Source organism: Pimephales promelas, chromosome 2 (genome assembly GCF_988280905.1).
Source record: "Pimephales promelas chromosome 2, fPimPro1.hap1.1, whole genome shotgun sequence".
Classification (NCBI taxonomy): Eukaryota; Metazoa; Chordata; class Actinopteri; order Cypriniformes; family Leuciscidae; genus Pimephales; species Pimephales promelas.
In genome coordinates, this window is record NC_142770.1 from 6,886,174 (window position 1) to 6,957,296 (window position 71,123).

The following is a 71,123-nucleotide window of genomic DNA, read 5'->3' on the forward strand; positions in this document are numbered from 1 at the left end:
TTATTATATCAAAAATACAAATGAATAACATTTAACATCATGAATTAAAGGGTTAGTTCACCCAAAAATAAAAATTAGCCCATGATTTACTCATCCTCAAGTCATCCTAGGCGCATATGACACTCTTTTTTTCAGACGAATACAATCGGAGTTATATTAAAAAATGTCCTGTCTCTTCCAAGCTTTAGTATAATTGCAGTGAATGGCTGTTTCTGTTTTCAAGTCCATCAAAGAGCTCTGGGGGGTTAATAAATGCCTTCCAAAGTGAAGCAATGCGTTTGTATAAGAAAAATTTCCATATTTAAAACTTTATCAACAAAAATAACTAGCTTCCAGCAGACGACTATACACATACTACGCAGATCGCACACTGAGTCCAAAATTCACGTCCGAAATTTCACATGTTAAGAAATAAATTCTCATGTTTTGTCAATCACGTTTACACAGTGCCTCCGAAACTTTTGCCCATCATAAAAAAAAATACAATTCAGAGCCACCGAATGACGGAAAAAGAAAAAAAAAACACATACAAAGACTTCGGGCTCAGTGTGCAAGGACCTTAACTCGTGACGCATGTATGACGTAGGATGTAGGAGTATAGAGTGCCGAAGTTATGACGTCACTTTGTAGGACAACACTTTGTAGGAAGCTAGCGGCGCATGTGTTCCCGCTTGATCGAAAAGCTATGCATTTTCCCCATAGACTTTTAAAAAATCGCAAAAAATAAGATCTGTGTTCAACAGAGTTGTGACCTTAAACGTTTTCTCTATCAAGATAATCTTTACAAGTTAATCCAAAATGTATACATTTTGAAGCCTATATAAAAGTTTCATTTCAGGCAATTTAGCAAAAACCCATTCAAAAATCCCATAGACTTTAGGGCGAGGGAACCAGAAGTGCTAATATGCTAACTCACTTCCGCGTTTTGGCCTACAAAGGACGTCATAACTTCGGCACTCTATTTTAAGTTTAGCAACAAACCTAAGCTCCTCTGACATTTCTCTTTAAAAATTGTTGTTTTACACTTCTAATTCGTGAGTCGTGACTGGTGTTTTGTTTTGCTCTATCCTCTGCGCTTCTGCGTTCGTCGTTACATCGGCTCTAGGGTCACTCTCCCACCGTAAATCGACACCGCATGCCGGAAGCTAGTTATTTTAGTTGATAAAGTTTTAAATGTGGATATTTTTTCTTACACAAATGCATTGCTTCACTTTATTAACCTCCCAGAGCCGTGTGGAGCACTTTTATTATGAATAGATGCACTTTGATGGAAAACAGAAACAACCATTCACTACCATTTTAATATAATTCCAATTGTATTCCTCTGAAAGAAGAATGCCATGTACACCTAGGTTGGCTTGAGGGCGAGTAAATCATGGGGTAATTTTCATTTTTAGCTAAACTAACCCTTTAAAGCTGGTGTAATAGGTGTAGCATAGTTATTCAGGATAAGACAAACACAGTTTGAAAAATGGATTCATGATGTACTCGCTTATTTATATACATTTTGAACACACAAAAAAGTTACGGACTGCTTCTTTAAATCTTAATCTACTTTGTAAATTTAGCAGTATAGAAAGTAAATGGGGTTCGTGTTGCTTTAATGTGGTCGGCTAGATTTTGACATTATACCCGCTGAATATATACCCTGTTGAACCAAAAGGAGCTAAACCAATATTTATGGGTTTTGTGTATCTGTCTCCTCCGTTTGGTTTAATTAAGTTTCATCCACAGCACGACAAAATCAAATATTGTAAGCCATTGTGTCTCTTAGTTGACTCTTTTCCTCCTGCTGTGTGTCCTCTAGTTGAACTCTTGTTCTTTCCACAGATCTGAACTCCACCGTTGCTTTGGTTCCTTCATCTTCCAACCACAAACTAATGACCAGACAATGTTATCTGCTAGAGTTGGAATAATTTATCATTACAAGGAACATTTTCCAGCGTTCTGGATCCAGCGTAATCTCTGACTTGGACAAAGGCGCATGACATTCTTCTGAACTTGAGTGAAGCCGAATTATGAGGATGTTTACCAAGTCAAACATCACTATTATGGTTTAATCTTTGGGTTAGTGATTTGAAAAAAACTACCAACATTAAGTATTAAACTTTACAGTGAAAACCGTCTACCACATGTTGTGCTACGAATGATTTGTTCGAAGTAAATGAGCAGATGATAAAATGAGCAAATAAATCCCATCATATAGGCTTGTGGGATTTATTGAGCCAGGCCAGAAAACAACCATCTAGCAACCATTTGGAACCAGCTAGTTACCTCATAGCATTGTGCTAATAACACTTTAGCAACCAAATAGCAAGTTTAGCACTTCTTCAGAAAGTGTGAATATCTTGTTGACCAAATTGTGTATGACAAGAGATGTCATGATTATAATTGCTGAAGGAATCTGCATTCCATATCCATGATTCTGTCTTTAAGGAGCCACGATCTCACACCCACCCAGCGTCATAATTGGGGCTTTTATTCCCGCTTGGTTTTCTGAAGACTAGCTGCGATTTCCTCGGAGAGGCCTAAATGAGCTGTGAATGTGTTAGCTGGTGGTGTGCCTGGAGACTTGTAATCTTTATCATATGAGTTACTCAAACTGCTTCAGTGCATATGAAACAGCTTAATATCCCAAATCTGCAATCAAAACTCCCACATTAAAGTAGACTCATCACTCATTTCAGCTGTGCAGCTGCATTTAGCATTAGCTATGTTAGATTTGCATTGCATTCCAGACCAGTATAGTCTGTGCAATACTTGCTGTTATGTGCACTTGGTATGTTTGTAGTTGAATACTAGCATACTATTCATGATATTTTGTTGTATACGTTTGTTTACAGTATGCTAATTATATAATAATTGCCATAATTCTGCACATATGTTGGGTGGAAATGAATTGAAATATGCTAAAATGTGTTAAATTAAGATAAGAGTGCCAAACTGTTCTGACAAGAACATTTATTTTACAAAGTTGCAATTACATACAAATTTGTATGACGTGATTCGTAAGAAAGTGGGTGGTAATAAAATGTTATAAAGCTGCACCCATTTGTAAACAATTTTCCTAAACGTAAAACAATTATGAATTGTCACGAGACTGTGTTGATTGTGTAGTATGCTAGTATTTCATTCTTTCGGATAACTAGACGCCTCTCTCTTTTTTGGTATGTGGCGTGCTTGATTTACTGTGACTGCAGTATGCTATCATTCCATTTTGCACAATTACTGGACACCCGTCACTAAATTCAACTTGCAATATAGTGATGTCGTGTAACAACGGTGTAGTATACTACTATTTTGAGTGTTCATTGCTGAATTCATAATCGCATTCCAGCTTACTCTTACTGTTTCTGCCATATAGAGATGTGATAAAAGTAGTATACTAGTATGCCGTTCTGAATTCAGCACCTCTCAATGGGCTACTAATGCAATGTGGTTGATTTGACCTTTGACCGGATATCAACGTTTTTGATTTTTTTTAAACAAAAGTGGATTTAAGATGCAAATTATACTAAACTTATGTCAGAAATTATGCATGGACATCTCTCACTGTAGTATGCCATTCTTGGAAGAGCATTCTCCATACTATTTCTATATAATATAGTATGTGTTGTTACTACTGTTTGAAGCGTTATCATTGCATACTGCATACTATTTCACATACTATTTAGAAAAATATTAGGCAGTTTGCTAGTTTTCTATTCAATTGTACTACAAATGGTTACATATATTTATTGTATATTATTTTAACAATATGTAGTATGCAGTTCTCCTGTATGTCAAGACTGACCAATTTGCAGTTAGCAAAGGGCAAGCAGTCTTACTTTTCAGTGTCAAAAATTAGACAATCCATGTTTTTTTTTTATCTAACTGACTGGTAAAATGAATGAACAGTCTTGAAAAAAAAATGTGATGACTATTCAGTCTTGATGACTAGTCTAGCAGTTTATGCAACAGTACGCCATTGCGAACATACAGCCATTGAGTGTGTGTGAAGTCCAGGGTTGATCCATCAATCCAGCCTGGTCCACTATTTAATTGCTTTCAGATGATTCCCAATAATTTAAACCTCAGGCTCATTAGGCAACTGCGTTCATGTATTTCAAATATTTACCCATTCAAACAGGAATGTTCCATACTCTCAGTTGTGCCATAAATGTTCCTTTAGCCTATAAATTTTGCTTTATGGCGAGTTTGTAACAGAAAACAAGCATCCCCCAAATGCCTCTTTTTTTCGTAATGGTTTTGTTAAGAAAATTTAACGCAAGCCTTTTCAATGACATGTCCTTGGGAACCATGACGGTTCGCCCGTGGTGTTGACGCACGGCAGCCGAATTCTTGCTGTGCCGGGAGTGACCTTCCTTCCCTTTCGAACAGTCGCATGTCCCGACCAACAGAGTCATGGGCTGATTAAGAGGAAATACTCATCCCGTTCACTAACACAGGAAACACAGGTCAGTGAAAGTATGTGTGACTTTAGTTAAAGAGATATCAGTGCATTACAATCACGCATAACAAGAAGTATTTGTGTTTACATACTTGATTTGGGTTTATTTTAGGATATGTTAGTTGACTGAAACGCATCACTCTTTTCATGGAGCTCAAAGGGAGCTATTTAGCAGAATGTCCACGGTGCTTTTCTCCATACCAAAACAAGATGGTAGACAATTGAAATCAATAAATCTTAATAATAATAATTCATTGTTAGAAGTAATTGTTGGGTGCACTATTACTTTAAGAAATATCAGTTTCTGGACAGCATGTGTGCTCATAATCAGATTTCACTGTTTGTTCTATCCATTTTTCAATAAAGCTCCATGTTATTGCTGAGCTCGGGGGTTTTACAGGCTCAATCTCTCTTGTTTTTACTTACAGGTCTCTATTCTTTGCTTTCTCTGCAAATTACCCAGAAAGTCGTTCCTGAGTCAGCAGGGAAGAGGAAACAAGAGAAAGGCAGTTCAGCTTTGTTTACTGGCTTCATAAAACACGATGATCGCTTCGCTCAGACATTGGAGGTCAGTTATCGTTCTTCTCATTAGCGAAGACAGTTGATTGATTTGTACTAGGATTCATCACTGTAAACAAGCCTTTCACTCCACTGATGTCATTGTTTTAACAGTGAACTAAAATTTGTTTTGGAGCTTGTGTGCTATGGACATGAACAATACTTCAAATTGTGTGGCTTGTTAGTTTTGTTCTTCACTTCCAATTTTTTGGGTGCTGCAATTGATAAAATTAGTGTTTTTTTACCCCAAGTACCATTGTAACATGCTAATAACCTCTCAGAACACCCTAGCAACTCCATAGCAATGAGATCAATTCACCAAGACGCATCTTTCTATTGGCAAAACCGTGTAAATAAAACCTGAACCCATTGCGAAATTTGCACAGAAACATCTTTTGCACTCATCTCTAAAAATGTGCAGACCAACGGTAAATGTGCCTTACTTTTCCTGCCTCTTATTTGTCTTCCTAAGTGGTTTTGGACTTATTATATATTGACACCACAATGTGCCAATGTGGGTGTATTGTTTTACTTTAATAATTCGTCACAGGATCTCCATGATTTTTTCAGCAACTATTTTTCTTACCTTTATCAGACACTTTTATCATAGAGTGCATTGAATGTGGATGTTTTTTTATTATTTGTGCCCCCTGGGAATGATACCCATGACTTTGCTTGTGTCATGTTCAACTATATAAGAACTATTCATTTCTTTACCTATAAAACTTTTTAATCAGCATTCTCGTCTCTATCTCCCCCACCATCTCCCATTTCATCACTTTCGCAGTGATTTATTACTCTTGTAACTTCGGTTCTGCTTGGAGTCTTCTAGATCCCCTTGGCAAGCAGAACCAAGGGTTGCCTGGGGTCTCCTGCAGGGGCTGATCTGAGACCAGTCTAAACCACTCAAATCCAATCCTTTGTCACGGTAGGATCAAAAGTCTGGCCGGGAGCCTGGAGGGTGAGACGGGCAGGAATGTAGGAGGTACAAGGGTGTGGACTCTCCAAGTTCAAAACTATATACACAGTTGCTTTAACAGAGACTCACAGTGGCAGGCGAGCTGAAGCAGGTGTACATCTACATATAGAGAGAAAACTGAGACATCTGTCTTCTGAAAGAGAGAGAGACAATCTTTAAGTACGGTGAGTAGGAGCAAATGACTTAGAAAGTGTTTATTTAAACAACTTTTCTGAAGAAATTTTTTTAAATAATAATGCAAGTAATTGTTTTGGAGTAAACTACATTTAAAAAATAATAGTAAGATGGATATGGTCAAAAATGGACATGGTACAAAGATACAAATTAGGTCATCATTTACTCACCTTGTCATTCCATGGAACACAAAAGGAGATGTTTGGCTGAATGTCCAGGCTGCTCATGGCCTTATTGAGTGAATTGAGACTTGAGCTGAAAAGCTCCAAGAAATAATTTAAAAATAGCATAAAAGTGGTTCATGACTTGATATTTGTTTATTAAGTCTTTTAAAGTCTTCTGATGAATTTGTGTCCGGGACTTTACGTCATCATAGTTGTGAAATCCCATTTACGCTTCATTATATTGCACTGAGTTTAATGTCAATGATGTTAAAGCTATCATATGGCTTCAGAAGACTTGAAATAGAGATCACATGTTGTACGGATTACTTTTTTAGACCTCAACACTTCCAGTCCCCATTCAGTTTCATTGTACACTAGAAAATATTGAGCAGGTACATTTTTAGGTGTATGGTTCCTTTAAGCCAGGATCAGTGTTATTTTTAGCATCATTACTATACTTTCTTTATTGTTTCTTAATTTTTTTTAAATCAGATTTTATTTTTAGTTTTCATTTCATTTGTTTCGATAATTTAATAATTTTAATATTTTAACTTTTTTCAGTTTTACTTGTTTTAGTAATTTTACTTCAACTTAAAATAAATGAAAATTTGAAATTTTCCATCCGCAATGAACCGAAAATACATGTTATATATTAGATTTTTTTTCTGTTAACTTATATTTTTAGTTTTAGTTAACAAAAACAGCAGTGGCCACTGGCCATGACAAGATGCGAAAGAAAGTATTTAAACATTAAGGAACAAACACCTGTCAGAGTCAGATGGCGAGTTTTTTATATAACCCCATTTAATTAGACATTAACAGTGAAAATCACTCACAGCTGTTAGATCTGCTCTCTGTTCATAAGAGACTGTAAGGGCCTGTGTTGGCTCTTACAGTCCTTTTATTAGTACAAGATGTGTTTTAGGATTATTCCGCCCGGGGACACAGGATATCTGCCTCCTGCTGTGGTCAGAAGCAAACAAAAACACGTCTTTCGTCATTTGAGGGACAAATGCACTCAAAGTACTCGCCAATGCGCGTACATGAATATTTTTAACTCTCAATGAAGTACTGAAACTGTCCTAATAGCAATTGTGATGTTTTCGTGAATCATCTGCCCTTCAAAGGAGACATCAAAGGTGACCCCTTTGGTCTCCAGCTGTGAGTGGTTTTCCTTCTATCCGCCCCCTTCACTTTTCCTGCTAATGGAGACCTCAGGACTCCTATAGAAGTGACCGCAACTTGTCATTACGCCCATCTTCACTGTAACACATGGAAACGAGGTCTTTCTGTGAGGCCTTTATGTTCTATAGGCGTCTATAGAGATTCGTAGTTTGAGCCTGAATAAGCTTTTGTTCTCACCTGTGACCCCAGATCTCTACAAACATTAGCATCCGTAAAGAGCAAGCGGGTTATACCCGCAGTGAAATGTGTTTGCGCGCAGTGGACTGGGATATTATGAGGTCCTAAGGTCGTTGCATCCTTCCGTTCAGTTGGTTCATTCGTGTGTACGTCATCAGTTTCAGGTGAGTCATCACACAGGATGGTCCCCAATGCCACAGGAAACAGCTCTTCCCTGCAGTCAGCTGACTTCCTGCCTAATAAAGGTTAACGCCAGACAGTTACACCAACACTACGGTGTTGTGCAATGCCATTTTTGGGGCTTATTTACAGTTTTAAAGTTTAATAAGTGAATGTTTTCTAATGTAGTTCTTTCACAGGGCTAATTGACTCAGCTGTATTTAAGCTTCGCCAATCATGTGAATTTATCAGTGTAACTGAATTCAAAAAGTACCATGGTATTGCCAAAACATGGTACTACTAACATGATACAAATGTCAAAATTAAAACCAGGTAGGCTACAAACTTGGTAAAGTTAGCGTGTTAATAAACAACAACGAAATATTACCTCAGGTCTTTTTGCTAGCCGGTATTTTCATTGTTGTGCCAATAATTAATAAAACAAAGGAAGGAAAAGGCTGAAAAGAGAAAATCTCATTCTTCGCAATGTTTTCGAAGTGAAATGTGATCTGTGTGTGATGTCTCTCGACTCCTGTGGGTCTCTCAATCCAGAAACTATTTTGCTCAATCTCAGGCAGCTCGGCTGAGTGAGTCGATTCAGTAGAAGCTTCTTCATCCCCAGCGGAGAAATACGGACGAAACCAACTCGCCATGTAGGGGGGGCCCAGAGGGCACATTGTCGAGAACTCTGGTTGTACAGTCAAATCAACGACCTCGGCACCTTTTATATTAAAAAATCTATAATAATATGTCGTATCGTATTGAGTGATCGCAAAACTTTACATCAAAGAATAGTGATTTGCGTCATTTATAACAACTCGCACCCTCTACCTACAACTACATGCATCAGCTGAGGGCCGAAATCTGCACACACATTCAATCACTGATCCAGATGAGCCAGCTGAGCACGAGCGATAGCTACTCTCTGAACGCGTACTGGGCGTTTAAATCCGTTGAAACAATGATAATAGACTGGTTTGTTACGAAATAGCGTTTGGAAGTTTATAGTTATGAGTTGTTTGCATCCGCTGGATAGATGCATGGACGCTGCGTGGTAGTTTGAGTGATCGGACCGGTGTGTTTAACGGGTTCAGCCCGATATATACAGGTCAGTGTTTCCTCTCAAATAGATCACAGCTAGTTTCTGTAACAGTTCCTAGAAATAAAAGAAGAAGCGGATTTGTAACGTACAACTGTAAGAATGAAACAAAGTTTGAATGTTCCGTATAATGTCTAAAATAATATGATTGTTCTTTAATTTAGCTAGTTCGAGCGGCGGAACATTTATTAATAATGCCGATTTCATGGGTTCAATTCCGAGGGAACGCATTCAATGTAAAATGTATATTTTAGAAGTATTTGATAAAAGTGTGGTGAATGTAAATTATCTAGTTTATTTCTATAAGTATAATGCAACAATGAATTAAAGATGGCTAGTTTAATGGATGTGATTATTTAGCTTTTGTTGTTGTTGTATAGAAAATCATATTTTCCATCCTTTGAAAGTTCCTGCTAATCTTTCTGTAAAACTTTGCTACTGTAGCTCAGCTGGCAGAGCATGGAAAATACAAAGCCAATATTATGGGTTTGATTTCCAGGCAACACCTGTTGTTATAAAATACGTATTATAAATGTAGTCAATTGTGTTGTGATTAAAGTTAGCAAAATTCTGTTAAAATACTTAGTTACGTGTGTAAATGCATGTATAATGTAACAATATTTGAACATACTTTAGGATGTATGTAGTATTTTATAAATTAAAGTGTTATTTTGTGTGTTTTTAGGTCTGAAATGAGGAACATCACACGTCTCTTTGGGACGACCCGACCTGAATGGGTCTCCTGTCTACAACTATTGTTTTTGATGCTCTTTTGGCCCTATTTAAAAGCAGAGCAGTTAAAAAACACTAGATGGCCACTGTACTCTGGGAAGCCTTTGCTGTTGGCCTGGAACGCTCCTACTGAAGACTGTAGACCTCGACATGATGTCAAATTCCAGTTGGATCAGTTCCAAATAGTGGCGTCACCAAATGAGGGCTTCACCAAGCAAAATCTCACCATTTTCTATCATAACCGTTTGGGAAAGTACCCATACTATGAGGCAGACGGCACTCCAATCTCCGGTGGCCTACCGCAGAACGCCAGTCTCACTGAACACCTAGAACGGATGTCGGAGGGGCTCAATAAGTATATCAAGGACCCGACAGCCAAAGGTCTCGCTGTGATCGACTGGGAAGAGTGGCGGCCCCTCTGGAAACGTAACTGGGGGACTAAAGACATTTACCGCGAGAGTTCAAAACAGTTAGTCACTAAGAAAAACCCAACTTGGTCTCCGGATCAGGTGGCCAAAGTGGCCCAGCAAGAGTTTGAGCTCTCTGCGAGCAAGTTCATGTTGGAGACTCTTCGATTGGCCAAGAGCTTACGGCCCCAACAGCTTTGGGGGTTCTACCTTTTTCCTGACTGTTACAACCACAATTACCAAAATAACCAGAACTACACGGGACGCTGTCCGGATGTGGAGGTCTCCAGGAACGACGAACTGAAGTGGCTGTGGACGGAGAGTACAGCTTTGTTTCCTTCCATATACATGGGAATACCACTGAAGGACAAACTGTCCGGGCGGCAGTTCGTACGGAACCGGGTTAACGAAGGCATGAGGTTGGCGTCTGTTGGGAACGGGTCAGCCAGACCTGTTTTTGTCTACACACGGCCCACTTACCTAAGCACCACCCCAACTTCTAACGGCAACTCTCCTGAACTCCTGCTGCTGACCGAGGTGAGATTCCTGAAATTGTGTGTTACTCTCTGTGTGGAAGTTTGACTTTCTTAAAAAAGGAGTGTTAAATACCACTGGACCACTGTGGGCGCCTCTTTGTTGAAGTTGATCTGCACTATAGTATTCTGGTCAACACCCTGGTTTGCTTGTTCTGATTGAAAAAACAGCTTTTAATCTGTTTCGGAGCATAAGCATTTTAGTGATTTTGCAGTCTTAGTATGAATGCTTCATAACATCGAGTTCAATGCTTATTGATTAATCATATCATGCCTAGTTACCTTAACTCTGTTCACACAGACAGCTCGGCAGGTCACATGACGCGTCTGGTTCGCTGCCACACTAAGACACCAGTAAAGCTGTTCTTGAAATCTTGACTAATTCTGGTCTGTCTACTGGACGTCTCTGTGCTTCAGTGTGGGGCGAGTGTTTGTGTTCGTAGGGGAATGACAGAGGTTTGGCCTCCGGTAGCGTTCGAGGTTCGTCAGACGTTTGGAGAGTCTGAGCGCTGCCAGGTATAAAAATACAAGCCAAGCCACTTTTACGAGCGTGTCTGTGAGAGAAACACCACGCTTTAGCTACAACACTCTTAGTGGAGGACGATTCTTGACATTTGAGTCTTATCACATGACTTGTATTAACAGACAGGAATTTTTCGTGAGAACAAACTGCACTGTAAAAGTCACACTAATTCAAACATTTAGATGTCAAACATATTTATTCTGTCTTTTAACTAAACATTCTGTTGCTGCTGAATACCATGAACAAAAAACACTAATAAACTAGACTGACTAATATAAATTTCAAACATTATTACAAGTAAACAACAACAAAAAGTCACTAATATAATAAGAACAAATGTACAAATTAGCAATAACACAAATCAATATATCTTACATTATATATTACTAAAGTTATTCATTTCAGATCAGTGGGATTTTTATTAGTCTTTTGTTCTTTAATTAATATTAATGACACAGACAGTGGCAGGTATATTAGGCTGTCGTCACTTTAAGACTGAATGTACTGATCCAATATATTTTCTGTTTAAGCGCAAAAAGACAATAAAGAGAACTCTATATGAAAGCCGTTTTTTTGTGGTGCGCACACTAAAAAAATCAGAGAAAAGAGCACGCGAGTGCCACATTGAGTTCTCTTTTGTGTCTTCTTGAATGCGCACACAAAAATCGGTAAGTGGAATCTATTGTTATGATATAACAATTGTCCGATTCTAGAATTGTAATCGATTTTCTATTCTATGCCAAACCCTAATCAGTGGCATGTCTCCTTTGTTTGACATACTGAACTGCAACACACCAACACGTGAGGAATTGTGATGTCAGCAACAGATTTACAAACTAACAGTTGATTGGACAGCTACGCTTACATGAAATGCATGCAGAGCATATCCATCGACAGAAGCGTACATTATAGGAACTGTTTTTCCCAAGCCATATTATAGATGCCTTGTCAGATTTTACATTGACCGCAGTATAAGTGTGTGTTGTTAAACCATGGGTTGAGAACAGTACGGTTCAATTTTTTTTTTTTTTACTGAGTCCTGTTACACCCCTAGTCTCACAGAGTAAGTCATTTATTTATCAAGAGTTTGGATCAGTGTCTGTGGAACGAGAGGTGAAGTATTTCAACAAAAGCCAATAAATGAAAGAGTGATTGTCATTTATCAGTGACATAATGAAAGGGCGAAGACAAAGTGTGTACTCAAGAAAGAGAAGAATAAACTCTTTGTCTTTCTTCACCGATGTCACTTGCCACAAATATACAAATAGCAAAACGATTGACAAATATACACACTCGCACAAACTGTTCACAACACTCTCAAGAGCCTCAGTGTTTGGAGTTTATTTTGCTGATTGTCTTTTTCCATTTCCGAAGGCCACACGTTCAGTGACGCATGAAGTGTTATCTAAATGCGTGTTTTTTTTTCTGATCAGATCATAATATTTGTGTTCAGATGAACTGATTTGTTTCTGTCTTCTCTTTGCACAGATGGATCTGGTGTCGACTATTGGCGAGAGCGTGGCGTTGGGTGTAGCGGGCGTGATCCTCTGGGGTGACTCCAACTATGCTAGTAGTCAAGTACGAGTCTTGTATGATCTTAGTGGTGTTTATATATATATATATATATATATATATATATATATATTTATATATATTCCCTATATATTGAATATTAAAATATTTATATATGTGTGTGTATGTATGGTATGTATATCTATGTCTTAGTGTTGTCAAAAGTACAGACGACTTTAAAAGTCTGTACTGAAAGTTTTTCAAAATGTGAGTATACCAGAATTTTACTCTGGTATTTTGAGCATTTTTAAACAGATTCTTAAACACCTCTGATTGGCCATTGTGTTCACACACTTGTGATTTGCTACAATGCTCAAGCGCGTGAAAACAATGACCAACCAGAGACGTGCATGTTGAGTGCATGAACGCAATGGCCAATCAGAGACATGTTGAGTGCATGAACGCAATGGCCAATCAGGGACGTGTATGTTGAGTGCATGAACACAATGGTCAATCAGAGACGTGTTGAGTGCATGAACGCAATGGCCAATCAGAGTTGTTTATGTTGAGTGCATGAACGCAATGGCCAATCAGAGGTGTTTAAGAATCTGTTTAACAGTGCTCTAAATGCCCGGAGGGAAATGCTGGTATCATCACATTTTTTAAATTTCTGAAGTTGGTACTTTTGGTACTAAAGTCATTATAATGCGAGATTAAACTCGAAAAACCATCTTGAAAATAAACTAATTAAATATCGAGAATAAAGTCATTGGGTTTCGAGAAAATTTAACGATTTTTTTCTCAAAACACGAGTTTATTCTCAAGATTGTATTTCTACTTTTTTCTCGAAATTTAAAGAATTAAATCTCGCATTATAATGACTTTAATCTCAATATTTAATGAGTTTATTCTCAAGATTATATTTTGACTTTTTTCTTGAAATTTAACGAGTTTAATCTCGCATTGTAATGACTTCAATCTCGAGATGGTTTTAATTTTTTTATTATTTCTTGGCCCTAATCCTCTTCCATAAATATGTAAGATTAATTATATTAATATTTAATTACATTAAATAAATAAACAGAAAATGAGCTATCGGTGGATCTCTTTTATTATGCCAATGTAAAAGAAAGGATGAAAAAATTGCCCATTTAATCGTCCTAGTAGTTAGTGATTGCAATAGATATTGGTCCGTGTGTTTTCTATATCCTGAAAGTCGTAATTGATTTCTCCTCGCACCTTCCAGGCGACTTGTTCTAATCTTAATGAATACCTGCGAGGGCCGTTGGGTCGTTACCTTCTAAACGTGACGTCGGCCGCCGAGCAGTGCAGCCGAAACCTCTGTGGATTCCGCGGTCGCTGCCTTCGCAAACACTCCAACACGGACACCTACCTGCATCTCAGTCCAGACACACACAGCATAGAGCGCCAAGGAAACACGCTTCAGGTTATTGGCCGGATGGGACCAGAAGAACTGAGGCGCTTACAGGACGAGTTCCACTGTCAGTGCTACAACGGGTACTTGGGCGACGACTGTGGCCAAAGTAAGACTGGGAACAGAGCGACGGCGGTCTGGACTACCTTTATGCAAGTTCTGCTGTTACCGCTTTTCTTGATGGGGTTCCTACACTGAGGAGTTCGATAAAAACGATTTGAGAACAAACGCCGGACCTTCTCTTCAAGGGATGCGCGACGTTGGCGGCAGGAAGGCCCTTCGTTCGCTAGAATCGAAAGAGGACACAATTGGAGCAGTTGAAAACACACAAGCTAACTCTGTGGACTAAATGTGCAGCACAGTGTGCTTCTGTTCGAGTAGATCGCCCCCTGCTGCATGGGAGGCTGAACTGTGGCAGGCGAAAGTATGATTGTTTAGCTAGAAATTATGTTTGTGCTTTTTCTTGTTTAAATAATTGATGTGGTGGTTTCAGCCGTGTGGAGCCTTGCACATAACATGCAGGGGAAAAGTATTTATATGGTGTCCACAAATTAACAATTAACTCACTAATACATCAGCAGGTTTTACTAATTTGTTCCCTCATTTGAAGTAAATCATGCGCACAATATAAGAATAACTTTTCCCTTGTTTTTCTAAATCGTGGCAATGTTGTAATTATTTGTTCCCTTGTTTTAATTTGATCAAAATGCGTTAATAGAATACGGATTCTTAATTTGTGGCCACTATATATATATTTGTCTGCATGTCCTGGGTTCCCCATAGCTGTCATTTGAGACATTTTACTACTTTGCCTTCTTTTTACCTGCACAAAACCAGTTGTGACCTTATTTCTGTTGTGCGTCACATGCCAGCTCCTTAAAAGGGACACATGTTGCCACTTGCAACGCTGCTGCATCCATTAAAACCTCATTCGGACTGAATGTCATGAAACCTGTTTTCTGTCTCACATTTCACCACAAAATTAAAAGAAACTACATAAGGAAAAATAAGGAATAAGGAAATAATTTGCATAAGGAAAAATAAACCTGTTTTGGGGGATTTTTACTTTTTATTTTGTTGAAAAGTTGTGCATTTTTCTCCCAGAAATACTTGTTTAATTCTCACTATCCTCAATTTGATTCTCATTATAGTAATGCATTAGTTTTATTACGGTAAATAGAAAATCATGATGGTTTTTTTTAATTTACTTACAAGATAATAGGTTAAAGGCAGTACAACAAATAATTACATAAGGTATAAAATCATAATTTATTACATGTTCTATAAATGAATACATTTTAATGAATTTTTACAGTAATAAAAAGATTAGAAATCATTGCAGTTGCAAATGCGAAAGTGCTTAATTATCAAGACAACACTGTCACAAAAGATCTTGGTCATAAAAATAGGTTTACTTTATGCTAAATAAAAGTTTTTATCATTTATTTGGTTTTGATTTTGGGGTGAAATATGACCTCGGGCATGATCTTAACAGGTTTTCTTATTGCTGGATAGTGAGGCATTTTTGAAAATCTTCTGCCAAAAAACATTAATGTAAATGTCCAGCATACTGTGGTTCACAGAAGCTTAGATGCCTTTTATTTTTTGCCTTAGGTTGCACACAACTATTTTCAGACCGGATTTTCCCCCTTAATTGCTGAACTTAGCATTTCTGTTCTATATTTGTGTGGGATACATTGGAAAGGTTTTATTTGCGTATGTTCAGCATGAGTTTGTTTCATCACAGCAATTTTTTTTTCTGTTGTAAGTGCCTTTTAAAGGCATAGTTCATCCCCGAAAATTTAAATTCTGACATTTGTTCACCGTTATGTTGAACCTCTTTGACTTGCTTTCTTGTCCAGATAAGTAAATATTGACAGAGTTCAAATTTTGGGGGTGAACAATCCCTTTAATTGTTTGTGTTAATTGAAAGGAACCTCACAGAAACGTTTTTATTTTTCATACCAAAATTTGATACCAAATTCTGCTTGTGCCATTCTGTTTGGTGACTGAGTCTAAGTGAAATGTGTGTGTGTTTTATAATTTTTAAATAAATCTTATATTTATATGCTTGAATTTGTCATTAACTTTTGGGAAGTAACTCCAGAGAGTCTAAGCCATGTTGAAAATATGGGATTTGTTTAATTTAAACTGAAGTTTTAGGGTCGTTTAGGCCTTTATATTTGGTAAAAATTGATTTTTTTGTGAGGCATTACATAAAAAAGTAACTAAGTGACACAATTAGTTACTTTTTTAGGGAGTAATGCAATATTACATTACTTTTTAAAAGTAACTTTCCCCAACACTGGCCATTTTGCCCTCATCCTTACTAGCTAGTTCACTTTTCCTCTGGTTTCTTTCCACCCCTTGGTTTCTTGTTTTCTAGGTCCTGCTCCACTTCTAAGGGGTCTGTCGAACGCTGCCAGAGGAAACATTATGGGCTGGCAGCACAGAGAATGCCTTGTGTTATAACTCGAACCAGACATCCAGTCTCCTTGTAGTCTCCCCCCCCCCCCCCCTTCTCCGACCCCCAGTGGGGCTTTCCGTTCGGATCTTCCGTGTGTTTTCTGGTATGTGTGAATAATACTGGAATCTGTGGCTCAGACTGTTAGGAATCGCACTGCAATGTGCAATCCACATGAGTTAGTGAATACGTCATCAGTGCGATATTATGTAAGGTTTGGTTTGAAGAATGCTACGTTTTTATCTTTATTTGACTATAATAGAAATGAAAATGCTGACTGTGCAATGTCTTTGGTTTCTATTGTATTCAAATGATACTGTTCTTGTGAACATTTTGCCATAGTTGTTCCAAAGTAAGATAATATCAGTGTCAGATTGTAATACTGTATTCAAGGCTTGACGTATACTGTAGATATCCAAAAACATGGTGTTACTATGTCCAAAATACTTGTGTTTTTAAAACTAAAGATGGTAATGTTATAACAAAGTAGCAGGCATTTAGCGTTATATAGTAAAATTGAGTCGCCTTATACATGCAGACTGAGGCCTTAAATGGAAATCCTATGAGATACAAGGAAAAATTATATATTTAAAATGCTTTTGCATTCGCTTGCAATCATTAGTGTTCCCCTCGCTTGCAAAAGGATTGAAATCTAGTCTCAAATTATATTTTGAACGCAATGTATCTTAAGGGAATGCAAAGGTATTGAATTATAATTTTTCTGCCTATCATTACTGTGTCCTTAGGGCCTGCATACGTTTCCAAATGTGTAATAACATGCCATAATATTATGAGATTTTTAATTTCGCAACAACTCTGAAAGATGTCCAAGGAACGATTAGCTTTTTTATTTTTTATTTTAATAAGAACAAGACATATTGTACATACAAGAGTACATATAACCAGTCAGGGGTGAGAAAAATACACGTACCTATTAAACAGCTGAAGAGTTTGTGTAAGTTTTTACTTTTTTAAATTGTTTCCAAATATATTTTAGCATTAATTTTATATCGTTGGAAAACTTGGCTTTTTTTCATTTCTTTTGATTTTATGAGCATTGTAACAGGCATTAATAATAATTAAATCAAATATAAACAAGATTTTAGCACCATCAAATAAAAAAAACATTTTAGCATAACATCAGCTTCTACGAAGTTAACGAGAAAAGTCATTTCTAAGTAATTATTGAGTTCTTTCCAAAATATTTTTAATATTAAATATTAAAAATATTCCTAAATATTTTTAATATTTAATAATTTAAATATTAATTTTATTTTTAAATTAAAAAAATTTAATATAGTATTAGGATGCTCCCAAAATAAATGATTAATAGTATCAGGGGAAATTTGGAAAAAACAACAAAAAACAAATATCTTCCATGTTAACTTTAAAACGCTGTGCCACAAGTGATTTAACTGGGTCAACTCGATGAATTTTTTTTATGTGAAACCTCACTTTATGAGGTGTGTCGTCCAAATTTGACTCAAATCAAGATGTTTTTGTTTCTTTGTTTTTTGACAGAGAACTCCAGTGACTATTAACAGCAAGTATACTTGACTTAGAAGAAGGGAACACAAGAAAATATTATTTCATACACAACTTGTCCTTGCCCTGCAACTTGAAGTAGTAAAAACTGTTTGTAAATTATTATTATTACATTCGAATAGCCTCGAATGCATGTAAACCCCCAAAGTATTGGATGGGATCTACTAAAAAGTATGAAGAAGAAAAAAAAAACGCCACAATTTTTGATCAACTGTTTAACCCATGTAATTACCCTTTTTTTAAATCTCAAAACACAACACTCGAACGGAACCATCGCGCACGTACACGTGTTTCCACACGGAACTATTATTGTGTGTGACGCATTAACGGTGCTCTGCTCACTACGTGCGAATAATGATCTATCTCAAACTTTCAAGCAATCATCGATTATTGGATATTTACATTATTTCTTAATTTTTTAGGTAGGTACTAAACGCACAACACAGTTCTTATGTTTTGTATGCATCGGCAGGTTAGTTAGAGCTGCAGTACGTCTGCGCACTTTATATGATTGACGTTATTTAGATGTAGACATTTATGCATTAACTACAAATTACAAATGTATGCTTTATTGTAATATGCAAGTATTTAATATATTCGGATATTGTGTTTAATGTATTTTCGTGTATTGTTTTTATGTCCACCGGTTAAAATGGAGTCTGGGGGTTTAATCTGCTGTGATTAATGAGATTAATGTGTCGTCCTCGTGTCATCTTCTTAAACCGAGTGTGGATGTTGTAATTAAATGGGTTTCCATGCAGATTATGAATTTCTTCCGCAACCGTCTGGTGGTTCTGGGGCTGGTGTTACTGGCCACGGTGCTGCTGTATCTGCTGCTGCCCTCCATCCGGCAAGGGAGCATGGAACCGTCTCTGGAGGTGCAGCAGCGGATGGGTCTGATCCCCGCCTCTCCTCCTCCGCCGTCCGGCATCAACATCACGGTCAGGACCGGACAGCTGCCCGGGGACCCGCCGCTCTTCTTCCGGGAGGCTCTACCCGTGGACAACGCCGGACGACAGATACTGCCCAGGTCAGATTATAGTTTCAATTTGAATTGAAATCTACCTAGATAAACAGCAATTTTTGGAACGTTCCTACGTATACAAATTGACGTAATATTCGAAAAGCTCTTCAGAATAGTATATTAAAACTGACTCGTTCCATCGAATGTCGTCATGGTACCATAATAAAAACTTTTAAGTTACACTTGATGTGTTCGTGTTACAGTGTAATTGTACATTTAAGTACCGAGTAACAATAATGAACGACCGCCTGGTTTCACAGACAAGGCTTAGATTTAACAAGTAACCAGGATTAGGATTTAGTTTTAATAAGGACATTTAAGTAGCTTTAATAAACGTGCTTTAGAAAAAAAAAACATTACAGGTGTGCATCTTGAGGCAAAACAATGGCACCGACATATTTTAAGATCAGTTGTTCTCAGTTAAAACAGTTTAAACATGCATTTTAGTCTGGGACTAGGTCTGTGAAACTGGTAGCTAAACGTGCAATTGTCAGGGAAAAAAGGCAGAATTGTGACAAGAAAAGTTGCAATTAGCTTTATTGTGTGCCGGAAACTTCCATACCTTGCCTCTTAGACTTCCTTTGTAAAAGTGTTTCACAATATTGATATTTTGCATGCAAAAAAATATTTATTGTGAATTGTGTAGATGTATGTAACACAGCTCACACAGTGCAGTACTAACATCAGCAGGAAATGGAAAATCACTCTATTTATTTTCTTAATGCATGTTATTGATCTTATTGTGAACGATTCATCCATGCATGTTCTTTTTTTTTAATGGGAATTTTTCATCAAAATATTACATGATTTTCTGGTGAATTGTCAGACTTCTTTCTGGTGATGTATGCCAGATTTCTTCAATCATTTAGTCCACATAAACCTGCCCCTTTCTTACAATCGACTGCAAGTTCGCGTTCAGATCCATCCAATGGATACAACCAAGTCCTACTTTTTTTTTCCCTGACCATTTTTGATAATCCGTAATTTGATAATAGACTGTCTGTGGTATTTTAATGGAAACTGTGTTAATTTCCAAACTTGTTAAATTCTGCAAATAATTATTTCGATTTCTATATGACCTATTGTTCTGCTGAGTTTCAGTAAGTGTATCTTCTCGTCCTCAGGCTGCAGTTGGTTCTGCTTCATGGTCAGGCCTTCACCTCTAAGACCTGGGAGGAGTTGGGCACCCTCAGCCTACTGGCGTCCAACGGGTACCAGGCCCTCGCGCTCGACCTGCCCGGTATGAGCTCTGTAAACTTATAAGTAGGGCTGCCCCATAATAGTCAACTAAACGTTAGTCGACAAGAAGAGGCTTAGTCGACCAAAATCTTATTGAATGCATATAAAGCAGATCACTAAACCGACTCGCTCCTCCTCAGGTTTCGGGAATTCTCCAGATTCAGAGTCGGTTAAGTCGGACCAGAGCCGCGTGGACCTGCTGAAGCGTTTTCTGGAAGCTCTGGGCGTGCGAGCGCCGGTGTTACTGAGCCCATCTATGAGTGGCCATTACGCCCTGCCGTTCCTCCAGAAACACAGCGCCCAGCTGCACGGCTTCGTGCCCATTGCCCCCGTGGGTACCCGCGGCATCACCCCACAGCAGTACCGCGACATCCAGGTGCTGTGTTTCTTTCTAGTCATCTCACACTTAGGAATTCCTTGACTTGTTTTAACTCTCACTTCCTGTATGTGTGACAGACTCCGACGCTGATCGTATATGGGGAGTTAGACACCAACCTGGGCGCCCAATCACATAAGAACCTGATTCAGCTGCCCCATCACACCGCGGTGAAGCTGGCGGGAGCACGACACGCCTGTTACATGGACAAACCCCGCGAGTTCCACCGCGCTCTGCTCGACTTCCTCAGCAAGCTCGACTGAGTGCCAAACCAGTCAAACGATTGTGTGGGAAAGACTACTAGAAGAAAAAGAGAGACACGAGAAAAGAAAATGATGAACAGGGCTGTGGAGTAGCTGTAAATACAGTCCTGAAACCTAAAACAACACCGGAACGTTCTATCATGCATCTGTCCATCCACATCAACTCACTCTTTATTATTTCCCTTTTGTTAATATATATAAAACAAACGAATCTTCTGCAGGATTACTAGAGGACAGCTTCTTTTGTAGATTGTAAACATTGACTTTTATAGGTTTCTACACTGTTGCCATGGATCCCTCTTGTTTTCACTGTTGGTACTGTAACAGCCTGCCTAAAGGTTGTTATGGTTTCCAGTCTGAGGGTTGTTCTGTAATGCAGTTCCTATGGTTTCCAGTCTTGAGGAGAGTTCTGTAATGAAGCTGCCATGTTTTCCAGAATGAAGGATGTTCCTATAACACAATCGTCTTGATTTCCAGTCTGAGATTTATTCCATAACACTGTTGACATGGTTTCTGGTCTGACGGATGTTCCTGGAACACAGTTGACATGGGTTCCTTTCTGAGGGTCTGATGGTTTCTAGTCTGTCAGTTGCTTCAATAACATGGTTGCCATGGTTTACAGACCGAGAAATGTTCTTGTAAATCAGTTGTCATGCTTTGCAGTCTGACAGTTGTTCCTGTAACATGGTTGCCATGGTTTCCAGGCTGAGAAATGGTCCTGTAAACCAGTTGCTATGGTTTCCAGTCAGACAGTTGTTCCTGTAACATGGTTTCCATGGTTTCCAGGCTGAGAAATGTTTCTGTAAATCAGTTGCCATGGTTTCCAGGCTGACAGTTGTTCCTACAACACAATTGCCATGGTTTCCAGTCTGACGGTTTCTCCAATAACATGGTTTCTAATCTGACCATTCTGGTCAGATCTCCATTCTGATAGTTGTCCCTAACAGTTTCCATGGTTTCTAATCTTGACAGTTGTTCCTATAACACAGTTGCTATGGTTTCCAGTCTGACAGTTGTCCCTATAACAGTTTCCATGGTTTCCAGTCTGACAGTTGTTGTTCCTATAACACAGTTGCTATGGTTTCCAGTCTGACAGTTGTTCCTATAACACAGTTAGCATGGTTTCCAGTATGACAGTTGCTCCAATAACATGGTTACCAGTCTGACAGTTGTTCCTATAACACTGTTACTATGGTTTCCAATCTGACAGTTGTCCCTATAACAGTTTCCATGGTTTCCAGTCTGAAAGTTGTTCCTATAACACAGTTGCTATGGTTTCCAGTCTGACAGTTGTTCCTATAACACAGTTAGCATGGTTTTTCCAGTCTGACAGTTGCTCCAATAACATGGTTACCAGTCTGACAGTTGTTCCTATAACATAGTTGCTATGGTTTCCAGTCTGACAGTTGTCCCTGTAACAGTTTCCATGGTTTCCAGTCTGACAGTTGTTCCTATAACACAGTTGCTATGGTTTCCAGTCTGACAGTTGTTCCTATAACACAGTTGCTATGGTTTCCAGTCTGACAGTTGTTCCTATAACACAGTTAGCATGTTTTCCAGTCTGACAGTTGCTCCAATAACATGGTTACCAGTCTGACAGTTGTTCCTATAACACTGTCGCTATGGTTTCCAGTCTGACAGTTGTCCCTATAACAGTTGCCATGGTTTCCAGTCTGACAGTTGTTCCTATAACACAGTTGCCATGGTTTCCAATCTAACAGTGGCTCCAAAAACATGGTTCCCATGGTTAGTAGTTGGCCCTGTAACTCAGCTGCCATGTTTCCTGGTCTTGAGCTGTTCCTATTGTAATGTTGCCATGGTTTCCTGTCTGAGGGTTGTCCTTATAATATGACAGCCATGGTTTCCTCTAACAGCAAGAATCACATAATGCCAAAAATCATTGTCATTTATAACCCTGCATTTCAAATTTGCTTGACAGGAAACTGGAGTCTTTAATCCCACAAGAACATCTCAGAGACGAAAATGGTATTTGTCATTTTCGGTTCGTATATGTTTGTTTTATCGTTGAGTGAAGTCCAGAGTGTTCACACCAGCAGTTGGCACATCCGTATCACTGAATGTAGCATGTTAATGTGTGGATGACTCCCTATATGGTTTTAGATGCTCAAAAACAGAGAGAAAGGTTGCTGTCATGGCCGTAAATTTAATTTTTCATTATCAGTAGTTGCCAGATTTGAAATGGCAGTAGTTTACACCTCGCAATAAAAGAGAATTTCCTGAGACTGCAGAGAAGGAAAAAATGTTCATTAAATGATAGTGGTATTACATTAATAGGCCTAAAAATGTAGGTTTTCGTTACATATTTATTATTTATTGCTTAAAGCTTCTACATGACAGAAACTGTAATGTGTGTGGTATTTATGTGCTGTGGTCTGTTGTTTTTTGTTTTGTGTATAGCTTGTAAATATGAATATGTTGTAGAGGACAGTGAGGCACATTTGACCTGTGAATATTTCTGATATCCCAAGTTTTCAACCTGAAGGGATTTGTCATTGGGACTGAATTCAGATTCCTGTGTGCATGCATGGTACTGCAAAACCATCAAACATGCTTTTGTTCAATGCAAAATAAAATTCTTTAACATTGATGTTTTGTGATTTAATGGACATGCACACGAGATGCGTCCAAAAATTGGAAGTGGTCTGTCATCTGTAATGTAGTTCACCACTCCATTTTAACTGGCTTATTCATGAACACCCTATTAGGGCTTCAAAGTCCTAGTGTGCTAAATCAAGTCAAGCCCTGCATCTGAAATGGGATACTTACCTACCCTATAGTATGTGAAAAACAGTACACCAACTGTGTAGTGTGTCTGACTACATAGTATTCGAAAAACAGTAGGTGAAAACTCCCCGGATGAACTACTACTTCCAACGAGATTCTGAAGTGCGCATTTGATGGACACTTTACTATCCAATGAGGCCGCAGGGAGAATGGCAATGGCTACGACCACTAAAAAAAGTATGTTTTATACAGTATGAATGTAATCTGTACATACTACATTCGCCATGTTGTCATTGTCATGTGTCAGTTGCGTCGCTTTACTGCCATTCACAAATCCTCTTCTGTGGCATCATGGGATAGAAAAGTGTTCATTATATGCACACTTCAGAATCTTATTTAGTCACATACTGTTTTTTGCCTACTATATAGTAGGGAAGAATGCGATTTCGGAGGCAGCCAGTGACACCATGGCATAGAGTAACACAGGTAGGTCACGTGACAGTAACATCATGGAGGATTTAGTATGTCCAGACCATAGATATCTATGGTCCAGACTCCACTGCCCATATCCATAGATAGCCTACTATAGAAGAACATTAAAATTTAAATGTAGTAACTAGCCTACTCAGTGTTTTATTTTGGATGCAGGGAAAGTTTATCCAATAAATAAGACATGCAGTAGTGATTTCTGGTTAAACTATAAATATATAAAACATTATAATAATATTTTTTTTTATTAATTATTAGTGTTTTTCCGTGAACTTCAAAGAAAATGGAGAAATCATAAAAAATAAGCTAAAAAGCTAAAGGGAAAATAGTCAAATAGTTTATATAATAAATATAGGCCATAATAGAATTGTATTTTAAATATACTAGATATACATTTTTTTTTTACCATAGATAGACGTGAAAGGTTTTGACCACGTGTGCGGGCCAGGCGGAATCGAATGATGCCGACGTCATCACGCACACCATGCGTCTCTCTTCGGGAAGATGGCTGCTGCTGTGTACATGATGCCAAACTGAATGGACGGAAAACAAACCGATATTCCTAAAATTCCCCCCTCTTCCCTCCTCTATATCCCGCTCCGCATCCATGCACACGCGTTTACGTTAAAAAGAACCCGATTTTAACCTAGCGTGAAGAACTAGAATGATAATATGACCCAGAAGAAGAAGAAGCGAGTGAATCGCAGTTTGTTACTGGCGAAGAAAATCATCATCAAGGATGGAGGAACGGTGAGTTTTTGCTAAATTTGACCACAATAAACACTAAGACACGACGGTTTAGGTCTTAAGTAGACGTCTACATAATTATTGTGTTAATGTTTAAAAGAAAAAATGCTTTGAGAATATATTGGAGGAGTGTAACTTCAAGTCTTGTCATTCATCATGGCTGTAAACATCAGCATTTACTTCCTGTTATTAACAATAAATCATACCAGCACGCATAAATGTCAAGATTAACGATTTAAATCAATTCATGCGTTATTATATTAATGTTCAGATGGTTTGATGACACATTAAAGCGGGTAAAAGATGTCAAGATGGCATTATGGCTGGCTGAGTGGCTGTAAATAAAATAATTTCTATTTTTAAATCAGATAAAACGGCTTAACAAGGCTTAAATTGTTATATGGTTCTCTATTATGCCGAGTTAAAATAAAATATCATTAAAAATGATTATAGTATTGCTAGGCTTAGAGTTACCATGTATTTTTGCATGACACCATAGTAATTTCATGCTATTTCTTATGCAAATAACATGGTAGATAATCAGTATTATGCAAAATATCAAAGCATATTGTTATTGTTATATGATTGCTACGGTATAATTTGTAAAGATAGAAATGTGAAACCCGTCTGGTCTGTCGGATATCTATTGGATATGAATGTATTTGTCTTGAACTGTAGGCCTATATCTTGAAAGTATTATTTATAAAAAAAATGTAGCCTAATTTTAGTTTGTCTTGGTAATTTTGCTATGTGCTTTTGTTTTGTTTTTTTTATCTCAAATTGATTTAATAATTTAGAATTTCAACTTAAGCTAGCTTTATTTCAGTTCGTTATCAAAGCAATATTTCTGTGCTTTCAATTTTTGTGTAATGTTTTCATCAAATATTTTGTTTAATTTCAGCTTTACATCTAATACCGAAAACAATTTTTAATCGTTTTAGGAGGCGTTTTCACGACACCATTTTCAACTAAAAATAGAATTAATTTACACGATGACAGCGTTTTGGGGGCCTGAAAATACAAACTTAAACAAAATAAAAAAAAAAAGGTGCAAGTTTTTGAAAGTGATACCGAAATACGAAAACAAATTTGTGAAAACAGTGACAAGTACGTGAATTACCAGTTTATAGGCGTGAAGTTTCTTTACAAAGAGACATCGCCATCTTCTGGCCTGGCATGAATAATACAGCGCTTTTAATCTATGTCGAGGATCTGTGTGAACGGGATCGTTTGGACAACATTGTCATCTGTATGCGAAAAACGCAAGGGAAAACCCTTTCCCTTTTTTAGGACATCGATGTTGTGTAAACGTGCTCTTATAATACGCCCTGAAAACCCCCATTTCTTTAGAAATAAGCCATTGATAATAAACATTGTAAGCGTCAGTGGGTTTGTCTGAAATGCTCAGAAACACAATTGTAGGCTAAAACGAAAGAGTTTTTGTCCTGTTCACTGGCTGTCAAGATCCGTTACAATTTTGTTTGGTTGAGTCTATATATGGTCTTAATTTGAACCTAGTTGCTCTAGTTCCTTTTGTTTATTGTTCCTTTTTTAATAAGTTTTATCTTGCCTACTGTACTTATTAAGCCAGGATGGCACCTGTGAATATGTCGTTGGAAGGATTAGGCCACAAACAGACCTTACCTGTTGTGAAAACCAAACCGAAGCTTTATGGATGTGTAATAATAATGTTTCCTCACATGTTCTTCTCCGTCTCTGGTTCTTCTCTCTCCAGCCTCAGGGCTTCGGCGCCCCCAGTGTTTATCATGCTGTTATCGTCATATTTCTGGAGTTCTTCGCTTGGGGTTTACTGACAGCACCTACTTTGGGAGTAAGTTGTGGTCGTTTTAAACAGGAATACAAAGAAAATCGTAACGGAAGTGAGATTTTATTTTCATATCAAGTGTCGTGTTTAGAAACCCTTTGTATGCCCCTGTTATTATATTGAGTAATATGATCATGTAAAAAAGTTCAAAATACACTTGCGTGCGCGTCATAACCGATGCTGTTTTTGTGTCGTGTGACTGCAGGCTCTTCACGAAACATTCCCGAAACACACGTTTCTCATGAATGGCTTGATTCAGGGGGTTAAGGTATAATCTTTAACTTCTTCCTGTAAAAGATCTATTATTGAGTCGAGTTCATAATTCATCAACTGCATGCTTTTGTTCACAGGGCCTGCTGTCGTTTCTAAGCGCTCCTCTGATTGGTGCTCTGTCAGACGTGTGGGGAAGGAAGTCCTTTCTTTTGCTCACGGTGTTCTTCACGTGTGCTCCAATTCCTTTAATGAAGATCAGCCCGTGGTACGTTACCTTTCTCTTTTTTTGGACACAAAACGAAATATTTTGTAAATCTATTTGGTAAAATAATATACAGGAAGTTAATGCATTAGCTAACAGTGAGCAATATATATACTTTTAAGCTTTTGTTAATCTTGTTTTGTTCAAATATAACCGTGTATTGTTTGTTCATGTTAGTTCACAGTGCATTAACTAATGTTAATGTTAAATTTTGATTTCAATAATGCATTAATAAATGTTGATTTTAACATTAGCTCAAATTAATGCTGTAGATGTGTTCATTCTTAGTCCATGTTAACTAATGAAACCTCATTGTAAAGTGTTACCATTTATTTCTGTGTATACATAATAAAATAAAAACGAAATGTATACATTTAAATTTTAATTTAATTTTTTAATTAAATAAATCAGACAATGAAAAAAGTTTAATTTTTCATGTTTAAGTTTACCAGGTTTGAATATCTGAATGTATTTGTCCTGAAAAGAGTTAATTTAGTATGATTTATGATATTTATTCATACTTTTAATTAGCTTTTTTTTTTCAATTACAAAATTTTTGGTAGTTTAATAACATGCTTTTGTAATTTTTAGTAGTTTAGCTTTAATTTTATTTTATTTCAGTTTTACTTTTAGTAATATCAGTATTTAATTTGAAATTAATGTGATATTTAACCCATTTTAACTTGCACATGAAATATACACAAAATTAGGGGATGCATGATATATCATCCACCTTATCAGTATCGGCCGATATATGTTCATTTTTAATGTTATTATCATTATCAGCTTAATAAGAAAATGTGGCCAATATATTAAAGCAGATAAATAATGTATTATTTCCTTACGCTGAGACACTTCAGTTCGTCATGATCTTTTTTAATTGCCTGAAATATGATTACAATCATAAATATGATTAAAATTTGTCATATAGGCTACATAAAATTATACTGAGAACACTACTTAAAAAGTCCAAAAATCTCATGGATACATCGGTCTGTTTTGTATTTTAATACATCTGCACGTCTTAAATCACATGCATAGAAAGATTTTAAAGCGTTCTTCTTGTGTTTCAGGTGGTACTTTGCCGTTATCTCTGTATCTGGAGTGTTTGCCGTTACCTTCTCGGTTATATTCGCCTATGTGGCCGACATCACTCAAGAGCATGAGCGCAGTATGGCTTACGGCATGGTGCGTATAACCCATCATCACCATCTCTCTTTATACCTATATATATATTTTTTTTGCATTAATATGTCTGTGCTTTTTCCAAAAGGTCTCTGCCACGTTTGCGGCGAGTCTCGTGATCAGCCCGGCCATCGGCGCTTATCTGAGTCAGGTTTATGGAGACAGTCTGGTGGTGGTTCTGGCTTCTGCCATCGCTATGCTGGACATCTGCTTCATCCTGGTGGCCGTGCCCGAGTCACTTCCGGAAAAGATGAGGCCGGCGTCCTGGGGTGCCCCCATCTCGTGGGAACAAGCTGACCCCTTTGCTGTAAGTAGATTTGACCTCTTTGAACTTGCTTGGTGCAATAATATTACAATCCACTCGAGTATATTCCCAAACCGGTTCCTACTGGATAATCCGTTTCACTTGGAATTTATTAAAGATGTTAAACGCACCTCAGATGCAGAACCTTCACCATGAATGTGGTTGGAAACATGTACTGGTTATTTTAAAAAGTGAAAAATGGCACAACTCTTCGCTCATATCCTGTGTGGTTTTCAATAGGGAAGTTTTTTACGCCTATTCGAGGTGTTGACATAATGGAGATTTTAAAGCTGCATTAAAAGCTGCTTACGCATGTCACATAGGGCCGTTTTCACACGTGGTTTGCTCTGAAGAGTTCCTGCGAAGCCTGTTATGGTTTTCCACCACAGTGTTCTTGGTTTTGATTGGTTAGTTTTAGAAGAGAAAGGTCTGTTAAACATGTGATCTTGAAACACATAAATGGATTTAACATTGAACCATCTCAATGTATCATGGTTGCGATACCTTTACAAATAGGGATGGATCAATATTAAAATTCCACCTGATGCAGATTTTTATAATAATTTTAACATTTAATCAGCCAACAAGTGATAAATGGCTGGTATTAAACACTAAAAAAAAAACCCTCAAATCAGTTATTTTAAAGTAAAAATAGTATTTTAAAGGATTACTTTTACAGTGTTAAATAGTATAATTAAAATGTACTAATATTCATTATAAATGGGCTAAATGTTAAAGGAGAACTCTGGCGAACAATGAACCTTTCGTCTAATAAAACATCGGTACATAGTCAACCGTTCTGTGAGATTTGCTTTCATGATAATCGAATGTAAAGAGTTTTATCTCTGAAAACTGTTTAGCGTATAATGCTAGTAATGGGGGCATTGAGTAAGTAAAAAGAAATCGCTTGTTTATACCACTAACAAGGCTCAAAATAGCCTCACACTCACACAGTAACATAATGAGACTCTATACATGCAAAACGAAGCATTGAGAACTTTGTAAGTGTACAGACCGTTTAATAAGAAGATACTTTATGAAGACAGTTCACTTCGCGTATACAGACAGGAGCCATCTTAAAAAATAGTCTTGATAAGTCAAACCACGAACGTCGTGCTTAGTGATTTGAACTCTATGGAGTTCAGCGAACTTCTGAACTGTATGAACGGCGTTCGGGGATCGACTTATCGAGACTATTTTTTAAGATGGCTCCTGTCTGTATACGCGAAGTGAACTGTCTTCATAAAGTGTCTTCTTATTAAATGTTCTGTACACTTACAAAGTTCTCAATGCTTCGTTTTGCATGTAGGGACCCTCATTATGTTACTGTGTTAGTGTGGGGCTATTTTGAGCCTTGTTAGTGGTATAAACTAGCGATTTCTTTTTACTTACTCAATGCCCCCATCACTAGCATTATACGCTAAACAGTTTTTAGAGATAAAACTCTTTACATTTGATTATCATGAAAACAAATCTCAGAGAACGGTTGACTATGTACCGATGTTTTATTAGACCAAAGGTACATTGTTTGCCGGAGTTCTTCTTTAAAGAGTGTACAATTAATAAAAAATAAATAATTGTGTTAAAGTGTCTTTTTCTGTTTCTCTCTCCAGTCTCTGAGGAAGGTGGGTCAGGACTCGACGGTTCTGCTCATCTGTATAACAGTGTTCCTGTCGTATCTGCCTGAAGCTGGACAATACTCGAGCTTCTTCCTGTACCTGCAACAGGTTCGTCAACACACAGATTGGGTTTATCTCTGTGGTTAATCTTTAACTCGGGTTTTAGTTGTGTTTAGAGGGTGAGGTCTAGTTTTTTTTTTTCAAAATCCTGATAACAAACATGGCTGTAAAGTTTTATTATTTGACCCTCTTATCCAGATAATGGGATTTTCCCCTGAAAGTGTCGCTGCATTCATTGCTGTTCTAGGATTGCTGTCTATTGTTGCGCAGGTCAGTTGGATACGTGTTAATAAAGGATTTTTACTTCATTATTTAATAATAGGGGGATGATGTTGAATGTGACTTTTCTTTCCACCGACAGACTGTAGTGTTAAGTTTACTCATGCGTTCCATCGGGAACAAGAACACAATTTTGCTGGGCCTGGGATTTCAGATTCTGCAACTCGCCTGGTACGGGTTCGGATCTGAGCCATGGTAAGACCGGAAACTTCAGTTGCTTTAAGAGTAATGTAACGATTTTATGAGTTTTTACTAATGAAATCGTTCCTAATTCCCAGGATGATGTGGGCAGCCGGAGCAGTTGCCGCCATGTCTAGTATCACTTTCCCTGCTGTTAGCGCCCTGATTTCCCGCACAGCTGACCCGGATCAACAAGGTAGGTTTTCTTGAAGTGAAGTTGCATGTTCTTTGAGGCCGACTGCTAAAGCTCATGTTTCTGTAGGCGTGGGTCAGGGTATGGTTACGGGAATCCGTGGACTGTGTAATGGTTTGGGTCCGGCGCTCTACGGTTTCATCTTCTACATCTTTCATGTCGAGTTGGACCAAGTTCCAGAGAAAGACCCAGATATACCGCATCACCATGATCCCCACCAACAGGTAAGGTCCCACACATCGTTGCATTTTAGCTGAACTATGTTGAATGGTGTTTATGCTTTTATTAGGTTTGTTTAATAGTTAACATGTTTTTTTTTTAAATAATAGCTGATAAAGTCCAATACAGCTAAACAGCACTCAAATATAAAATTTTTGCAAACAATATTTCATAGCAATGCATTATTTTTTGCATTATTGCATTATTTGCAATTACAAACAAAACCTAGCCTCCACAAATCAAAAATTTGTTTTAAATCTTTCTTAAACCATTTGCAAGAGTTCAACAGGACATGTTAAATGTTGGTAGAATCATTCATAAGAATTGAAGCATAACCAATTTGTGTATTTTATTTGTAAAAAAAAATTGTGTATTTGTTAATCTCTGAAAAAGTTATATACTTGAAAAAATTGTTGAATACCTTATTTGGTACTAATTTGTGTAAATTGCTTGTAAAACCATTCTAAAGAAGTCAAGCATTTAAACTAGTTGCAAGAATTCAAGTTCAACAAATTTGTGTAAATGTCTCGTTGTCTGGCGCCCACATTCACTCACAGACATGATAAGCCCCACGGGTCTCACCCCGCTCGCTCTCTCTCAGCCGGCTGCTATAAGGGAATCGAGCGCAGCAAGGCTGCCCGGCCCGCCTCAAACACTGCGAGCATACACAATCTAAAGACACAGGAGGCTGTAATTTGCGACAGTGTTGCGGAGCTTGTGGCCTCTAGGGACGCTGGAAGTGAAAGTTACAGGTCGAGCACCATCTAGTGGCCAAAAGTTCCGCAGTGTGTGGCTTTAACCCCCTGAGCCCGAAGGCATCGTCGACGATGCCACACGTCACCTCCGATAAATGTTTACATAACTCGATGACAGATTTATCGATTTTCTTACCGTTTTTTCCAGCAGAAAGCTAACGAGCTAGCCATCACGGGGGTGTCTTTCTGGTCTTTCTAGCCTTTACAGAAGGTTTTCTATCCAGCCTGGAACTTGTGCTTCCTTTCAGAGGTTTTCAGCAATAAATCCAACGCTTTATGTCAAACTTTGATACTCTTGAAGTCCATAATTCATAAATATTCCGTCATTTTTGCCGCTAGCTCGATGCTAGCGGACATTCTAGATATCACGTGATGTTTTCACGTGATGTTTTTTGACCAATTACAGGCTGATCCGTCGTAAACATTGGTGTGCGTCATTACGCATGAACCAAGCGCTGTTATAGTGTAGAGAGATAGAGAGACTCACGGAGACGCGCGATTCACAGAGAAACACAGCGAAATGGACGTAAATAAAGCGCTGGTCTATTTTGGTGCATTGCAGGATGATGGATTTTCAGGAGAACAGAGCTTTTTGACAGATGAGGAACTAGATTACCAGGATAGACCCAGCTGAAGTGCCATTTATTTATTTACTGTAAAAAAGTATTATAGTAGTATAAATGTATTATAAAAGAATAAAAAGAACATAATAAATAAAAGAATAAATAAAATAGAAATGCAAAACCTGTGATGTGGCCCTCTGTGGGATTGCTGATAGGAACTGTTTTGAGGCTTGGCACCAGTGAATTTCATGAGGCCCCAAACGCCTGGACTTCTTTTGGAAAAATGTCAATAGTTTTTGTTCTGTACAAGTTATAATGTTTATTCCTGTGCTCCAGGACTCCAAAGACATGAACAAACTATTTTCCAGAGGAAAATTGCTTAGCTTTTATTTATTTGTGTGTGATTTCAATAAATAATTGAGTGATTCCATTTCCGATTTATTTTTTCATTTGTCTTTATGGTCCCATAACTTATTTTACATTCAGGTGACATAAATGTAACACAAATATGCTGAAAGTTTAATTTGTCCTGAAAAAAAAGAGCTGTGTCAATTGTCTGTGCACCAAAGGGTTGATATTTTACAAGCTTTTTTAGTACATGACACCAGACGGAAAAATTATTGTAAAAATACCCTTAGGTCTCAGAGGGTTAAAAAGTCAAGCAAAATAATTTGTAAAAATTCAAGCAAGGATTGTTAATTGTTCGTAAAACTATGAGTTCGAATTTGAGTGGAACCAAATTGTTTGTAAAATTTGCAGAATTGTAATTCTTTGAAAATATTTGGATACTTGAAGGAATTGTGCAGTATCTATTTTTGTAAATCGCTCATGTCAAGAAGAATAAATTGTTCGTAAAACTCTTTGCAAGGATTCAAGCAGATGAAATTTATGTAAATTGTTAAAATATATTTTATATAAATATAAATATAAATATTTTTTTAGAAAATATAAATATATTTACATATAATATATTTATATTTTTATATCATAAAAATATTTTCTAGTCCAGAGAAAAAATTGAAATAGTTTGTAATTTTTTTTTTCTGTTGTAGAATCTTTCATAATAATTTGAGCAGAAGTTCAAGTTCATTTACGTATTTATATAGCACATTTAAACAGCCGCTCAGACAGACCAAAGTGCTTTACAGAACACAGAATAAAAAAATAAAATAAAAAAAAACATAAAAGGCAGCAAAGCTACAAATAGCCTTGTCAAAAAATTTGATCAAAATTTAATTTGAGCAGAAACAATTTGTCTAAACTGTTTGTAAAATTGCACAATTTACATTCTCTAAAAAATATATATTTGGATACTTGTGGAGTACAAATTTGTGTAAACCATTCCTAGGAGGTAAACAGTTAGTAAAACTATTTGCAAGAATTTAAGCCAAATAAATCTCTGTAAATCATCAGTAAAATTGCTAAATATTTGTAATCCAAGCAATTAAAAAGTCATTCCTGAAAATGAGTGAATCCTCAGTGTACGGAAGTTCATTGAGATGCATTTTAAAAAGGCATTGCGCATATTCATGTTATGAGCATTTGGGTGTAAATAGGCCTTCACCATAGACTGTATTGGGAAGAGGTCTTGCCATTGTGTTAACCGTGTTCCCTCCTCATGTGTTCCCCTCGCAGAGTGCAATAATCCCAGGACCGCCGTTCCTCTTCGGCGCATGTTCTGTGCTGCTGGCGCTCCTGGTGGCTCTTTTTATTCCCGAACACCCCCATATGGGCACTCGTTCGGGCAGCTGGAAGAAGCCCACATCACCCCACGGGCACTCACACAGTCCCCACCCACCCGGAGAGGCCAAAGAGCCCCTCCTACAGGACACTAACGTGTGATTGGGTGTTTCCATGTGGCTGTATTGGCCACGCCCCCTAACCATTGAGAAACGAACTGCGCATGGAGGCTGTTGTCATTTATTGAAACGTAAAACTATATCGAAGGCATGCACAGTCTTGCACCTAGAGCTCTACCTTCCTGCAGAGTTTTGAACTTGCTAATTAAGCATGAAAATTACAGACGGGTGTGTGTGAACTCTGCAAGAAGGAAAGTCTCTGATTAAGACTAGGCGTCCCTATTGTATCATGAATAGAGCACCACTTTTTAAAAGAAATGTGTATATAGAAGAACATATATTTAATGACGGTTCTGTCCAAAGGCACTATTGCAATGGCTTGTATTTATTCTTTTTTTTTTTTTGCCTTTTCTTTTTTATGTTGCTCTTTTTTGATTTATAGTTCTTCATTTACCATAGCTCACTCAGGGACATTAACCCGGTCAGGAATGTTTCCGGACACAAGGTGTTCTCCTTATCAGAAGGGCCTGGAGAGAACATGCACACAAACAAAAGGCGTCATTCATGAAACGCAAGCAGAACGAATTTGTGCAAATCGCTATTCGCAAGAATTCACATAGAACAAACGTATGTAACTCGTTCGTAAAAACATTCGTACATTTTGAAATGGGGAAAAAAAATGGTGTAAATCGTTTTATAAAATTATTTGCGTAGGACAAATTTTAATTCGTAAAACCATTCGTAAGAATTTCAGCCGAATATGTTTGTGTAAAGCTACTTGCAAAATTTTTGAGCGGAACAGATCCATTGTAAATCCATCCATGAAGCGAATTTCAAAATTTGAGTAAATTAGTCTTGATAAGAATTCATGCCGATAGAATTTTTGTAAAAACATTATCTGAATTCAAATTGATTTATGTAAATTGTTTGCAAAACTCTTGAGTTTGTTCGTGTAAGACTTTAAACCGAGCGAATTTCTGTAAATCATCGTATAACTTTCGTTGAAATTCGCTTGTCGTTCTTGAGGCCCGGTGACCTTTTTTAGGAAGCATATTGTACAGATTTTCACGTGAATGGCCTTAACGGAGTTCAGTTTCAGACTTTGACAAACAAACATTGCGTTGGAATGATTGTGGTACAGCTTTAAAGTTTCCTTTTTTGTCGTTTGTTTAAGCTGATGCCTGTTTCCTTTATAACACTTAGAATCAATGGTGCCTTCCCCAGCTTAAATTGTGTTGTTGACGGAAACTGGTGAATACAAGTGATGCGTGTTACTTCCGGTTGGGAGTTCTGATTAGCCTCAGCCTTTCTTATACAACTGAAGTTGAGTTTCGTTTAACAGCGGGAGAACTGACTCTAAACCAGTAGTGAAACTGAAATACATGGCGCGTCATTTGTCTGGATTCGCTTTGGCCTTGTGTAGAAACATTCTTTTACGAAAAACATGTACGTTTACGCAAAACACTTCCTAAATGCCAACTGACAAAGTAACATTTGAGAAAAAGGTGAAATTTGCCAGTGGTCTTTCTATATTTTTTTGTTTTCATAGAGGCAGATGAATGGCTTGTTTTAAGATACATTTGACCAAATTTATATTTTATTGACACAAGACAGATGAGTTCATCTGTAATATTAGTTGTGTGGTTTGGATATTTATGAGATGATTTCCTGTAATATATTCTCTTCGTCTCAGAATACAGTGTGCTTTTTTATGTTCTGTGGTTTTGTTGTGCCGTCTTCATTATAAATTTTAACATGGTATATCGTTTTTTGACCGACCAATGTAAAAATGTCAAAGTATCTAAACATGCATTTCAATAAAGTTGAATATTTTTGCTGTATGTGCGATTGTTGTTTTAATACTTCCGTTCCATAGTAAAGACAAACAATTTTACAAAATGTATATTAAAATTTATTCACTTAAAGTCCTAAAATTTCGCAAATGAGGAACAAGCAGCCAAACTGCAATCCATGATAAACAGGTTAAAGGTTAAACCATAAATACAATAATACTAATGTACACACAATGACATATATACAGCTTTACACAGCAAACCATAGTCAGTTTGTCATCAACCAATCAAGTACTTTATACTTACAATAAAAAAGCCAATTGAATTGAATGAATAGCACTATTTGAGAATACAAAACGGCAGCTCTGACTGTTTGGCAAAAAGTGAGTTCTTTCAAAGACAGTTCATGTCTGGCACAAACAAGTTTAAGACACTGAAAAGAGGTTTTTAGGCACCCTAGATTTAAAGGACCAAAAACAGCACCATAGTTTGACAAACTGGTCCCAAGATCAGAGAAACTCAAAATTTCGACCCCAAACAACGACAGGGGTACCCCTGTTGACTTTTCAGTGAAAAAAAAAAGAGTTTCTCTGATCATTTTGACAGGGGTAACACTGTTGGTTTTTTTGGGGGGTCAAAATTTTGAGTTTCTCTGATCTTCTTGAAACTCTGCATTCTGATAGAGGGCCATGAGACTTACACCTGAGTGCAAAAATGGAGGCTCTAGACCCTTCCGGAGCTGAGATATCGAAACTCAAAATTTCGACCAGAAAAAAAAAACGACAGTGTTACCCCTTACGTTTTTTTGGGGGGGCGAAAAATTAAGTTTCCCCAATCTTCTCAAAACTCTGCATTCTGATAGAGGGCCATGAGACTTAGACCTGAGTGCAAAAATGGAGGCTCTAGACCCTTCCAGAGCTGAGATATCGAAACTCAAAATTTCGACCAGAAAAAAAAAACGACAGTGTTACCCCTTTCGTTTATTTTTTTCGAGCGAAAAATTAAGTATCCCCAATCTTCTCAAAACTCTGGATTCTGATAGAGGGACATGAGACTTAGACCTGAGTGCAACAATGGAGGCTCTAGACCCTTCCAGAGCTGAGATATCGAAAATCAAAATTTCGACCAGAAAAAAAAAAACGACAGTGTTACCCCTTACGTTTTTTTTGGGGGGGCGAAAAATTAAGTATCCCCAATCTTCTTGAAACTCTGCATTCTGATAGAGGGCCATGAGACTTACACCTGAGTGCAAAAATGGAGGCTCTAGACCCTTCCAGAGCTGAGATATCGAAAATCAAAATTTCGACCAGAAAAAAAAACGACAGTGTTACCCCTTACGTTTTTTTTTTTGGGCGAAAAATTAAGTATCCCCAATCTTCTTGAAACTCTGCATTCTGATAGAGGGCCATGAGACTTACACCTGAGTGCAAAAATGGAGGCTCTAGACCCTTCCAGAGCTGAGATATCGAAAATCAAAATTTAGACCAGAAAAAAAAACGACAGTGTTACCCCTTACGTTTTTTTTTTTGGGCGAAAAATTAAGTATCCCCAATCTTCTTGAAACTCTGCATTCTGGTAGAGGGCCATGAGACTTACACCTGAGTGCAAAAATGGAGGCTCTAGACCCTTCCAGAGCTGAGATATCGAAAATCAAAATTTCGACCAGAAAAAAAACGACAGTGTTACCCCTTACGTTTTTTTTTTTGGGCGAAAAATTAAGTATACCCAATCTTCTTGAAACTCTGCATTCTGATAGAGGGCCATGAGACTTACACCTGAGTGCAAAAATGGAGGCTCTAGACCCTTCCAGAGCTGAGATATCGAAAATCAAAATTTCGACCAGAAAAAAAAACGACAGTGTTACCCCTTTCCTTTTTTTTTTTTTTTGGGCGAAAAATTAAGTATCCCCAATCTTCTTGAAACTCTGCATTCTGATAGAGGGCCATGAGACTTACACCTGAGTGCAAAAATGGAGGCTCTAGACCCTTCCAGAGCTGAGATATCGAAAATCAAAATTTCGACCAGAAAAAAAAACGACAGTGTTACCCCTTTCCTTTTTTTTTTTTTTTTGGGCGAAAAATTAAGTATCCCCAATCTTCTTGAAACTCTGCATTCTGACAGAGGGCCATGAGACTTACACCTGAGTGCAAAAATGGAGGCTCTAGACCCTTCCAGAGCTGAGATATCGAAAATCTAAATTTCGACCAGAAAAAAAAACGACAGTGTTACTTACCCCTTACGTTTTTTTTTTTTGGGGCGAAAAATTAAGTATCCCCAATCTTCTTGAAACTCTGCATTCTGATAGAGGGCCATGAGACTTACACCTGAGTGCAAAAATGGAGGCTCTAGACCCTTCCAGAGCTGAGATATCGAAAATCAAAATTTCGACCAGAAAAAAAAACGACAATGTTACCCCTTATGTTTTTTTTTTTTGGGCGAAAAATTAAGTATCCCCAATCTTCTTGAAACTCTGCATTCTGATAGAGGGCCATGAGACTTACACCTGAGTGCAAAAATGGAGGCTCTAGACCCTTCCAGAGCTGAGATATCGAAAATCAAAATTTCGACCAGAAAAAAAAAACGACAGTGTTACCCCTTACGTTTTTTTTTTTTGGGTGAAAAATTAAGTATCCCCAATCTTCTTGAAACTCTGCATTCTGATAGAGGGCCATGAGACTTACACCTGAGTGCAAAAATGGAGGCTCTAGACCCTTCCAGAGCTGAGATATCGAAAATCAAAATTTCGACCAGAAAAAAAACGACAGTGTTACCCCTTACGTTTTTTTTTTTGGGCGAAAAATTAAGTATCCCCAATCTTCTTGAAACTCTGCATTCTGATAGAGGGCCATGAGACTTACACCTGAGTGCAAAAATGGAGATTCTAGACCCTTCCAGAGCTGAGATATCGAAAATCAAAATTTCGACCAGAAAAAAAAACGACAGTGTTACCCCTTACGTTTTTTTTTTTGGGGCGAAAAATTAAGTATCCCCAATCTTCTTGAAACTCTGCATTCTGATAGAGGGCCATGAGACTTACACCTGAGTGCAAAAATGGAGGCTCTAGACCCTTCCAGAGCTGAGATATCGAAAATCAAAATTTCGACCAGAAAAAAAAACGACAGTGTTACCCCTTACGTTTTTTTTTTTTTGGGCGAAAAATTAAGTATCCCCAATCTTCTTGAAACTCTGCATTCTGATAGAGGGCCATGAGACTTACACCTGAGTGCAAAAATGGAGGCTCTAGACCCTTCCAGAGCTGAGATATCGAAAATCAAAATTTCGACCAGAAAAAAAAAACACAGTGTTACCCCTTTACGTTTTTTTTTTTGGGCGAAAAATTAAGTATCCCCAATCTTCTTGAAACTCTGCATTCTGATAGAGGGCCATGAGACTTACACCTGAGTGCAAAAATGGAGGCTCTAGACCCTTCCAGAGCTGAGATATCGAAAATCAAAATTTCGACCAGAAAAAAAAAACGACAGTGTTACCCCTTACATTTTTTTTTTTGGGCGAAAAATTAAGTATCCCCAATCTTCTTGAAACTCTGCATTCTGATAGAGGGCCATGAGACTTACACCTGAGTGCAAAAATGGAGGCTCTAGACCCTTCCAGAGCTGAGATATCGAAAATCAAAATTTCGACCAGAAAAAAAAACGACAGTGTTACCCCTTACGTTTTTTTTTTTGGGCGAAAAATTAAGTATCCCCAATCTTCTTGAAACTCTGCATTCTGATAGAGGGCCATGAGACTTACACCTGAGTGCAAAAATGGAGGCTCTAGACCCTTCCAGAGCTGAGATATCGAAAATCAAAATTTCGACCAGAAAAAAAAACGACAGTGTTACCCCTTACGTTTTTTTTTTTTGGGCGAAAAATTAAGTTTCTCCAATCTTCCCAAATTCTGATAGAGGGCCATGAGACTTAGACCTGAGTGCAAAAATGGAGGCTCTAGCCCCTTCCAAAGCTGAGATATCGAAACTCAAAACTTCGGCCCGAAAAAAAAACGACAGTGGTACCCCTTACCTTTTTTTTTTTGGGCGAAAAATTAAGTTTCTCCAATCTTCCCAAATTCTGATAGAGGGCCATGAGACTTAGACCTGAGTGCAAAAATGGAGGCTCCCTTCCAGAGCTGAGATATCGAAACTCAAAAATTCGGCCCGAAAAAAAAAACGACAGTGGTACCCCTTACGGTTTTTTTTTTTTGGGGCGAAAATTAAGTTTCTCCAATCTTCCCAAATTCTGATAGAGGGCCATGAGACTTACACCTGAGTGCAAAAATGGAGGCTCTAGACCCTTCCAGAGCTGAGATATCGAAAATCAAAATTTAGACCAGAAAAAAAAACGACAGTGTTACCCCTTACGTTTTTTTTTTTGGGCGAAAAATTAAGTATCCCCAATCTTCTTGAAACTCTGCATTCTGGTAGAGGGCCATGAGACTTACACCTGAGTGCAAAAATGGAGGCTCTAGACCCTTCCAGAGCTGAGATATCGAAAATCAAAATTTCGACCAGAAAAAAAAACGACAGTGTTACCCCTTACGTTTTTTTTTTTGGGCGAAAAATTAAGTATACCCAATCTTCTTGAAACTCTGCATTCTGATAGAGGGCCATGAGACTTACACCTGAGTGCAAAAATGGAGGCTCTAGACCCTTCCAGAGCTGAGATATCGAAAATCAAAATTTCGACCAGAAAAAAAAACGACAGTGTTACCCCTTTCCTTTTTTTTTTTTTTTGGGCGAAAAATTAAGTATCCCCAATCTTCTTGAAACTCTGCATTCTGATAGAGGGCCATGAGACTTACACCTGAGTGCAAAAATGGAGGCTCTAGACCCTTCCAGAGCTGAGATATCGAAAATCAAAATTTCGACCAGAAAAAAAAACGACAGTGTTACCCCTTTCCTTTTTTTTTTTTTTTGGGCGAAAAATTAAGTATCCCCAATCTTCTTGAAACTCTGCATTCTGACAGAGGGCCATGAGACTTACACCTGAGTGCAAAAATGGAGGCTCTAGACCCTTCCAGAGCTGAGATATCGAAAATCAAAATTTCGACCAGAAAAAAAAACGACAGTGTTACTTACCCCTTACGGTTTTTTTTTTTTGGGGCGAAAAATTAAGTATCCCCAATCTTCTTGAAACTCTGCATTCTGATAGAGGGCCATGAGACTTACACCTGAGTGCAAAAATGGAGGCTCTAGACCCTTCCAGAGCTGAGATATCGAAAATCAAAATTTCGACCAGAAAAAAAAACGACAATGTTACCCCTTATGTTTTTTTTTTTTGGGCGAAAAATTAAGTATCCCCAATCTTCTTGAAACTCTGCATTCTGATAGAGGGCCATGAGACTTACACCTGAGTGCAAAAATGGAGGCTCTAGACCCTTCCAGAGCTGAGATATCGAAAATCAAAATTTCGACCAGAAAAAAAAAACGACAGTGTTACCCCTTACGTTTTTTTTTTTGGGTGAAAAATTAAGTATCCCCAATCTTCTTGAAACTCTGCATTCTGATAGAGGGCCATGAGACTTACACCTGAGTGCAAAAATGGAGGCTCTAGACCCTTCCAGAGTTGAGATATCGAAAATCAAAATTTCGACCAGAAAAAAAACGACAGTGTTACCCCTTACGTTTTTTTTTTTGGGCGAAAAATTAAGTATCCCCAATCTTCTTGAAACTCTGCATTCTGATAGAGGGCCATGAGACTTACACCTGAGTGCAAAAATGGAGATTCTAGACCCTTCCAGAGCTGAGATATCGAAAATCAAAATTTCGACCAGAAAAAAAAACGACAGTGTTACCCCTTACGTTTTTTTTTTTGGGGCGAAAAATTAAGTATCCCCAATCTTCTTGAAACTCTGCATTCTGATAGAGGGCCATGAGACTTACACCTGAGTGCAAAAATGGAGGCTCTAGACCCTTCCAGAGCTGAGATATCGAAAATCAAAATTTCGACCAGAAAAAAAAACGACAGTGTTACCCCTTACGTTTTTTTTTTTTGGGCGAAAAATTAAGTATCCCCAATCTTCTTGAAACTCTGCATTCTGATAGAGGGCCATGAGACTTACACCTGAGTGCAAAAATGGAGGCTCTAGACCCTTCCAGAGCTGAGATATCGAAAATCAAAATTTCGACAAGAAAAAAAAAACACAGTGTTACCCCTTTACGTTTTTTTTTTTGGGCGAAAAATTAAGTATCCCCAATCTTCTTGAAACTCTGCATTCTGATAGAGGGCCATGAGACTTACACCTGAGTGCAAAAATGGAGGCTCTAGACCCTTCCAGAGCTGAGATATCGAAAATCAAAATTTCGACCAGAAAAAAAAAACGACAGTGTTACCCCTTACATTTTTTTTTTGGGCGAAAAATTAAGTATCCCCAATCTTCTTGAAACTCTGCATTCTGATAGAGGGCCATGAGACTTACACCTGAGTGCAAAAATGGAGGCTCTAGACCCTTCCAGAGCTGAGATATCGAAAATCAAAATTTCGACCAGAAAAAAAAACGACAGTGTTACCCCTTACGTTTTTTTTTTTGGGCGAAAAATTAAGTATCCCCAATCTTCTTGAAACTCTGCATTCTGATAGAGGGCCATGAGACTTACACCTGAGTGCAAAAATGGAGGCTCTAGACCCTTCCAGAGCTGAGATATCGAAAATCAAAATTTCGACCAGAAAAAAAAACGACAGTGTTACCCCTTACGTTTTTTTTTTTTTGGGCGAAAAATTAAGTTTCTCCAATCTTCCCAAATTCTGATAGAGGGCCATGAGACTTAGACCTGAGTGCAAAAATGGAGGCTCTAGCCCCTTCCAAAGCTGAGATATCGAAACTCAAAACTTCGGCCCGAAAAAAAAACGACAGTGGTACCCCTTACCTTTTTTTTTTTGGGCGAAAAATTAAGTTTCTCCAATCTTCCCAAATTCTGATAGAGGGCCATGAGACTTAGACCTGAGTGCAAAAATGGAGGCTCCCTTCCAGAGCTGAGATATCGAAACTCAAAAATTCGGCCCGAAAAAAAAAACGACAGTGGTACCCCTTACGGTTTTTTTTTTTGGGGCGAAAATTAAGTTTCTCCAATCTTCCCAAATTCTGATAGAGGGCCATGAGACTTACACCTGAGTGCAAAAATGGAGGCTCTAGACCCTTCCAGAGCTGAGATATCGAAAATCAAAATTTCGACCAGAAAAAAAAACGACAGTGTTACCCCTTACGTTTTTTTTTTGGGCGAAAAATTAAGTATCCCCAATCTTCTTGAAACTCTGCATTCTGATAAAGGGGGCCATGAGACTTACACCTGAGTGCAAAAATGGAGGCTCTAGACCCTTCCAGAGCTGAGATATCGAAAATCAAAATTTCGACCAGAAAAAAAAACGACAGTGTTACCCCTTACGTTTTTTTTTTTTGGGCGAAAAATTAAGTATCCCCAAACTTCTTGAAACTCTGCATTCTGATAGAGGGCCATGAGACTTACACCTGAGTGCAAAAATGGAGGCTCTAGACCCTTCCAGAGCTGAGATATCGAAAATCAAAATTTCGACCAGAAAAAAAAACGACAGTGTTACCCCTAACGTTTTTTTTTTTTTTGGGCGAAAAATTAAGTATCCCCAATCTTCTTGAAACTCTGCATTCTGATAGAGGGCCATGAGACTTACACCTGAGTGCAAAAATGGAGGCTCTAGACCCTTCCAGAGCTGAGATATCGAAAATCAAAATTTCGACCAGAAAAAAAACGACAGTGTTACCCCTTACGTTTTTTTTTTTTGGGCGAAAAATTAAGTATCCCCAATCTTCTTGAAACTCTGCATTCTGATAGAGGGCCATGAGACTTACACCTGAGTGCAAAAATGGAGGCTCTAGACCCTTCCAGAGCTGAGATATCGAAAATCAAAATTTCGACCAGAAAAAAAAACGACAGTGTTACCCCTTACGTTTTTTTTTGGGGGCGAAAAATTAAGTATCCCCAATCTTCTTGAAACTCTGCATTCTGATAGAGGGCCATGAGACTTACACCTGAGTGCAAAAATGGAGATTCTAGACCCTTCCAGAGCTGAGATATCGAAAATCAAAATTTCGACCAGAAAAAAAAAACGACAGTGTTACCCCTTACGTTTTTTTTTGGGGGGCGAAAAATTAAGTATCCCCAATCTTCTTGAAACTCTGCATTCTGATAGAGGGCCATGAGACTTACACCTGAGTGCAAAAATGGAGGCTCTAGACCCTTCCAGAGCTGAGATATCGAAAATCAAAATTTCGACCAAAAAAAAAAACGACAGTGTTACCCCTTACGTTTTTTTTTTGGGGCGAAAAATTAAGTATCCCCAATCTTCTTGAAACTCTGCATTCTGATAGAGGGCCATGAGACTTACACCTGAGTGCAAAAATGGAGGCTCTAGACCCTTCCAGAGCTGAGATATCGAAAATCAAAATTTCGACCAGAAAAAAAAAACACAGTGTTACCCCTTACGTTTTTTTTTTGGGCGAAAAATTAAGTATCCCCAATCTTCTTGAAACTCTGCATTCTGATAGAGGGCCATGATACTTACACCTGAGTGCAAAAATGGAGGCTCTAGACCCTTCCAGAGCTGAGATATCGAAAATCAAAATTTCGACCAGAAAAAAAAAACGACAGTGTTACCCCTTACGTTTTTTTTTTTGGGCGAAAAATTAAGTATCCCCAATCTTCTTGAAACTCTGCATTCTGATAGAGGGCCATGAGACTTACACCTGAGTGCAAAAATGGAGGCTCTAGACCCTTCCAGAGCTGAGATATCGAAAATCAAAATTTCGACCAGAAAAAAAAACGACAGTGTTACCCCTTACGTTTTTTTTTTTGGGCGAAAAATTAAGTATCCCCAATCTTCTTGAAACTCTGCATTCTGATAGAGGGCCATGAGACTTACACCTGAGTGCAAAAATGGAGGCTCTAGACCCTTCCAGAGCTGAGATATCGAAAATCAAAATTTCGACCAGAAAACAAAACGACAGTGTTACCCCTTACGTTTTTTTTTTTTGGGCGAAAAATTAAGTATCCCCAATCGTCTTGAAACTCTGCATTCTGATAGAGGGCCATGAGACTTACACCTGAGTGCAAAAATGGAGGCTCTAGACCCTTCCAGAGCTGAGATATCGAAAATCAAAATTTCGACCAGAAAAAAAAAACGACAGTGTTACCCCTTACGTTTTTTTTTTTTGGGGCGAAAAATTAAGTATCCCCAATCTTCTTGAAACTCTGCATTCTGATAGAGGGCCATGAGACTTACACCTGAGTGCAAAAATGGAGGCTCTAGACCCTTCCAGAGCTGAGATATCGAAAATCAAAATTTCGACCAGAAAAAAAAAACGACAGTGTTACCCCTTACGTTTTTTTTTTTGGGCTAAAAATTAAGTATCCCCAATCTTCTTGAAACTCTGCATTCTGATAGAGGGCCATGAGACTTACACCTGAGTGCAAAAATGGAGGCTCTAGATCCTTCCAGAGCTGAGATATCGAAAATCAAAATTTCGACCAGAAAAAAAAAACACAGTGTTACCCCTTACGTTTTTTTTTTTGGGCGAAAAATTAAGTATCCCCAATCTTCTTGAAACTCTGCATTCTGATAGAGGGCCATGAGACTTACACCTGAGTGCAAAAATGGAGGCTCTAGACCCTTCCAGAGCTGAGATATCGAAAATCAAAATTTCGACCAGAAAAAAAAACGACAATGTTACCCCTTATGTTTTTTTTTTTTGGGCGAAAAATTAAGTATCCCCAATCTTCTTGAAACTCTGCATTCTGATAGAGGGCCATGAGACTTACACCTGAGTGCAAAAATAGAGGCTCTAGACCCTTCCAGAGCTGAGATATCGAAAATCAAAATTTCGACCAGAAAAAAAAACGACAGTGTTACCCCTTACGTTTTTTTTTTTTGGGTGAAAAATTAAGTATCCCCAATCTTCTTGAAACTCTGCATTCTGATAGAGGGCCATGAGACTTACACCTGAGTGCAAAAATGGAGGCTCTAGACCCTTCCAGAGTTGAGATATCGAAAATCAAAATTTCGACCAGAAAAAAAACGACAGTGTTACCCCTTACGTTTTTTTTTTGGGCGAAAAATTAAGTATCCCCAATCTTCTTGAAACTCTGCATTCTGATAGAGGGCCATGAGACTTACACCTGAGTGCAAAAATGGAGATTCTAGACCCTTCCAGAGCTGAGATATCGAAAATCAAAATTTCGACCAGAAAAAAAAACGACAGTGTTACCCCTTACGTTTTTTTTTTTGGGGCGAAAAATTAAGTATCCCCAATCTTCTTGAAACTCTGCATTCTGATAGAGGGCCATGAGACTTACACCTGAGTGCAAAAATGGAGGCTCTAGACCCTTCCAGAGCTGAGATATCGAAAATCAAAATTTCGACCAGAAAAAAAAACGACAGTGTTACCCCTTACGTTTTTTTTTTTTTGGGCGAAAAATTAAGTATCCCCAATCTTCTTGAAACTCTGCATTCTGATAGAGGGCCATGAGACTTACACCTGAGTGCAAAAATGGAGGCTCTAGACCCTTCCAGAGCTGAGATATCGAAAATCAAAATTTCGACCAGAAAAAAAAACGACAGTGTTACCCCTTACGTTTTTTTTTTTTTGGGCGAAAAATTAAGTATCCCCAATCTTCTTGAAACTCTGCATTCTGATAGAGGGCCATGAGACTTACACCTGAGTGCAAAAATGGAGGCTCTAGACCCTTCCAGAGCTGAGATATCGAAAATCAAAATTTCGACCAGAAAAAAAAAACGACAGTGTTACCCCTTACATTTTTTTTTGGGCGAAAAATTAAGTATCCCCAATCTTCTTGAAACTCTGCATTCTGATAGAGGGCCATGAGACTTAAACCTGAGTGCAAAAATGGAGGCTCTAGACCCTTCCAGAGCTGAGATATCGAAAATCAAAATTTCGACCAGAAAAAAAAACGACAGTGTTACCCCTTACGTTTTTTTTTTGGGCGAAAAATTAAGTATCCCCAATCTTCTTGAAACTCTGCATTCTGATAGAGGGCCATGAGACTTACACCTGAGTGCAAAAATGGAGGCTCTAGACCCTTCCAGAGCTGAGATATCGAAAATCAAAATTTCGGCCAGAAAAAAAAACGACAGTGTTACCCCTTTTCCTTTTTTTTTTTTGGGCGAAAAATTAAGTATCCCCAATCTTCTTGAAACTCTGCATTCTGATAGAGGGCCATGAGACTTACACCTGAGTGCAAAAATGGAGGCTCTAGACCCTTCCAGAGCTGAGATATCGAAAATCAAAATTTCGACCAGAAAAAAAAACGACAGTGTTACCCCTTACGTTTTTTTTTTTGGGCGAAAAATTAAGTTTCTCCAATCTTCCCAAATTCTGATAGAGGGCCATGAGACTTAGACCTGAGTGCAAAAATGGAGGCTCTAGCCCCTTCCAAAGCTGAGATATCGAAACTCAAAACTTCGGCCCGAAAAAAAAACGACAGTGGTACCCCTTACCTTTTTTTTTTTGGGCGAAAAATTAAGTTTCTCCAATCTTCCCAAATTCTGATAGAGGGCCATGAGACTTAGACCTGAGTGCAAAAATGGAGGCTCCCTTCCAGAGCTGAGATATCGAAACTCAAAAATTCGGCCCGAAAAAAAAACGACAGTGGTACCCCTTACGGTTTTTTTTTTGGGGCGAAAATTAAGTTTCTCCAATCTTCCCAAATTCTGATAGAGGGCCATGAGACTTACACCTGAGTGCAAAAATGGAGGCTCTAGACCCTTCCAGAGCTGAGATATCGAAAATCAAAATTTCGACCAGAAAAAAAAACGACAGTGTTACCCCTTACGTTTTTTTTTTGGGCGAAAAATTAAGTATCCCCAATCTTCTTGAAACTCTGCATTCTGATAAAGGGGGCCATGAGACTTACACCTGAGTGCAAAAATGGAGGCTCTAGACCCTTCCAGAGCTGAGATATCGAAAATCAAAATTTCGACCAGAAAAAAAAACGACAGTGTTACCCCTTACGTTTTTTTTTTTGGGCGAAAAATTAAGTATCCCCAAACTTCTTGAAACTCTGCATTCTGATAGAGGGCCATGAGACTTACACCTGAGTGCAAAAATGGAGGCTCTAGACCCTTCCAGAGCTGAGATATCGAAAATCAAAATTTCGACCAGAAAAAAAAACGACAGTGTTACCCCTAACGTTTTTTTTTTTTTTTGGGCGAAAAATTAAGTATCCCCAATCTTCTTGAAACTCTGCATTCTGATAGAGGGCCATGAGACTTACACCTGAGTGCAAAAATGGAGGCTCTAGACCCTTCCAGAGCTGAGATATCGAAAATCAAAATTTCGACCAGAAAAAAAACGACAGTGTTACCCCTTACGTTTTTTTTTTTTTGGGCGAAAAATTAAGTATCCCCAATCTTCTTGAAACTCTGCATTCTGATAGAGGGCCATGAGACTTACACCTGAGTGCAAAAATGGAGGCTCTAGACCCTTCCAGAGCTGAGATATCGAAAATCAAAATTTCGACCAGAAAAAAAAAACGACAGTGTTACCCCTTACGTTTTTTTTTGGGGGCGAAAAATTAAGTATCCCCAATCTTCTTGAAACTCTGCATTCTGATAGAGGGCCATGAGACTTACACCTGAGTGCAAAAATGGAGATTCTAGACCCTTCCAGAGCTGAGATATCGAAAATCAAAATTTCGACCAGAAAAAAAAAACGACAGTGTTACCCCTTACGTTTTTTTTTGGGGGGCGGAAAATTAAGTATCCCCAATCTTCTTGAAACTCTGCATTCTGATAGAGGGCCATGAGACTTACACCTGAGTGCAAAAATGGAGGCTCTAGACCCTTCCAGAGCTGAGATATCGAAAATCAAAATTTCGACCAAAAAAAAAAACGACAGTGTTACCCCTTACGTTTTTTTTTTGGGGCGAAAAATTAAGTATCCCCAATCTTCTTGAAACTCTGCATTCTGATAGAGGGCCATGAGACTTACACCTGAGTGCAAAAATGGAGGCTCTAGACCCTTCCAGAGCTGAGATATCGAAAATCAAAATTTCGACCAGAAAAAAAAACGACAGTGTTACCCCTTAAGTTTTTTTTTTTGGGCGAAAAATTAAGTATCCCCAATCTTCTTGAAACTCTGCATTCTGATAGAGGGCCATGAGACTTACACCTGAGTGCAAAAATGGAGGCTCTAGACCCTTCCAGAGCTGAGATATCGAAAATCAAAATTTCGACCAGAAAACAAAACGACAGTGTTACCCCTTAAGTTTTTTTTTTTTGGGGCGAAAAATTAAGTATCCCCAATCGTCTTGAAACTCTGCATTCTGATAGAGGGCCATGAGACTTACACCTGAGTGCAAAAATGGAGGCTCTAGACCCTTCCAGAGCTGAGATATCGAAAATCAAAATTTCGACCAGAAAAAAAAAACGACAGTGTTACCCCTTACGTTTTTTTTTTTTGGGCGAAAAATTAAGTATCCCCAATCTTCTTGAAACTCTGCATTCTGATAGAGGGCCATGAGACTTACACCTGAGTGCAAAAATGGAGGCTCTAGACCCTTCCAGAGCTGAGATATCGAAAATCAAAATTTCGACCAGAAAAAAAAAACGACAGTGTTACCCCTTACGTTTTTTTTTTTGGGCTAAAAATTAAGTATCCCCAATCTTCTTGAAACTCTGCATTCTGATAGAGGGCCATGAGACTTACACCTGAGTGCAAAAATGGAGGCTCTAGATCCTTCCAGAGCTGAGATATCGAAAATCAAAATTTCGACCAGAAAAAAAAACCACAGTGTTACCCCTTACGTTTTTTTTTTTGGGCGAAAAATTAAGTATCCCCAATCTTCTTGAAAGTCTGCATTCTGATAGAGGGCCATGAGACTTACACCTGAGTGCAAAAATGGAGGCTCTAGACCCTTCCAGAGCTGAGATATCGAAAATCAAAATTTCGACCAGAAAAAAAAAACGACAGTGTTACCCCTTACGTTTTTTTTTTTGGGCGAAAAATTAAGTATCCCCAATCTTCTTGAAACTCTGCATTCTGATAGAGGGCCATGAGACTTACACCTGAGTGGAAAAATGGAGGCTCTAGACCCTTCCAGAGCTGAGATATCGAAAATCAAAATTTCGACCAGAAAAAAAAACGACAGTGTTACCCCTTACGTTTTTTTTTTTTGGGTGAAAAATTAAGTATCCCCAATCTTCTTGAAACTCTGCATTCTGATAGAGGGCCATGAGACTTACACCTGAGTGCAAAAATGGAGGCTCTAGACCCTTCCAGAGTTGAGATATCGAAAATCAAAATTTCGACCAGAAAAAAAAAACACAGTGTTACCCCTTACGTTTTTTTTTTTGGGCGAAAAATTAAGTATCCCCAATCTTCTTGAAAGTCTGCATTCTGATAGAGGGCCATGAGACTTACACCTGAGTGCAAAAATGGAGGCTCTAGACCCTTCCAGAGCTGAGATATCGAAAATCAAAATTTCGACCAGAAAAAAAAACGACAGTGTTACCCCTTACGTTTTTTTTTTTGGGCGAAAAATTAAGTATCCCCAATCTTCTTGAAACTCTGCATTCTGATAGAGGGCCATGAGACTTACACCTGAGTGGAAAAATGGAGGCTCTAGACCCTTCCAGAGCTGAGATATCGAAAATCAAAATTTCGACCAGAAAAAAAAACGACAGTGTTACCCCTTACGTTTTTTTTTTTTTTGGGCGAAAAATTAAGTATCCCCAATCTTCTTGAAACTCTGCATTCTGATAGAGGGCCATGAGACTTACACCTGAGTGCAAAAATGGAGGCTCTAGACCCTTCCAGAGCTGAGATATCGAAAATCAAAATTTCGACCAGAAAAAAAAACGACAGTGTTACCCCTTACGTTTTTTTTTTTGGGCGAAAAATTAAGTATCCCCAATCTTCTTGAAACTCTGCATTCTGATAGAGGGCCATGAGACTTACACCTGAGTGCAAAAATGGAGGCTCTAGACCCTTCCAGAGCTGAGATATCGAAAATCAAAATTTAGACCAGAAAAAAAAACGACAGTGTTACCCCTTACGTTTTTTTTTTTGGGCGAAAAATTAAGTATCCCCAATCTTCTTGAAACTCTGCATTCTGATAGAGGGCCATGAGACTTACACCTGAGTGCAAAAATGGAGGCTCTAGACCCTTCCAGAGCTGAGATATCGAAAATCAAAATTTCGACCAGAAAAAAAAACGACAGTGTTACCCCTTACGTTTTTTTTTTTTGGGCGAAAAATTAAGTATCCCCAATCTTCTTGAAACTCTGCATTCTGACAGAGGGCCATGAGACTTACACCTGAGTGCAAAAATGGAGGCTCTAGACCCTTCCAGAGCTGAGATATCGAAAATCAAAATTTCGACCAGAAAAAAAAAACGACAGTGTTACCCCTTACTTTTTTTTTTTTTGGGCGAAAAATTAAGTATCCCCAATTTTCTTGAAACTCTGCATTCTGATAGAGGGCCATGAGACTTACACCTGAGTGCAAAAATGGAGGCTCTAGACCCTTCCAGAGCTGAGATATCGAAAATCAAAATTTCGACCAGAAAAAAAAACGACAGTGTTACCCCTTACGTTTTTTTTTTTTGGGCGAAAAATTAAGTATCCCCAATCTTCTTGAAACTCTGCATTCTGATAGAGGGCCATGAGACTTACACCTGAGTGCAAAAATGGAGGCTCTAGACCCTTCCAGAGCTGAGATATCGAAAATCAAAATTTCGACCAGAAAAAAAAACGACAGTGTTACCCCTTTCCTTTTTTTTTTTTTTTGGGCGAAAAATTAAGTATCCCCAATCTTCTTGAAACTCTGCATTCTGACAGAGGGCCATGAGACTTACACCTGAGTGCAAAAATGGAGGCTCTAGACCCTTCCAGAGCTGAGATATCGAAAATCAAAATTTCGACCAGAAAAAAAAACGACAGTGTTACCCCTTACGTTTTTTTTTTTGGGGCGAAAAATTAAGTATCCCCAATCTTCTTGAAACTCTGCATTCTGATAGAGGGCCATGAGACTTACACCTGAGTGCAAAAATGGAGGCTCTAGACCCTTCCAGAGCTGAGATATCGAAAATCAAAATTTCGACCAGAAAAAAAAACGACAATGTTACCCCTTATGTTTTTTTTTTTTTGGGCGAAAAATTAAGTATCCCCAATCTTCTTGAAACTCTGCATTCTGATAGAGGGCCATGAGACTTACACCTGAGTGCAAAAATGGAGGCTCTAGACCCTTCCAGAGCTGAGATATCGAAAATCAAAATTTCGACCAGAAAAAAAAACGACAGTGTTACCCCTTACGTTTTTTTTTTTGGGTGAAAAATTAAGTATCCCCAATCTTCTTGAAACTCTGCATTCTGATAGAGGGCCATGAGACTTACACCTGAGTGCAAAAATGGAGGCTCTAGACCCTTCCAGAGTTGAGATATCGAAAATCAAAATTTCGACCAGAAAAAAAACGACAGTGTTACCCCTTACGTTTTTTTTTTTGGGCGAAAAATTAAGTATCCCCAATCTTCTTGAAACTCTGCATTCTGATAGAGGGCCATGAGACTTACACCTGAGTGCAAAAATGGAGATTCTAGACCCTTCCAGAGCTGAGATATCGAAAATCAAAATTTCGACCAGAAAACAAAACGACAGTGTTACCCCTTACGTTTTTTTTTTTGGGCGAAAAATTAAGTATCCCCAATCGTCTTGAAACTCTGCATTCTGATAGAGGGCCATGAGACTTACACCTGAGTGCAAAAATGGAGGCTCTAGACCCTTCCAGAGCTGAGATATCGAAAATCAAAATTTCGACCAGAAAAAAAAACGACAGTGTTACCCCTTACGTTTTTTTTTTTGGGGCGAAAAATTAAGTATCCCCAATCTTCTTGAAACTCTGCATTCTGATAGAGGGCCATGAGACTTACACCTGAGTGCAAAAATGGAGGCTCTAGACCCTTCCAGAGCTGAGATATCGAAAATCAAAATTTCGACCAGAAAAAAAAACGACAATGTTACCCCTTATGTTTTTTTTTTTTGGGCGAAAAATTAAGTATCCCCAATCTTCTTGAAACTCTGCATTCTGATAGAGGGCCATGAGACTTACACCTGAGTGCAAAAATGGAGGCTCTAGACCCTTCCAGAGCTGAGATATCGAAAATCAAAATTTCGACCAGAAAAAAAAACGACAGTGTTACCCCTTACGTTTTTTTTTTTTGGGTGAAAAATTAAGTATCCCCAATCTTCTTGAAACTCTGCATTCTGATAGAGGGCCATGAGACTTACACCTGAGTGCAAAAATGGAGGCTCTAGACCCTTCCAGAGTTGAGATATCGAAAATCAAAATTTCGACCAGAAAAAAAACGACAGTGTTACCCCTTACGTTTTTTTTTTTGGGCGAAAAATTAAGTATCCCCAATCTTCTTGAAACTCTGCATTCTGATAGAGGGCCATGAGACTTACACCTGAGTGCAAAAATGGAGATTCTAGACCCTTCCAGAGCTGAGATATCGAAAATCAAAATTTCGACCAGAAAAAAAACCGACAGTGTTACCCCTTACGTTTTTTTTTTTGGGGCGAAAAATTAAGTATCCCCAATCTTCTTGAAACTCTGCATTCTGATAGAGGGCCATGAGACTTACACCTGAGTGCAAAAATGGAGGCTCTAGACCCTTCCAGAGCTGAGATATCGAAAATCAAAATTTCGACCAGAAAAAAAAAACGACAGTGTTACCCCTTACGTTTTTTTTTTTTGGGCGAAAAATTAAGTATCCCCAATCTTCTTGAAACTCTGCATTCTGATAGAGGGCCATGAGACTTACACATGAGTGCAAAAATGGAGGCTCTAGACCCTTCCAGAGCTGAGATATCGAAAATCAAAATTTCGACCAGAAAAAAAAAACACAGTGTTACCCCTTACGTTTTTTTTTGGGCGAAAAATTAAGTATCCCCAATCTTCTTGAAACTCTGCATTCTGATAGAGGGCCATGATACTTACACCTGAGTGCAAAAATGGAGGCTCTAGACCCTTCCAGAGCTGAGATATCGAAAATCAAAATTTCGACCAGAAAAAAAAAACGACAGTGTTACCCCTTACGTTTTTTTTTTTGGGCGAAAAATTAAGTATCCCCAATCTTCTTGAAACTCTGCATTCTGATAGAGGGCCATGAGACTTACACCTGAGTGCAAAAATGGAGGCTCTAGACCCTTCCAGAGCTGAGATATCGAAAATCAAAATTTCGACCAGAAAAAAAAACGACAGTGTTACCCCTTACGTTTTTTTTTTTGGGCGAAAAATTAAGTATCCCCAATCTTCTTGAAACTCTGCATTCTGATAGAGGGCCATGAGACTTACACCTGAGTGCAAAAATGGAGGCTCTAGACCCTTCCAGAGCTGAGATATCGAAAATCAAAATTTCGACCAGAAAACAAAACGACAGTGTTACCCCTTACGTTTTTTTTTTTTTGGGCGAAAAATTAAGTATCCCCAATCGTCTTGAAACTCTGCATTCTGATAGAGGGCCATGAGACTTACACCTGAGTGCAAAAATGGAGGCTCTAGACCCTTCCAGAGCTGAGATATCGAAAATCAAAATTTCGACCAGAAAAAAAAAACGACAGTGTTACCCCTTACGTTTTTTTTTTTTGGGCGAAAAATTAAGTATCCCCAATCTTCTTGAAACTCTGCATTCTGATAGAGGGCCATGAGACTTACACCTGAGTGCAAAAATGGAGGCTCTAGACCCTTCCAGAGCTGAGATATCGAAAATCAAAATTTCGACCAGAAAAAAAAAACGACAGTGTTACCCCTTACGTTTTTTTTTTTGGGCTAAAAATTAAGTATCCCCAATCTTCTTGAAACTCTGCATTCTGATAGAGGGCCATGAGACTTACACCTGAGTGCAAAAATGGAGGCTCTAGACCCTTCCAGAGCTGAGATATCGAAAATCAAAATTTCGACCAGAAAAAAAAACGACAGTGTTACCCCTTACGTTTTTTTTTTTGGGCGAAAAATTAAGTATCCCCAATCTTCTTGAAACTCTGCATTCTGATAGAGGGCCATGAGACTTACACCTGAGTGCAAAAATGGAGGCTCTAGACCCTTCCAGAGCTGAGATATCGAAAATCAAAATTTCGACCAGAAAACAAAACGACAGTGTTACCCCTTACGTTTTTTTTTTTGGGCGAAAAATTAAGTATCCCCAATCGTCTTGAAACTCTGCATTCTGATAGAGGGCCATGAGACTTACACCTGAGTGCAAAAATGGAGGCTCTAGACCCTTCCAGAGCTGAGATATCGAAAATCAAAATTTCGACCAGAAAAAAAAAACGACAGTGTTACCCCTTACGTTTTTTTTTTTTGGGCGAAAAATTAAGTATCCCCAATCTTCTTGAAACTCTGCATTCTGATAGAGGGCCATGAGACTTACACCTGAGTGCAAAAATGGAGGCTCTAGACCCTTCCAGAGCTGAGATATCGAAAATCAAAATTTCGACCAGAAAAAAAAACGACAGTGTTACCCCTTACGTTTTTTTTTTTGGGCTAAAAATTAAGTATCCCCAATCTTCTTGAAACTCTGCATTCTGATAGAGGGCCATGAGACTTACACCTGAGTGCAAAAATGGAGGCTCTAGATCCTTCCAGAGCTGAGATATCGAAAATCAAAATTTCGACCAGAAAAAAAAAACACAGTGTTACCCCTTACGTTTTTTTTTTTGGGCGAAAAATTAAGTATCCCCAATCTTCTTGAAAGTCTGCATTCTGATAGAGGGCCATGAGACTTACACCTGAGTGCAAAAATGGAGGCTCTAGACCCTTCCAGAGCTGAGATATCGAAAATCAAAATTTCGACCAGAAAAAAAAACGACAGTGTTACCCCTTACGTTTTTTTTTTTTGGGCGAAAAATTAAGTATCCCCAATCTTCTTGAAACTCTGCATTCTGATAGAGGGCCATGAGACTTACACCAGAGTGGAAAAATGGAGGCTCTAGACCCTTCCAGAGCTGAGATATCGAAAATCAAAATTTCGACCAGAAAAAAAACGACAGTGTTACCCCTTACGTTTTTTTTTTTTGGGCGAAAAATTAAGTATCCCCAATCTTCTTGAAACTCTGCATTCTGATAGAGGGCCATGAGACTTACACCTGAGTGCAAAAATGGAGGCTCTAGACCCTTCCAGAGCTGAGATATCGAAAATCAAAATTTCGACCAGAAAAAAAAACGACAGTGTTACCCCTTACGTTTTTTTTTTTGGGCGAAAAATTAAGTATCCCCAATCTTCTTGAAACTCTGCATTCTGATAGAGGGCCATGAGACTTACACCTGAGTGCAAAAATGGAGGCTCTAGACCCTTCCAGAGCTGAGATATCGAAAATCAAAATTTAGACCAGAAAAAAAAACGACAGTGTTACCCCTTACGTTTTTTTTTTTGGGCGAAAAATTAAGTATCCCCAATCTTCTTGAAAGTCTGCATTCTGATAGAGGGCCATGAGACTTACACCTGAGTGCAAAAATGGAGGCTCTAGACCCTTCCAGAGCTGAGATATCGAAAATCAAAATTTCGACCAGAAAAAAAAACGACAGTGTTACCCCTTACGTTTTTTTTTTTTGGGCGAAAAATTAAGTATACCCAATCTTCTTGAAACTCTGCATTCTGATAGAGGGCCATGAGACTTACACCTGAGTGCAAAAATGGAGGCTCTAGACCCTTCCAGAGCTGAGATATCGAAAATCAAAATTTCGACCAGAAAAAAAAACGACAGTGTTACCCCTTACGTTTTTTTTTTTTGGGCGAAAAATTAAGTATCCCCAATCTTCTTGAAACTCTGCATTCTGACAGAGGGCCATGAGACTTACACCTGAGTGCAAAAATGGAGGCTCTAGACCCTTCCAGAGCTGAGATATCGAAAATCAAAATTTCGACCAGAAAAAAAAAACGACAGTGTTACCCCTTACGTTTTTTTTTTTTGGGCGAAAAATTAAGTATCCCCAATCTTCTTGAAACTCTGCATTCTGATAGAGGGCCATGAGACTTACACCTGAGTGCAAAAATGGAGGCTCTAGACCCTTCCAGAGCTGAGATATCGAAAATCAAAATTTCGACCAGAAAAAAAAAACGACAGTGTTACCCCTTACGTTTTTTTTTTTTGGGCGAAAAATTAAGTATCCCCAATCTTCTTGAAACTCTGCATTCTGATAGAGGGCCATGAGACTTACACCTGAGTGCAAAAATGGAGGCTCTAGACCCTTCCAGAGCTGAGATATCGAAAATCAAAATTTCGACCAGAAAAAAAACCGACAGTGTTACCCCTTACGTTTTTTTTTTTTGGGCGAAAAATTAAGTATCCCCAATCTTCTTGAAACTCTGCATTCTGACAGAGGGCCATGAGACTTACACCTGAGTGCAAAAATGGAGGCTCTAGACCCTTCCAGAGCTGAGATATCGAAAATCAAAATTTCGACCAGAAAAAAAAACGACAGTGTTACCCCTTTCCTTTTTTTTTTTTTTGGGCGAAAAATTAAGTATCCCCAATCTTCTTGAAACTCTGCATTCTGACAGAGGGCCATGAGACTTACACCTGAGTGCAAAAATGGAGGCTCTAGACCCTTCCAGAGCTGAGATATCGAAAATCAAAATTTCGACCAGAAAAAAAAACGACAGTGTTACTTACCCCTTACGTTTTTTTTTTTTGGGGCGAAAAATTAAGTATCCCCAATCTTCTTGAAACTATGCATTCTGATAGAGGGCCATGAGACTTACACCTGAGGGCAAAAATGGAGGCTCTAGACCCTTCCAGAGCTGAGATATCGAAAATCAAAATTTCGACCAGAAAAAAAAACGACAATGTTACCCCTTATGTTTTTTTTTTTTGGGCGAAAAATTAAGTATCCCCAATCTTCTTGAAACTCTGCATTCTGATAGAGGGCCATGAGACTTACACCTGAGTGCAAAAATGGAGGCTCTAGACCCTTCCAGAGCTGAGATATCGAAAATCAAAATTTCGACCAGAAAAAAAAAACGACAGTGTTACCCCTTACGTTTTTTTTTTTTGGGTGAAAAATTAAGTATCCCCAATCTTCTTGAAACTCTGCATTCTGATAGAGGGCCATGAGACTTACACCTGAGTGCAAAAATGGAGGCTCTAGACCCTTCCAGAGTTGAGATATCGAAAATCAAAATTTCGACCAGAAAAAAACGACAGTGTTACCCCTTACGTTTTTTTTTTTGGGCGAAAAATTAAGTATCCCCAATCTTCTTGAAACTCTGCATTCTGATAGAGGGCCATGAGACTTACACCTGAGTGCAAAAATGGAGATTCTAGACCCTTCCAGAGCTGAGATATCGAAAATCAAAATTTCGACCAGAAAAAAAAACGACAGTGTTACCCCTTACGTTTTTTTTTTTGGGGCGAAAAATTAAGTATCCCCAATCTTCTTGAAACTCTGCATTCTGATAGAGGGCCATGAGACTTACACCTGAGTGCAAAAATGGAGGCTCTAGACCCTTCCAGAGCTGAGATATCGAAAATCAAAATTTCGACCAGAAAAAAAAACGACAGTGTTACCCCTTACGTTTTTTTTTTTTGGGCGAAAAATTAAGTATCCCCAATCTTCTTGAAACTCTGCATTCTGATAGAGGGCCATGAGACTTACACCTGAGTGCAAAAATGGAGGCTCTAGACCCTTCCAGAGCTGAGATATCGAAAATCAAAATTTCGACCAGAAAAAAAAAACACAGTGTTACCCCTTTACGTTTTTTTTTTGGGCGAAAAATTAAGTATCCCCAATCTTCTTGAAACTCTGCATTCTGATAGAGGGCCATGAGACTTACACCTGAGTGCAAAAATGGAGGCTCTAGACCCTTCCAGAGCTGAGATATCGAAAATCAAAATTTCGACCAGAAAAAAAAAACGACAGTGTTACCCCTTACATTTTTTTTTTGGGCGAAAAATTAAGTATCCCCAATCTTCTTGAAACTCTGCATTCTGATAGAGGGCCATGAGACTTACACCTGAGTGCAAAAATGGAGGCTCTAGACCCTTCCAGAGCTGAGATATCGAAAATCAAAATTTCGACCAGAAAAAAAAACGACAGTGTTACCCCTTACGTTTTTTTTTTTGGGCGAAAAATTAAGTATCCCCAATCTTCTTGAAACTCTGCATTCTGATAGAGGGCCATGAGACTTACACCTGAGTGCAAAAATGGAGGCTCTAGACCCTTCCAGAGCTGAGATATCGAAAATCAAAATTTCGACCAGAAAAAAAAACGACAGTGTTACCCCTTACGTTTTTTTTTTGGGCGAAAAATTAAGTATCCCCAATCTTCTTGAAACTCTGCATTCTGATAAAGGGGGCCATGAGACTTACACCTGAGTGCAAAAATGGAGGCTCTAGACCCTTCCAGAGCTGAGATATCGAAAATCAAAATTTCGACCAGAAAAAAAAACGACAGTGTTACCCCTTACGTTTTTTTTTTTTGGGCGAAAAATTAAGTATTCCCAAACTTCTTGAAACTCTGCATTCTGATAGAGGGCCATGAGACTTACACCTGAGTGCAAAAATGGAGGCTCTAGACCCTTCCAGAGCTGAGATATCGAAAATCAAAATTTCGACCAGAAAAAAAAACGACAGTGTTACCCCTAACGTTTTTTTTTTTTTTGGGCGAAAAATTAAGTATCCCCAATCTTCTTGAAACTCTGCATTCTGATAGAGGGCCATGAGACTTACACCTGAGTGCAAAAATGGAGGCTCTAGACCCTTCCAGAGCTGAGATATCGAAAATCAAAATTTCGACCAGAAAAAAAACGACAGTGTTACCCCTTACGTTTTTTTTTTTTTGGGCGAAAAATTAAGTATCCCCAATCTTCTTGAAACTCTGCATTCTGATAGAGGGCCATGAGACTTACACCTGAGTGCAAAAATGGAGGCTCTAGACCCTTCCAGAGCTGAGATATCGAAAATCAAAATTTCGACCAGAAAAAAAAACGACAGTGTTACCCCTTACGTTTTTTTTTGGGGGCGAAAAATTAAGTATCCCCAATCTTCTTGAAACTCTGCATTCTGATAGAGGGCCATGAGACTTACACCTGAGTGCAAAAATGGAGATTCTAGACCCTTCCAGAGCTGAGATATCGAAAATCAAAATTTCGACCAGAAAAAAAAAACGACAGTGTTACCCCTTACGTTTTTTTTTGGGGGGCGAAAAATTAAGTATCCCCAATCTTCTTGAAACTCTGCATTCTGATAGAGGGCCATGAGACTTACACCTGAGTGCAAAAATGGAGGCTCTAGACCCTTCCAGAGCTGAGATATCGAAAATCAAAATTTCGACCAAAAAAAAAAACGACAGTGTTACCCCTTACGTTTTTTTTTTGGGGCGAAAAATTAAGTATCCCCAATCTTCTTGAAACTCTGCATTCTGATAGAGGGCCATGAGACTTACACCTGAGTGCAAAAATGGAGGCTCTAGACCCTTCCAGAGCTGAGATATCGAAAATCAAAATTTCGACCAGAAAAAAAAAACACAGTGTTACCCCTTACGTTTTTTTTTTGGGCGAAAAATTAAGTATCCCCAATCTTCTTGAAACTCTGCATTCTGATAGAGGGCCATGATACTTACACCTGAGTGCAAAAATGGAGGCTCTAGACCCTTCCAGAGCTGAGATATCGAAAATCAAAATTTCGACCAGAAAAAAAAAACGACAGTGTTACCCCTTACGTTTTTTTTTTTGGGCGAAAAATTAAGTATCCCCAATCTTCTTGAAACTCTGCATTCTGATAGAGGGCCATGAGACTTACACCTGAGTGCAAAAATGGAGGCTCTAGACCCTTCCAGAGCTGAGATATCGAAAATCAAAATTTCGACCAGAAAAAAAAACGACAGTGTTACCCCTTACGTTTTTTTTTTTGGGCGAAAAATTAAGTATCCCCAATCTTCTTGAAACTCTGCATTCTGATAGAGGGCCATGAGACTTACACCTGAGTGCAAAAATGGAGGCTCTAGACCCTTCCAGAGCTGAGATATCGAAAATCAAAATTTCGACCAGAAAACAAAACGACAGTGTTACCCCTTACGTTTTTTTTTTTTGGGCGAAAAATTAAGTATCCCCAATCGTCTTGAAACTCTGCATTCTGATAGAGGGCCATGAGACTTACACCTGAGTGCAAAAATGGAGGCTCTAGACCCTTCCAGAGCTGAGATATCGAAAATCAAAATTTCGACCAGAAAAAAAAAACGACAGTGTTACCCCTTACGTTTTTTTTTTTTGGGCGAAAAATTAAGTATCCCCAATCTTCTTGAAACTCTGCATTCTGATAGAGGGCCATGAGACTTACACCTGAGTGCAAAAATGGAGGCTCTAGACCCTTCCAGAGCTGAGATATCGAAAATCAAAATTTCGACCAGAAAAAAAAAACGACAGTGTTACCCCTTACGTTTTTTTTTTGGGCTAAAAATTAAGTATCCCCAATCTTCTTGAAACTCTGCATTCTGATAGAGGGCCATGAGACTTACACCTGAGTGCAAAAATGGAGGCTCTAGATCCTTCCAGAGCTGAGATATCGAAAATCAAAATTTCGACCAGAAAAAAAAAACACAGTGTTACCCCTTACGTTTTTTTTTTTGGGCGAAAAATTAAGTATCCCCAATCTTCTTGAAAGTCTGCATTCTGATAGAGGGCCATGAGACTTACACCTGAGTGCAAAAATGGAGGCTCTAGACCCTTCCAGAGCTGAGATATCGAAAATCAAAATTTCGACCAGAAAAAAAAACGACAGTGTTACCCCTTACGTTTTTTTTTTTGGGCGAAAAATTAAGTATCCCCAATCTTCTTGAAACTCTGCATTCTGATAGAGGGCCATGAGACTTACACCTGAGTGGAAAAATGGAGGCTCTAGACCCTTCCAGAGCTGAGATATCGAAAATCAAAATTTCGACCAGAAAAAAAAACGACAGTGTTACCCCTTACGTTTTTTTTTTTGGGCGAAAAATTAAGTATCCCCAATCTTCTTGAAACTCTGCATTCTGATAGAGGGCCATGAGACTTACACCTGAGTGCAAAAATGGAGGCTCTAGACCCTTCCAGAGCTGAGATATCGAAAATCAAAATTTCGACCAGAAAAAAAAACGACAGTGTTACCCCTTACGTTTTTTTTTTTTGGGCGAAAAATTAAGTATCCCCAATCTTCTTGAAACTCTGCATTCTGATAGAGGGCCATGAGACTTACACCTGAGTGCAAAAATGGAGGCTCTAGACCCTTCCAGAGCTGAGATATCGAAAATCAAAATTTAGACCAGAAAAAAAAACGACAGTGTTACCCCTTACGTTTTTTTTTTTGGGCGAAAAATTAAGTATCCCCAATCTTCTTGAAACTCTGCATTCTGATAGAGGGCCATGAGACTTACACCTGAGTGCAAAAATGGAGGCTCTAGACCCTTCCAGAGCTGAGATATCGAAAATCAAAATTTCGACCAGAAAACAAAACGACAGTGTTACCCCTTACGTTTTTTTTTTTTGGGCGAAAAATTAAGTATCCCCAATCGTCTTGAAACTCTGCATTCTGATAGAGGGCCATGAGACTTACACCTGAGTGCAAAAATGGAGGCTCTAGACCCTTCCAGAGCTGAGATATCGAAAATCAAAATTTCGACCAGAAAAAAAAAACGACAGTGTTACCCCTTACGTTTTTTTTTTTTTGGGCGAAAAAATAAGTATCCCCAATCTTCTTGAAACTCTGCATTCTGATAGAGGGCCATGAGACTTACACCTGAGTGCAAAAATGGAGGCTCTAGACCCTTCCAGAGCTGAGATATCGAAAATCAAAATTTCGACCAGAAAAAAAAAACGACAGTGTTACCCCTTACGTTTTTTTTTTGGGCTAAAAATTAAGTATCCCCAATCTTCTTGAAACTCTGCATTCTGATAGAGGGCCATGAGACTTACACCTGAGTGCAAAAATGGAGGCTCTAGATCCTTCCAGAGCTGAGATATCGAAAATCAAAATTTCGACCAGAAAAAAAAAACACAGTGTTACCCCTTACGTTTTTTTTTTTGGGCGAAAAATTAAGTATCCCCAATCTTCTTGAAAGTCTGCATTCTGATAGAGGGCCATGAGACTTACACCTGAGTGCAAAAATGGAGGCTCTAGACCCTTCCAGAGCTGAGATATCGAAAATCAAAATTTCGACCAGAAAAAAAAACGACAGTGTTACCCCTTACGTTTTTTTTTTTGGGCGAAAAATTAAGTATCCCCAATCTTCTTGAAACTCTGCATTCTGATAGAGGGCCATGAGACTTACACCTGAGTGGAAAAATGGAGGCTCTAGACCCTTCCAGAGCTGAGATATCGAAAATCAAAATTTCGACCAGAAAAAAAAACGACAGTGTTACCCCTTACGTTTTTTTTTTTTGGGCGAAAAATTAAGTATCCCCAATCTTCTTGAAACTCTGCATTCTGATAGAGGGCCATGAGACTTACACCTGAGTGCAAAAATGGAGGCTCTAGACCCTTCCAGAGCTGAGATATCGAAAATCAAAATTTCGACCAGAAAAAAAAACGACAGTGTTACCCCTTTCCTTTTTTTTTTTTTTTTGGGCGAAAAATTAAGTATCCCCAATCTTCTTGAAACTCTGCATTCTGACAGAGGGCCATGAGACTTACACCTGAGTGCAAAAATGGAGGCTCTAGACCCTTCCAGAGCTGAGATATCGAAAATCAAAATTTCGACCAGAAAAAAAAAACGACAGTGTTACCCCTTACGTTTTTTTTTTTGGGGCGAAAAATTAAGTATCCCCAATCTTCTTGAAACTCTGCATTCTGATAGAGGGCCATGAGACTTACACCTGAGTGCAAAAATGGAGGCTCTAGACCCTTCCAGAGCTGAGATATCGAAAATCAAAATTTCGACCAGAAAAAAAAACGACAATGTTACCCCTTATGTTTTTTTTTTTTGGGCGAAAAATTAAGTATCCCCAATCTTCTTGAAACTCTGCATTCTGATAGAGGGCCATGAGACTTACACCTGAGTGCAAAAATGGAGGCTCTAGACCCTTCCAGAGCTGAGATATCGAAAATCAAAATTTCGACCAGAAAAAAAAACGACAGTGTTACCCCTTACGTTTTTTTTTTTTGGGTGAAAAATTAAGTATCCCCAATCTTCTTGAAACTCTGCATTCTGATAGAGGGCCATGAGACTTACACCTGAGTGCAAAAATGGAGGCTCTAGACCCTTCCAGAGTTGAGATATCGAAAATCAAAATTTCGACCAGAAAAAAAACGACAGTGTTACCCCTTACGTTTTTTTTTTTGGGCGAAAAATTAAGTATCCCCAATCTTCTTGAAACTCTGCATTCTGATAGAGGGCCATGAGACTTACACCTGAGTGCAAAAATGGAGGCTCTAGACCCTTCCAGAGCTGAGATATCGAAAATCAAAATTTCGACCAGAAAAAAAAACGACAGTGTTACCCCTTACGTTTTTTTTTTTGGGCGAAAAATTAAGTATCCCCAATCTTCTTGAAACTCTGCATTCTGATAGAGGGCCATGAGACTTACACCTGAGTGGAAAAATGGAGGCTCTAGACCCTTCCAGAGCTGAGATATCGAAAATCAAAATTTCGACCAGAAAAAAAAACGACAGTGTTACCCCTTACGTTTTTTTTTTTTTGGGCGAAAAATTAAGTATCCCCAATCTTCTTGAAACTCTGCATTCTGATAGAGGGCCATGAGACTTACACCTGAGTGCAAAAATGGAGGCTCTAGACCCTTCCAGAGCTGAGATATCGAAAATCAAAATTTCGACCAGAAAAAAAAACGACAGTGTTACCCCTTACGTTTTTTTTTTTGGGCGAAAAAATTAAGTATCCCCAATCTTCTTGAAACTCTGCATTCTGATAGAGGGCCATGAGACTTACACCTGAGTGCAAAAATGGAGGCTCTAGACCCTTCCAGAGCTGAGATATCGAAAATCAAAATTTAGACCAGAAAAAAAAACGACAGTGTTACCCCTTACGTTTTTTTTTTTGGGCGAAAAATTAAGTATCCCCAATCTTCTTGAAACTCTGCATTCTGATAGAGGGCCATGAGACTTACACCTGAGTGCAAAAATGGAGGCACTAGACCCTTCCAGAGCTGAGATATCGAAAATCAAAATTTCGACCAGAAAAAAAAACGACAGTGTTACCCCTTACGTTTTTTTTTTTTGGGCGAAAAATTAAGTATCCCCAATCTTCTTGAAACTCTGCATTCTGACAGAGGGCCATGAGACTTACACCTGAGTGCAAAAATGGAGGCTCTAGACCCTTCCAGAGCTGAGATATCGAAAATCAAAATTTCGACCAGAAAAAAAAAACGACAGTGTTACCCCTTACGTTTTTTTTTTTTGGGCGAAAAATTAAGTATCCCCAATTTTCTTGAAACTCTGCATTCTGATAGAGGGCCATGAGACTTACACCTGAGTGCAAAAATGGAGGCTCTAGACCCTTCCAGAGCTGAGATATCGAAAATCAAAATTTCGACCAGAAAAAAAAACGACAGTGTTACCCCTTTCCTTTTTTTTTTTTTTTGGGCGAAAAATTAAGTATCCCCAATCTTCTTGAAACTCTGCATTCTGACAGAGGGCCATGAGACTTACACCTGAGTGCAAAAATGGAGGCTCTAGACCCTTCCAGAGCTGAGATATCGAAAATCAAAATTTCGACCAGAAAAAAAAACGACAGTGTTACCCCTTACGTTTTTTTTTTTGGGGCGAAAAATTAAGTATCCCCAATCTTCTTGAAACTCTGCATTCTGATAGAGGGCCATGAGACTTACACCTGAGTGCAAAAATGGAGGCTCTAGACCCTTCCAGAGCTGAGATATCGAAAATCAAAATTTCGACCAGAAAAAAAAACGACAATGTTACCCCTTATGTTTTTTTTTTTTGGGCGAAAAATTAAGTATCCCCAATCTTCTTGAAACTCTGCATTCTGATAGAGGGCCATGAGACTTACACCTGAGTGCAAAAATGGAGGCTCTAGACCCTTCCAGAGCTGAGATATCGAAAATCAAAATTTCGACCAGAAAAAAAAACGACAGTGTTACCCCTTACGTTTTTTTTTTTGGGTGAAAAATTAAGTATCCCCAATCTTCTTGAAACTCTGCATTCTGATAGAGGGCCATGAGACTTACACCTGAGTGCAAAAATGGAGGCTCTAGACCCTTCCAGAGTTGAGATATCGAAAATCAAAATTTCGACCAGAAAAAAAACGACAGTGTTACCCCTTACGTTTTTTTTTTTGGGCGAAAAATTAAGTATCCCCAATCTTCTTGAAACTCTGCATTCTGATAGAGGGCCATGAGACTTACACCTGAGTGCAAAAATGGAGATTCTAGACCCTTCCAGAGCTGAGATATCGAAAATCAAAATTTCGACCAGAAAAAAAAACGACAGTGTTACCCCTTACGTTTTTTTTTTTGGGGCGAAAAATTAAGTATCCCCAATCTTCTTGAAACTCTGCATTCTGATAGAGGGCCATGAGACTTACACCTGAGTGCAAAAATGGAGGCTCTAGACCCTTCCAGAGCTGAGATATCGAAAATCAAAATTTCGACCAGAAAAAAAAAACGACAGTGTTACCCCTTACGTTTTTTTTTTTTTGGGCGAAAAATTAAGTATCCCCAATCTTCTTGAAACTCTGCATTCTGATAGAGGGCCATGAGACTTACACCTGAGTGCAAAAATGGAGGCTCTAGACCCTTCCAGAGCTGAGATATCGAAAATCAAAATTTCGACCAGAAAAAAAAAACACAGTGTTACCCCTTACGTTTTTTTTTGGGCGAAAAATTAAGTATCCCCAATCTTCTTGAAACTCTGCATTCTGATAGAGGGCCATGATACTTACACCTGAGTGCAAAAATGGAGGCTCTAGACCCTTCCAGAGCTGAGATATCGAAAATCAAAATTTCGACCAGAAAAAAAAAACGACAGTGTTACCCCTTACGTTTTTTTTTTTGGGCGAAAAATTAAGTATCCCCAATCTTCTTGAAACTCTGCATTCTGATAGAGGGCCATGAGACTTACACCTGAGTGCAAAAATGGAGGCTCTAGACCCTTCCAGAGCTGAGATATCGAAAATCAAAATTTCGACCAGAAAAAAAAACGACAGTGTTACCCCTTACGTTTTTTTTTTTGGGCGAAAAATTAAGTATCCCCAATCTTCTTGAAACTCTGCATTCTGATAGAGGGCCATGAGACTTACACCTGAGTGCAAAAATGGAGGCTCTAGACCCTTCCAGAGCTGAGATATCGAAAATCAAAATTTCGACCAGAAAACAAAACGACAGTGTTACCCCTTACGTTTTTTTTTTTGGGCGAAAAATTAAGTATCCCCAATCGTCTTGAAACTCTGCATTCTGATAGAGGGCCATGAGACTTACACCTGAGTGCAAAAATGGAGGCTCTAGACCCTTCCAGAGCTGAGATATCGAAAATCAAAATTTCGACCAGAAAAAAAAAACGACAGTGTTACCCCTTACGTTTTTTTTTTTTGGGCGAAAAATTAAGTATCCCCAATCTTCTTGAAACTCTGCATTCTGATAGAGGGCCATGAGACTTACACCTGAGTGCAAAAATGGAGGCTCTAGACCCTTCCAGAGCTGAGATATCGAAAATCAAAATTTCGACCAGAAAAAAAAAACGACAGTGTTACCCCTTACGTTTTTTTTTTTGGGCTAAAAATTAAGTATCCCCAATCTTCTTGAAACTCTGCATTCTGATAGAGGGCCATGAGACTTACACCTGAGTGCAAAAATGGAGGCTCTAGACCCTTCCAGAGCTGAGATATCGAAAATCAAAATTTCGACCAGAAAAAAAAACGACAGTGTTACCCCTTACGTTTTTTTTTTTGGGCGAAAAATTAAGTATCCCCAATCTTCTTGAAACTCTGCATTCTGATAGAGGGCCATGAGACTTACACCTGAGTGCAGAAATGGAGGCTCTAGACCCTTCCAGAGCTGAGATATCGAAAATCAAAATTTCGACCAGAAAACAAAACGACAGTGTTACCCCTTACGTTTTTTTTTTTGGGCGAAAAATTAAGTATCCCCAATCGTCTTGAAACTCTGCATTCTGATAGAGGGCCATGAGACTTACACCAGAGTGGAAAAATGGAGGCTCTAGACCCTTCCAGAGCTGAGATATCGAAAATCAAAATTTCGACCAGAAAAAAAAAACGACAGTGTTACCCCTTACGTTTTTTTTTTTTGGGCGAAAAATTAAGTATCCCCAATCTTCTTGAAACTCTGCATTCTGATAGAGGGCCATGAGACTTACACCTGAGTGCAAAAATGGAGGCTCTAGACCCTTCCAGAGCTGAGATATCGAAAATCAAAATTTCGACCAGAAAAAAAAACGACAGTGTTACCCCTTACGTTTTTTTTTTTGGGCGAAAAATTAAGTATACCCAATCTTCTTGAAACTCTGCATTCTGATAGAGGGCCATGAGACTTACACCTGAGTGCAAAAATGGAGGCTCTAGACCCTTCCAGAGCTGAGATATCGAAAATCAAAATTTCGACCAGAAAAAAAAACGACAGTGTTACCCCTTACGTTTTTTTTTTTTGGGCGAAAAATTAAGTATCCCCAATCTTCTTGAAACTCTGCATTCTGACAGAGGGCCATGAGACTTACACCTGAGTGCAAAAATGGAGGCTCTAGACCCTTCCAGAGCTGAGATATCGAAAATCAAAATTTCGACCAGAAAAAAAAAACGACAGTGTTACCCCTTACGTTTTTTTTTTTTGGGCGAAAAATTAAGTATCCCCAATCTTCTTGAAACTCTGCATTCTGATAGAGGGCCATGAGACTTACACCTGAGTGCAAAAATGGAGGCTCTAGACCCTTCCAGAGCTGAGATATCGAAAATCAAAATTTCGACCAGAAAAAAAAACGACAGTGTTACCCCTTACGTTTTTTTTTTTTGGGCGAAAAATTAAGTATCCCCAATCTTCTTGAAACTCTGCATTCTGATAGAGGGCCATGAGACTTACACCTGAGTGCAAAAATGGAGGCTCTAGACCCTTCCAGAGCTGAGATATCGAAAATCAAAATTTCGACCAGAAAAAAAAACGACAGTGTTACCCCTTACGTTTTTTTTTTTTGGGCGAAAAATTAAGTATCCCCAATCTTCTTGAAACTCTGCATTCTGACAGAGGGCCATGAGACTTACACCTGAGTGCAAAAATGGAGGCTCTAGACCCTTCCAGAGCTGAGATATCGAAAATCAAAATTTCGACCAGAAAAAAAAAACGACAGTGTTACCCCTTACGTTTTTTTTTTTGGGCTAAAAATTAAGTATCCCCAATCTTCTTGAAACTCTGCATTCTGATAGAGGGCCATGAGACTTACACCTGAGTGCAAAAATGGAGGCTCTAGACCCTTCCAGAGCTGAGATATCGAAAATCAAAATTTCGACCAGAAAAAAAAACGACAGTGTTACCCCTTACGTTTTTTTTTTTGGGCGAAAAATTAAGTATCCCCAATCTTCTTGAAACTCTGCATTCTGATAGAGGGCCATGAGACTTACACCTGAGTGCAAAAATGGAGGCTCTAGACCCTTCCAGAGCTGAGATATCGAAAATCAAAATTTCGACCAGAAAACAAAACGACAGTGTTACCCCTTACGTTTTTTTTTTTGGGCGAAAAATTAAGTATCCCCAATCGTCTTGAAACTCTGCATTCTGATAGAGGGCCATGAGACTTACACCTGAGTGCAAAAATGGAGGCTCTAGACCCTTCCAGAGCTGAGATATCGAAAATCAAAATTTCGACCAGAAAAAAAAAACGACAGTGTTACCCCTTACGTTTTTTTTTTTTGGGCGAAAAATTAAGTATCCCCAATCTTCTTGAAACTCTGCATTCTGATAGAGGGCCATGAGACTTACACCTGAGTGCAAAAATGGAGGCTCTAGACCCTTCCAGAGCTGAGATATCGAAAATCTAAATTTCGACCAGAAAAAAAAACGACAGTGTTACCCCTTACGTTTTTTTTTTTGGGCTAAAAATTAAGTATCCCCAATCTTCTTGAAACTCTGCATTCTGATAGAGGGCCATGAGACTTACACCTGAGTGCAAAAATGGAGGCTCTAGATCCTTCCAGAGCTGAGATATCGAAAATCAAAATTTCGACCAGAAAAAAAAAACACAGTGTTACCCCTTACGTTTTTTTTTTGGGCGAAAAATTAAGTATCCCCAATCTTCTTGAAAGTCTGCATTCTGATAGAGGGCCATGAGACTTACACCTGAGTGCAAAAATGGAGGCTCTAGACCCTTCCAGAGCTGAGATATCGAAAATCAAAATTTCGACCAGAAAAAAAAACGACAGTGTTACCCCTTACGTTTTTTTTTTTTGGGCGAAAAATTAAGTATCCCCAATCTTCTTGAAACTCTGCATTCTGATAGAGGGCCATGAGACTTACACCTGAGTGCAAAAATGGAGGTTCTAGACCCTTCCAGAGCTGAGATATCGAAAATCAAAATTTCGACCAGAAAAAAAAACGACAGTGTTACCCCTTACGTTTTTTTTTTTGGGCGAAAAATTAAGTATCCCCAATCTTCTTGAAACTCTGCATTCTGATAGAGGGCCATGAGACTTACACCTGAGTGCAAAAATGGAGGCTCTAGACCCTTCCAGAGCTGAGATATCGAAAATCTAAATTTCGACCAGAAAAAAAAACGACAGTGTTACCCCTTACGTTTTTTTTTTTGGGCTAAAAATTAAGTATCCCCAATCTTCTTGAAACTCTGCATTCTGATAGAGGGCCATGAGACTTACACCTGAGTGCAAAAATGGAGGCTCTAGATCCTTCCAGAGCTGAGATATCGAAAATCAAAATTTCGACCAGAAAAAAAAAACACAGTGTTACCCCTTACGTT

The 71,123-nt window shown here is 38.5% G+C and overlaps 3 protein-coding genes and 1 long non-coding RNA gene across 9 annotated transcripts; 3 read left to right on the top strand and 1 right to left on the bottom strand.

The window, feature by feature from the left end:
* The first annotated feature begins 4,865 nt into the window (after positions 1 to 4,865).
* Positions 4,866 to 16,163, top strand: hyal2b (hyaluronidase 2b). 3 transcript variants are annotated; one of them, XM_039691130.2, is made up of 4 exons: positions 4,866 to 5,018; positions 9,631 to 10,621; positions 12,629 to 12,718; positions 13,899 to 16,163. In XM_039691130.2, the coding sequence occupies exons 1-4, from the start codon at positions 4,993 to 4,995 to the stop codon at positions 14,283 to 14,285; spliced, it is 1,494 nt and encodes a 497-aa protein (XP_039547064.2). In that variant the 5' UTR covers positions 4,866 to 4,992; the 3' UTR covers positions 14,286 to 16,163. The 3 variants fall into 3 exon arrangements, with proteins under 3 accessions (XP_039547064.2, XP_039547066.2, XP_039547065.2); XM_039691132.2 differs by lacking the exon at positions 4,866 to 5,018 and adding an exon at positions 5,956 to 6,151; XM_039691131.2 differs by lacking the exon at positions 4,866 to 5,018 and adding an exon at positions 8,552 to 8,954.
* On the bottom strand, positions 5,825 to 8,478 carry LOC120492847 (uncharacterized). Of its 2 annotated transcripts, XR_016169474.1 has the most exons (5): positions 8,235 to 8,478; positions 7,688 to 7,923; positions 6,332 to 7,588; positions 6,057 to 6,120; positions 5,825 to 5,962 (listed from the first exon to the last, which is right to left on the bottom strand). It is a non-coding gene; the product is annotated as an uncharacterized LOC120492847 (long non-coding RNA). The 2 variants fall into 2 exon arrangements; XR_016169473.1 differs by having other exon boundaries at positions 6,332 to 7,923.
* A 2,219-nt stretch (positions 16,164 to 18,382) lies between the features above and the next one.
* On the top strand, positions 18,383 to 21,144 carry abhd14a (abhydrolase domain containing 14A). Of its 3 annotated transcripts, none has more exons than XM_039691268.2 (5): positions 18,383 to 18,518; positions 18,858 to 19,126; positions 20,245 to 20,360; positions 20,500 to 20,735; positions 20,816 to 21,144. In XM_039691268.2, exons 2-5 carry the CDS (start codon positions 18,861 to 18,863, stop codon positions 20,996 to 20,998), a joined length of 801 nt encoding a protein of 266 aa, XP_039547202.1. In that variant the 5' UTR covers positions 18,383 to 18,518; positions 18,858 to 18,860; the 3' UTR covers positions 20,999 to 21,144. The 3 variants fall into 3 exon arrangements, with proteins under 3 accessions (XP_039547202.1, XP_088990221.1, XP_088990217.1); XM_089134095.1 differs by having other exon boundaries at positions 18,401 to 18,522; XM_089134091.1 differs by lacking the exon at positions 18,383 to 18,518 and having other exon boundaries at positions 18,852 to 19,126.
* Positions 21,145 to 24,737: 3,593 nt separating this feature from the next.
* slc71a1-1 (solute carrier family 71 member 1-1) lies at positions 24,738 to 35,102 on the top strand. Its single transcript, XM_039691198.2, has 12 exons — positions 24,738 to 24,982; positions 26,715 to 26,810; positions 27,010 to 27,072; positions 27,155 to 27,282; positions 28,353 to 28,467; positions 28,553 to 28,771; positions 30,382 to 30,495; positions 30,646 to 30,717; positions 30,809 to 30,921; positions 31,005 to 31,102; positions 31,169 to 31,323; positions 34,272 to 35,102. The coding sequence occupies exons 1-12, from the start codon at positions 24,905 to 24,907 to the stop codon at positions 34,476 to 34,478; spliced, it is 1,458 nt and encodes a 485-aa protein (XP_039547132.1). The 5' UTR covers positions 24,738 to 24,904; the 3' UTR covers positions 34,479 to 35,102.
* Positions 35,103 to 71,123: the final 36,021 nt, after the last annotated feature.

Excerpts from the sequence above, each read along its gene's own strand:
- hyal2b (XM_039691130.2), top strand. The coding sequence starts at position 4,993 with ATGATCGCTTCGCTCAGACATTGGAG. Across the intron at positions 5,019-9,630 it reads GCTTCGCTCAGACATTGGAG|GTCTGAAATGAGGAACATCA; the intron begins GTCAGTTATCGT and ends GTGTGTTTTTAG. Across the intron at positions 10,622-12,628 it reads AACTCCTGCTGCTGACCGAG|ATGGATCTGGTGTCGACTAT; the intron begins GTGAGATTCCTG and ends CTCTTTGCACAG.
- abhd14a (XM_089134091.1), top strand. The coding sequence starts at position 18,852 with ATGCAGATTATGAATTTCTTCCGCAACCGTCTGGTGGTTCTGGGGCTG. Across the intron at positions 19,127-20,244 it reads GGACGACAGATACTGCCCAG|GCTGCAGTTGGTTCTGCTTC; the intron begins GTCAGATTATAG and ends TCTCGTCCTCAG. Across the intron at positions 20,361-20,499 it reads CCTCGCGCTCGACCTGCCCG|GTTTCGGGAATTCTCCAGAT; the intron begins GTATGAGCTCTG and ends GCTCCTCCTCAG.
- slc71a1-1 (XM_039691198.2), top strand. The coding sequence starts at position 24,905 with ATGACCCAGAAGAAGAAGAAGCGAGTGAATCGCAGTTTGTTACTGGCG. Across the intron at positions 28,468-28,552 it reads GCAGTATGGCTTACGGCATG|GTCTCTGCCACGTTTGCGGC; the intron begins GTGCGTATAACC and ends TTTTTCCAAAAG. Across the intron at positions 28,772-30,381 it reads AACAAGCTGACCCCTTTGCT|TCTCTGAGGAAGGTGGGTCA; the intron begins GTAAGTAGATTT and ends TTCTCTCTCCAG.